The 72,089-nt window shown below is 36.0% G+C and overlaps 3 pseudogenes across 3 annotated transcripts; 2 read left to right on the top strand and 1 right to left on the bottom strand.

Annotated features, from left to right (window-relative positions):
* Positions 1 to 28: 28 nt before the first annotated feature.
* On the bottom strand, positions 29 to 4,803 carry LOC146918265 (disease resistance protein Roq1-like; annotated as a pseudogene). The gene is made up of 6 exons (XR_015016097.1): positions 4,309 to 4,803; positions 2,954 to 4,054; positions 2,571 to 2,846; positions 1,228 to 2,457; positions 832 to 993; positions 29 to 352 (listed from the first exon to the last, which is right to left on the bottom strand). The product of XR_015016097.1 is annotated as a disease resistance protein Roq1-like (transcript).
* An 18,612-nt stretch (positions 4,804 to 23,415) lies between these two features.
* LOC146918264 (protein argonaute 1-like) lies at positions 23,416 to 29,838 on the top strand (annotated as a pseudogene). The gene is made up of 18 exons (XR_015016697.1): positions 23,416 to 23,552; positions 24,153 to 24,653; positions 24,739 to 24,972; positions 25,109 to 25,181; positions 25,263 to 25,390; positions 25,473 to 25,598; positions 26,160 to 26,257; positions 26,342 to 26,480; positions 26,567 to 26,650; positions 26,729 to 26,756; positions 27,115 to 27,224; positions 27,311 to 27,381; positions 27,527 to 27,656; positions 27,740 to 27,905; positions 28,369 to 28,627; positions 28,732 to 28,875; positions 29,126 to 29,182; positions 29,266 to 29,838. The product of XR_015016697.1 is annotated as a protein argonaute 1-like (transcript).
* Positions 29,839 to 52,874: 23,036 nt separating this feature from the next.
* Positions 52,875 to 61,936, top strand: LOC146918263 (ABC transporter C family member 8-like; annotated as a pseudogene). Its single transcript, XR_015016096.1, has 12 exons — positions 52,875 to 53,022; positions 55,378 to 57,338; positions 57,455 to 57,775; positions 57,868 to 57,957; positions 58,161 to 58,742; positions 58,829 to 58,993; positions 59,087 to 59,381; positions 59,478 to 59,692; positions 59,792 to 60,097; positions 60,189 to 60,252; positions 61,201 to 61,440; positions 61,716 to 61,936. The product of XR_015016096.1 is annotated as an ABC transporter C family member 8-like (transcript).
* The last annotated feature ends 10,153 nt before the right edge of the window (positions 61,937 to 72,089 follow it).

Raw genomic sequence — 72,089 nt, 5'->3', positions numbered from 1 at the left:
AAATAGAACACCAATGCGTGAATCGTGATTTTTTTTTTTTGAATCAGCAAATTTTATTTAAAAACCAGATCTCTGCTCAAGACGAACATCGACCGGTAATTCAGCGAATACAAACGAAAGGCGCCGTATATAGGCGGAACACCCAAAAAATAAACACCATAAAAGGCATCCCTACACACAACACCTAGTCAAACCCTACCTGACAACACTCACCAAAATAAACATCACCACCTGAAAATGTTGTGAATCGTGATTGTATGTACTGATTCCACCTTCAGCTGCTAGTCTTTCGGATTTCTTGTCAGCAGTTGGAGAATGTCAACAAATTCTCCAAAGAATGCATTCCAACTTTCTGCTACATATCAACCAACAGTAAGCACACACAACATTTTCAGTTCCATAATGTCATGGTTATCATATTTTCATCCTTTTCACACTACTTTTCTGGAAAAACAACTGCCAACATATCATCTTCACTAAGAAAAATAAAAAATAAAAAAATTCTACAAATTTCAATCATCCATATTGCTAGATCAATACAACCAAGACTAAGTTTTCAATCCTACACACACATACATTATAAAGATAAAGATATAAATTTGTTATAGCATCTGATGTAGTTCCTATTGATTGACTTGTTTCAACAAAAAGGTACTTTCAAGGGGAAAATTTATCATTTGAATCTTATATTCTCATTTGAATCGATATAACTCAACCCAATTGTATCATTTACAAAATAGACCAGAAATTGTATCAATCTTAGGTGAACATTACAACTAAAACAGGTGAAAATCAAAATAAATAAATTGTTACAAGATTCTTTTGAAATACCTTCAGTTCCCCATTTCACCACTTGCATACCCTTGAGTAGATGACAATAGAGGTGCAAATCATGTCAATGCAGAATGAATTCACCATCCCTTGTCCATTTTGTTGAGACTCTTCATGATGAGCTTCTTGTGATCCATGTGTTTTTTCTTCTCTGTGAAGTAGCTATGAGAATAACAATAAAGAATGGTCAAAGGAAGTCAAAAGAATGATCAAGTTGAAGTAAGGTTCATAAATACAAAGAGCATAACATAGCATAGCATAGCACATAGTATATAAAGATAAATTAAAAAAAATATATATATTCCAAATGAGTAGGTAGACATTCCATGTCCATGAATCATAAATTGCTTGTTCGGTGAGCATTTTTTCATACCTTATGTGCTATGCTATCATTGCTCTTTATTTAATGTGATGAACGATTTTGGTTGAGGTTGTGGTCGTGTCCCATCTTCAATTTCCAAAATCTTGCACTTCTAAGCCAAGTAATTTTCGGGATTCATCATTGTTAAGTTGAACTCGTGTAGGTCTTGTTTACATACCCAACGATACCCGCAACTCTTCACCTCAAAACCCACAACTTCACCCTCAATACATTGAAGGCGGATAGTTCCAAAAACATCATAGGACTCTCGAGGGAAGTAGACTAGCCATATGTGACTTGATTTGGTCGTAATAAGATCTCTATCAACAATTACCGGAAGCTGTCTACGGTTCCTCTTACTACCCATTTTCATATAGACCAACAATGGAAAATGATATATCAATTCTGGATCTTGAGGTGCCGTGGAAAATAATACACAACTTACAAAGCCAATGATATTATTGTTATTGTCATGCATAATAGGAGATTCGTCTATTTGTATTGAACCACCCATGCTCTGATTGTTGATCCAACTTGGTATTTCACTTCTGGAGTAACAATTTGAAGCCCGTCCAAATAGTTAAGGTAGGATTGTTGGTATGCCCAAATGAATTGTGTCATCCATGAAAATGTCATGCTACTGCAATGTTCCCTCTCACCCAATTTTGGACAGTTGAAAATGAACAATCCTTTAATCCACCAATCGTACTTCCCAATAGTGGTAGGAAAAGGAAGTTGAGGCAAAGATTCCAACAACTTGCAATGCTCCAAATTTAAATATACAAGTTTGGAAAGCTTCCTTAAGCTAGGTAGTGTCACAAAATAGTTTCCCCGTAAGTTTAATCTTTCAAGCGAGCGTAAACATTCAATTGAATCAGGAGCTTGGCTTAGATGGCAAAAGCTAATGTCAACGTTATGCAAACAATATAAGCTATGCAAGGATGGCAACAAATATGTGATTCTCGTGGGAGCAGGCGATATGATCCATTTGAGGACACTTTCACTTGACAGAATCCTTGACTTGTTAAACACTTTGGAACAACCACACATATTTAGATCTTCAAGAGAGCTAAGACCGAATATGTTGTTGGGTATGCTTACTAGATTATGGCAACCGTCTAAATTCAAGTAAACAATGGATCCAACACAACAAGGTGTATACATTCTTCCAAATTTAACCACTCAAGATTCGGGAACTCTCCAAAATCTCTTATCTTTTATATTTTGGAGTTACATAGATCCAATCTTCTCAAATTGGGAAGATACTTGTGACATGAAAAACCAACAAAAATAGAGCCATTACTTTGATTATAGCAAAATTGTTTCGAATTTGTTTATATTTCTAAGATAAACATTAATAAAAAAGGAGTTATAGTACCTTCTTGCTTTTCCATAGTTGTTTGAGGCTGCTGCTCTTCAAGATCAATTCAACAAGTTGATTGGGCTGAAAACTTGATGGCAAGTACATGAAAGGATATTCATGCCAGTCAAAATACCTTAATTCGTTCGAAAGACAACTTGGGAATGCTGAGATATTTTTATTATAGTTGATGATGAGCAATCTAAGATTACTCATTTTTGACAAGTCTCCAACGTTCAAAACGACATCTTCAACATGTTTTTCATCCAAAACGTTGGCTTCAACATGTTTTTCCTAAAGCATTGCAAAAAATAAAAGAAAAAAATCAAATTACTTTCAGTATTTATAGTTTTTATAAAAATGGAAATATGTTCTTTTTTATTTCTAAACAGCAACTTTACCATTTTCTCCATGATAACATTGTAGAGTTGTTTTTTGGACCACACCCTGCTCCACTTTCTTCACTCTTTGCTTGAATTTTCTACCACAATTTTTCTGCCTAGCTCTTCCAACAAGGAATGCATTTTAATACCTTCATCCTCGATGCTTATTAATGATATATCAATGAGAACTCTTAATCCAATATCAGCATGAAATCCACAACAATTTAGAATGTTTTTAACTCTTTTCTCAGGCCAATAGTTGAAAAAACAAGCAATATCAAGAAATATTTCTTTTTCCGTATGATTTAGACCATCAAAACTTAACTGCAGCACATCCATGACATCATTATCTGGACTTTCTCTCAATCTAGTCAATGCACTCTTCCATTCAGTCACATTACGACCAAACAAAAATGAGCCCAATACTGTAATTGCTAGTGGTAGACCTTTAGCATAATTCAATATCTCATCTGCCAAATTTTGATAATTACTCATAATAATTTTCTCAACTTTGAAAGCTTTTCGACAAAATAACATGCGAGACTCGGCCTGATTCAAAAGTGGAACTTTGTAAACTACATCCACTCCATACTCTTTCAATATATGCTCATCTCTAGAAATGATAATAATTCTACTCCCTGCACCCAACCATTCACGACGCACAGCTATTTTTTCCAACTGTTCAACTCGATCTACATATCAAGAATCAAAAGGGCCCTTTCACGACATAGCCTTCTTCGTATCAAATTAGTTGCGCTGTAATGATTGCATATTTGATTGTGTTCTATGCCGACAGTTTGAAGTAGGATTTGCTTTTGTGCATCGAGGGGACCGTCATATGATCTATAAATTTTGCTTACATCATCGATAAAACAGGATGCACTAAATCGATGAGATATTTGGCCATATAAAGTTGTAGCAAGGGTTGTTTTCCCTATTCCTCCCATTCCACAAATTCCTATAGCACGAACACCATCAACCGAATCCAAAAGCAAATGATTATGTAGTGCTTTTATAGGAGAATCAATCCCAACTAAATCTTTTGAAACACATGAAGATTCGCACTCCAATATATTCATTATCGTTTGAACAATCTTTTTAATCTCTCCAGATTGTGGCCTGAATGTTCAAAAAGTTGTTCAATAACATTAAATCATCATGTACGAAAACAAAAAAAATAGTTTGAACTCCAAATATTTATTCTAGAGGCAAAAAAATTAACAAGGCGTTAGACTATGAGGATTCAGGTTTATGTCTTGTTAGTGTCAATGTAAATCATTTCGTAAGTACTTTTCGAATTTTTGTCCTAGACTCGTGCGCCATCCCTTCACCTTATATTTTGTACAAAAAAAAAAAGAAGATAAATTACTTACTTATCATCCCAACCAGAGATACTCGCCATTTGTTTTAGAGCTTCCCTCCATCTTGACACCATCTGAGAGTCTTGTTGGAATCTTTGTTCATGTTTGGCAAAAGCTTCACAATAAATCCCACTTTGCTTTCGAACCTCAGAAGGATCAACATCATAGAAAACAAGAAGAACATGTTTTTCAGATCCCTCAACACATTCACAAATCTTCTCTAATTCTTGCAGGCACCAAGTTGAGGAAGCATAGTTTTTTGAGAAGACGACAACAAAAACCTGAGATCCTTTGATTGCTCGAAGAAGCTCAGGTCCTATGGATTCACCTTTTTTGAAGATTTGTGTCATCACGAAATACAAAAATACCTTTTGTTTCAAAGGCATCGAAAAGAAAATCGATGAAATTGTTGCGAGTGTCTTCCCCTCTGAAGGTGACAAATACATCATAATAATTTCTTCTTGAAGAAGTCACAAGAGCTGAATATAAGTTGCTGCTGCTAGCCATCTGAATAAGTTAAATTGTTAGAAAAGTGGATTGGAATATACTTAAGCAAGAACTTACTCATTTAGTTCCAACACAAACAAAAATTCTAAATAAGCAAGAACAATTAAAAAAGCAACAATTTTGACAAAAACCCATTAACGAAAACACAAATTCGTGAGAACCCATTTCAGGAATTACCTTGAATCGATCAAATTCGATGTCTTTATCGTTGAAAAAAGTGGGAGCAGGTGTTAGAGAAAGCGCTGGAGGAGGTGAGAAACTAACAGAAACCTCAGAAAACAAACGGTTATGGGTTGTTATTGTTGGAATTTGTGATGGTTATGGGGTTTGAGGTTGAAGAGCAAAAGAAAGTTGAAGAAGATTCTTTTCTGGGTTCAAGCTCGTGAATAATGAACGTTAATGGGTTGAGGAAAAGTAAGAGCATTTTCGTCATTTCATTCCCAAAGATGAAGAAAACATTTTTTTATTTATTTAAAAAAACTAGCAATATAGATACGATAGCGATGTGTTTGTATGGCCTGAGATTTAATGATACGGTGTCATTAATGGCACCAAAGTGCTACCCTCGCACTTTCGTACGTAACATTCTGATAATTATATAAAAAATAATTAAATTGTTAATATGGTAAGAATGTTTATAGATACTAGCGGAAAGACGCACTATCGTGCCCGTCCGTCCGCTCTTTCTACCGCGCTAACGCATGTGATTATTTTATTATGTTTGTTTGTATAATTTTGATTAAAATTTTTAAATTTTTAAATATTATGGAAATTATTGATATATTGATTTATAAGCAAAATATTGTCAAGACATATAACAAAATTATTTTTGAACTCAACATATTTTAGTTTGCCTGGATAAATATTAAGGTAAAATAATGATCATTTATTGTTTATTCTAATAGTAATTAATAACATCATAACATAAATGTGTGTGTTGTGTAAAAGAAACATCATAAATAAATGTATGAATGACATGTTATGTAAAAGAAATATTGTTATAAGTGCGATAAAAGAATATCTTAAAAAATTACATTTTTCGTAAAGTCTTCATCTTCTCCTTCTATTTTCTCTTCTTTAATGAGAACTTTTGTTCAATTTTGAGAAACTCTTCTTGATAAAGCTACATATAATTGACCATGGCTGAAAACATCCCGTGGAAGATAGATTTCGACATTGGGAATGGTACGCCCTTGTGACTTATATATTTATGGTAATAACAAAACTTAGTCGAACGGGAAACTGTTTTCTACTAAGCACAAAGGGAAGTCATGAACTCGCATTTGTTTTTAATTTAATTATGGGCAATAATGTTTTTTTTCCAGCATTGCTTCATGTTAGGATTTCCACATCCAACATATTATTAAATAAACCACGCCAAACAATCGTGTTCCATTACACAGTCATATCTAGGGTCTATGTTTCGCAACAACATCAAAGGTGCACCTTTTTTTACATTTAAAATATATGTTGGGATACTTCCTTGAGCAGCTTTAGTTTAGAAATTTATGTTGATATAAGTTATGAATATCCCCTTCAACCTCGTTAAATGACAAAAAAAACTATGTTATTCTCTTGGAAACTAATTGATAATTACGTCATTCAATTTTTGAACATCATCATTTGTAGGTGTAATTATGACTCTTTCGACCATATAAGAATTATGATATTACTCCTCGCCTATAAATCACATACACTCCTCATATTAGATGTGTACTGAACATGTGTTGCATCCGCATCCACAAATATAGAGCTCGTTTGTTATAGCTTTTTTTAGGAAAAAATCACTTTTTTTAAGAAAATAATCACTTTTAAAAATATTGCATACGTTTGTTACAAATTTTTAAAAAAATCGTAATCTAAAAAAATCTAAAAACAGCTTCAAATGAGAAGCTGTTGAGAGCGACTTTTCAAAAAATAGATTTTTTTAGAGGAGAGAGAAAATATGGATCTAAAGATTGAACTAATTTTCTAACAAAAAAATTGCTTTTATATAGCCGTATCAAAACAAACTAAATTATTTTTTTAAAAAAAATTGATTTTTATTGCGGTAAACAAACGCAAAAATAGATTACGATTTTTCATAAAATCTCTAAAAAATAATCTCTAAATTATTTTATGTCAAAATCACTTTTATTTTAATCCGTAACAAACGGGCCCATAATTACCCTAAATTATGTGATTTTCTCAAATTATCAACGTTATTGGCGTGTCAATATCCGTGTTGTATCCGGTGTCGGTGTTAGTATCCATACTTCTTAGCGGTCCTCTCTTTTTATGGCCTCGAGATGATGGTTTGAATGTAACCAAAAACAAAAGATGGTGGTTTGAAGCTTTCTAGTGTTTCGTTTTTAGTTGTTGGTAACATGAGTGTGATTATCGTTTAACAATTTTGAATTGTTTAAATGGTTTTAACACTTTGATTTCACTGTATTTTGTTGGATATTGGATGGGGACCATGGGAGCGGTTTATCAATTGTGTACATGCAGAACGTTTGGAATCACAAAGAAAAAAGCAATGCTTTTATTCCTTTAAATGACGAGTGGAAGGAGCTTAACGGCGGGGGATATTATTGCTTATTTTCCCTTTATTTAATAATTAAAAAAAATCACGCTATCATAGTTTGTATAAGCAATTATAAACCGGCAAGGTCAAATAATTCTTAAAATTAATCCTAAACAATTGAATCATAAATCGCTTATAAACCAGCAAAGTCAAATATATAATCCATAAAATTAATCGACTTTGATTAGTTGTAACATGAAAGAAAAAGAAAAAAACTAAAAATTACGAATTCGATGCGAGAGGGTTGAGAGAGGTTGAGAAAAACTAAACAATGCGGGAACGAACTATTAACTGTGAGAACCTACTTATTAATATTTAATATAGTGCTAACAAATCTTTTTCTAAAATATTTTGAGTCTTAATTTTTTTTAGAGGATTTAAAGTTCAATCTTTAAAATTATTTTTTGCTCACGTTTGTTACTAAACTTTTTTTTTAGAGGATTTAAAGTCCAATCTTTAACATTACTAGTTTAGAGACCCGGCGTTGCCCGGGTTAGATATTAAATAAGTTTTATAAGTTTGTGTGTACGAATACACGTATCGGTATATTATATTGAATTTATTTAAATTTACAATTATAATAATATCATAAAAATAAATATAAATAATAAAATGAATATCCAATGCAAGAATAAAAAGCGTAAAAAAACCAATAATGAATTAGTCCAAGTGGTCGAGTTTTGGGTCCCTTTAAACATGTGGTCATGGGTTTGTTTCGTGACCCATGCGTATGAGAGAGAAAAATCGATTGAAAGGGATGAAAGTGGTTGAAATATATATAGGGAGCCCCTAATATGGTCCTCAATTTAAAAGGACCATAGATGGACCTTAGTAAATTACCGTCTATAAAGGGTACCAACTTTGTGGGTCCGGTTTTCATCTTCTTCTTCTTTGTTGACGAGTTTCCATCGTATCTATACAAAATTCATTACTTTTTCTACAGTTCCGGAAATTGCTCTTCGAATCACAAATAAATGCTGAGGTTTTGGACAATTTAAAATGTATAGGCAACTTTTCTTCCTCGTTTCAAGCAATAATCATGTTTTTTCTAACAATTGTAACAATCTCAAACAAGAAAACCATAAATTAGTTGGTTGATTACATGCCCAATAGATCTCTTTCACGAAAAAAAATAATCTATACTTGTGGTGGTACTATTAGGAAACACGATGAAATGAATAGAAATGATTCTTATTATACGAAATGAGAGATTACATCAAGTATATATACATAAAACTGGATGCACTCTAAGCTATCATGTGCCATCTATACATGAAAGAAACCCTAAGCTCGGTTACTTGCTGCGCAAGTAATAGCTTCCTAAGTAATATTTCTATCATCCTTATCAATGTGTAATATCCCCCCACAAGTTGGAGGCCGATAAATGTTGATCGATCCCAACTTGGATAAGAGTAGATTGAATGTCTTGGGAAGCAATGCCTTAGTAAAGAAATCGGCAACTTGGTACCGTGGATGAAACAGGAAGCAACTTGAGGATACCGGCTTGTAACTTCTCTCGATCAAATGACAATCAATTTCTAAGTGTTTGGTGCGTTCATGAAACACGGGATTAGAGGCAATATGAATTGCACTCGATTGTCACAATAAAGGACGAGCAGCTTGGTGCATGAAATATGCAAATCTCTCGAGAAGATAAAGAATCCACTGCAACTCACAAGTGGCTGAAGCTAATGCCCTATACTCGGCTTAGAAGAAGATCTTGAAACCGTGATTTGTTTCTTAGTTCTCCATGAAATCATGGAGCTGCCCAAGAAGAAGCACCGACCGAGAAATGGACCTCCTTATATCAAGGCAACCAGCCCGGTCTGCATCGGTAAAACCTTGCAGAGTGAGGGAAGATTTTACGGGAAAGAACAAACCCTTGCTGGACAACCTTTAAGATATTTCAATACTCTTAAGGCTGCATGATGATGAGTTTGTGTAGGCTTAGATAGGAATTGACTCGATTCTTGGGTGATGAAAGTAATGTCGGGCCTTGTGGTATTAAGGTAAAGGAGCCTCCCTACAAGCCTCCTATATGCGGCAATATCATCAAAAGGAGGACTGGAATCATGATAAAGTTTGATGGAGGGGTCGAAGGAGTAGAAGCTGGTTTGGAACCGATAGTGCTGGATCATTGAGCAAATCCAAACAATACTTCCTTTGACACAATGAAATACCCAGTTTTGAATGAGCAACTTCAATCCCTAAAAATATTTCAGCTTCCCTAAGTCTTTGATTTTGAATAAAGAATCCAAAACTGACTTGATATGATCAAATTCACTAAGAGAGTTTCCTGCAAGAATAATATCATCAACATAAACCGAAGGATGGTGAATGATGATGAAGTTTTCTTGACAAACAAGGAATGATCGAAGCTGCTTGGGAGTATTCTTGAGTTAAAAGTGTAGAGGTTAATCTTTCATACCACTTTCGCTGGCCTCGCTTCGACCATACAAAGACTTTTGTAACTTGCACACTTGATTTTGCTTATCGGTCTTAATACCGGGGAGGGATCTGCATGTAAACATCTTCCCGAAGCTCTCCATGAAGAAAGGCATTGTTAACATCAAGTTGATGCACATGCCAACTATGAATAGAGGACAAAGCAATCACAAGTCCGACGGTGGTGAGCTTGGCAACCGGAGAATATGTATCAAAATAATCTAAGCCTTCAACTTGATTATATCCCTTGGCAACCAATCTTGCCTTATATCTCTCAATAGTGCCATCGGCATGATATTTAACTTTGTAAATCCATCTGCATCCAATTGGTTTAACATTGGGTGGTAAATCCACAAGCTTCCAAGTGCCGGTTTTCTCAAGAGTCGAAGTTCAACTTGCATAGCATGCTTCCAACAATCATATTTACTTGCTTCAAAGCATATGTGGTAGGCTCGGGATGAGAATGCAAAGACATAACAAAGGAAGAATGATTAGCAGAGAGTTTATGATGTGAAAGATAATGAGAAATAGGATATGTAGATGCATGAATATTATTGCGGATGTAATCATTAAGGTAAGAAGGTGTAGTGGTGTTTCGGTGGAATGTCTATGGGTGACGGGTGGTTCAATATCCGTAACAATGGGAGGTTGTGATGAAGGGATGGAAGGAACAAGAGGAGAGACAATATCATCAATAATAGGAGGTTGAGTGGATGAGGGAGTAGGTTCAATAATATCCGAAGTTGGAGAATGAGAGAAATACTCCCAATCGGGGAGAAGTAGATGATGAAGAATGAGGATATGGTAAATAATTTTCATGAAAACTAACATGTCTAGACACAAAAATCTCTCTTGATTGAAGATCATAGAGAGCAAAACCCTTATATCCAGACTTGTATCCCAAGAAAAGAGACTTCTGGCTCTAGGTTGGAGTTTGGTTCTCGCGAGAATGCAAGGTTGAAGCATAACACAAGCAACCAAAAACTTTGAAAAGGGCAATGTCGGGAAGTTTATTGTAAAGAAGAAAATAGGGAGATTGGTTTTGAAGTAAAGGTGTAGGTACTCTATTTATGAGAAAAACAGCATGATGAATGGCATAAGACCAATATGAAGGAGGAAGTTTTGATCGATAAAGCAAAGCTCTACCAACATTCGGTATGTGTTGGTGCTTTCTTTCAACTCTCCCATTTTGTTGGGGAGTTTCAACACAAGACGAGTTGGTGGACAATACCATGTAAGGCATAAAAGGAAGGTAACATGAATTCGGGGCCATTATCGGTTACGAGGAATTTAGGTGTAGTATGAAAATGATTTTGAATCATGGTAATGAAATTCTTAACATGGGATGACACTTCAGCTTTGGTTTTCAAAAGTATAACCCGAGAGGAATCATGTGATCATCTAAGATAGTAAGAAAGTATCTATGACCATGGACCGAAGTAATTGAAAGAGGACCCCAAATGTCTAAATGGAGAAGTTCAAAATTAGCATCGGCATAAGAAGAACTAGAAGTAAAGGGCAAATGTTTGTGCTTGGCAAAGTGACAAAGATCACAGGCATCTTTATTATTATTAAGAGTAATAGCAGGATACAAATTTGACATTACATGAAGTCTCGATGAGACAAATGACCAAGTCTAAAATGCCAAAGGGCATGATTAGGTACATGATGAGTAGCTTTATTACAAGTAGGGTGTAAAACCGCATTACAAGAAGATTGAGACGAGACTAAGAGACTCAAAATTAGAAGTTTTGCATGATGGATAAAATTTGTATAATCCATCTATCTCGCTCACCCAAACCAATCATCTTCAAAGATTGTTGGTCTCGTATAAGACATTTTTCAAGGGAAAAATGAAAGAAACATGTTAAAGATTCACAACATTTAGCAACAGATATAAGATTGAGAGTGAAATGGGGTGAATAAAGAACATGACTCGATGAAACTTTGAATTGAAAGAGATATTACCGGCAAAATGAGCTAACACAGAGTTACCATTGGGTAAAGAGACATAAACAGGTTTGATTCTATAGAATGAACTAAAAAATGCAATGTCACAACAAATATGTTCATTAGCACCGTAATCAACAAGCCAAAAAGAAGGTTTGCTTGCTAAAGAAGAAACGAAGGCGAGATATACTGTTGGAGGATCGTGAGTGGAAATGCTTTGGGAGATGCAATGTGGTTTGAGGTAGCTTGAGGAGAAGAAGATGCTGAAACAACCAAATTTGATTGTTGTAACATGGATACAAGTTGAGCTAATTGTTCTTGAGAAAAACTAGCGAGAAGAAGAGCTTGCGGATGCACCCAAACCGAAGAAGACATTGCACCATTTTCGCAGTCTTCTTGAGAAGCAAAGCATTCACTCTTGGTGAAGATTTGTTGTTGACATTAGGGTAACCATGTTTCGGATAGCGAAATCCACGGTATGATTTGTACGGTTACGTAAAGTACAAAGTCTAGAAGGTTTATTGGATTGAAAACCTTTGCCACGTCCTTGAGGCTTTCTATTGTAGTTGTCAACATCATTGATTTGTATTGAAGTATCTTCAGTTACACTCAAAGAAGTAAGAGCAGCATGATTACTCTCTTCCCGAACAACTAAAGAGTAGACTTTGTTCAATGAAGGAAGAGGATCAAGGAGAAGAATTTGAGTTTTCACAACGGAGAAATGATCATTCAACCCCGTAAGAAACCGCATGATGCCGGTCCTCACCCCGTGAACCTTAGCAACTCTAGATGCAAGACAACGACAAGGATGAATACATGAACAATTAGGAATAGGTCTATGTGAAGACAATTCCTCCCACAACGTCTTCATTTCGGTAAAATAATCCAAAACAGATTTTGATCCTTGTTTCAAGTTGTTGATATTAGAGCGCAAATTTGCAATGCGAATACGATCAATTTTAGAGAACCTTTCCTTTAAATCAAGCCAAACCTCAATTGCAGAATTGCAAAAAACGATAGTTTGAGCAATTGATTCGAAACGAGTTGATAAGCCATGATTGCACCAAATGATTGCACCGTTCCCATGCCGCGCGGTTCAAATCATCTTCATCGGGCATAGGAATGGATCCATTGATGAATCCAAGCTTGTTCTTTGTACCCAAAGAACGTTCAACGGTGCGACTCCAAGCAATATAGTTAGAACCGTTGAGTTTTGGAGTAATAGCAAGAGAATTAGGACCTTCACTAGGATGAACAAAGTACACCGATTCGGTATCGAGGTGAATTGTTCCTTGGCGCCATGGATGAAGCTCAAAATTCGAAGAACAGAGTATAACAAGATCGAAATTGATGTTGAAGAAATTCAACAAAATCAAATGTGATTGAAGAAATTCAATCAAACCGAGAAAAAACGAAATCAACAAAGAAGAATCAAGGTGTGAAATCAAGAAGATTCACACACAAACAACGAGAAATTGATCTAAGAATGAAGATCAATGAAGAACAGAAACACGACGGAAAAACGGTTACAAAACCGTTATGGATCGTAACAAACTCTTTCTCTTGTGAAAGAGCTCGTGATACCATATTAGGAAACACAATGAAATGAATAGAAATGATTCTTATTATCTGAAATGAGAGATTACATCAAGTATATATACATAAAACTGGATGCACTCTAAGCTATCATGTGCCATCTATACATGAAAGAAACCCTAAGCTCAGTTACTTGCTGCGCAAGTAATAGCTTCCTAAGTAATATTTCTATCATCCTTATCAATGTGTAATAGGTACTAGCTGCAATTCTTTGCTTTAAATGTTTATTTTATTTTATAATAATCACCTTGATTCCTTGGTTCATTCTTATCTATTTAAACGTTCAGGGAAACAGCAAGGAGTTGCCACAGTTTGTTTACATATTTAGATCTTACTAGTCACCTTAACCATAGTAGATCTCACCTAAATATTGTATAATCACCGGAAACTTGTTGTTCAAAAAATGGGATAAACCTTTTTTTTTATAATTACCCTGATGTAATGTAACTAAACTATTGATTTGGAGAGGGTGGATCTGACCATAGTATGTAAGGCGAGAAAAATAACAAGTTATATCTACAAACATGTTTGGTTAAATACAGTATATTATACTAATTAGAAAGAATATATGGTTCTGGCTCAATATTTTTTTCTGGTTTTGAAAATAAAAATGCAATCTCATCACCTTCTATAAATCTTGATTGGTCTGCAACCCATAAATCTCTAATTTTCTATCCATGGGCTCTTAAAAAGGTTGTTTTTGAAATAAAAAAACAAACCCACTGCTATAGAAACTTGCCAAATTGCACAATTCTTCATTTACAGGGTATTTCATATAGTCTGGCATTTTGGTGACAATATCTGCACATGTCTTTGCTTATTTCGATTGTATGTTAGAGATCTGACATGGGAATAGTATTAAAAATAAACATGGAAAGAGGATGTACAAATTAAAATGAATTTTCGTACGGCAGATAGTAGGTATAGATTCTTTGTACCCCACCACACAAACCGGAAACGAAGCTTAGAAACCCACTATTGCCGGTCACTTTGCAAGGACCATGGCTGCACCCTAAACAAAAGGGTCCATATTAGGGGCTCCCATATATATATATATATATATATATATATATATATATATATATATATATATATGTATGTATGTATGTATGTATGTATGTATGTATGTATGTATGTATGTATGTATGTATGTATGTATGTATGCATGAGAAATAATAAAATCGGTGTTTAGCGAAACTTTGAAGAAGGAAAAATGTTAGATGTAAAGAAGGTTTGAGGATTATCGCTTGTGCTCAAAATATGTAAATATGTGATTAACGAAAATTTATTTATTTATAGTTAACATTTGCATTAGAATATGTTGCTAAAAGATACTACCTCCGTTCCTTTTTAAGTGTCAATTTTTAACATTTTACACAAACCAAGACACTCAATAAATGTTACTTTTTCTTATACAATAATCTATACTTTTACTATAATAGCCTTAATCATTTAATATCTTATTTCATATATTTCTCTCTCCACAATAAATAACTAAGGGTAATGTTGGTAAAACAACATTTATTGTTGCATTGAACTTTGAAAGTGACGATTAAATAGGAACAAAAATTTCTCCAAAAGTGACACTTAAAAAGGAACGGAGGGAGTAACATAATAACTAATCGAACCTTTTTTTTGAAAAAAAAAATTAATCTAACTTTTTTTTCCTCAAACATAAAAACTAATTGAATGATAAAGTGCTAAAAGATTAGTAATAACTAATTGAAGCTTCTTTTCCTAAAAACAAATAAACAAATTGGAGTCTTTTAATCATAAAATAAGATCGAATATGTAAACTTTGTTGAAAGTATTATGTGTAGTTAGTTGAGATATTTCGCTACATAAAATATTAGAAATTCAATAAAAATTTAAAGAAAACATTAAGTGGATAAGATCAAAATGTTGTTGAGATATTTTGTTTTATAGGGACTAAAAACAAAATATCTCAACAACATTTTGTTTAATACGCTAACGGTTGAAAATTCGGTCGCTAATTTTTTTTTAATCTTTTTAAAATTCATGTGTGGCTATAGCCACACATGGGCATGAGCTAGATCCGCCCACGATTACAAGAAACACTTGTTCTCTTTTATGGATTTTGTTCCCTTCTTTGCATTGCATTACAAAAAACATTAGAAGAAACACTCACATGGTTCTCTTCTCTATGTTGGCATTGCAAAAATACTCATCTTGTTCTCTTCTGAGCAGTTCTTTACAAGAAACAGTCACCTTGTTCTTTTCTTTACACTGTATTACAATAAACAATCATATCGTTCTCTTTTCTACATTACACTAGTTACAAACCCGTGCTTCGCACGGCTGAATTACCTTTTTACGGAAAATTTTGTTATAGAGGAATTGACTATTGTAGGCAAACATAAATTCCTTAATATGGTTAAAAGCAACCGATCCCAAACATAGATATTACATGCATATAAATCTAAAAAACCATGAACCATAACATACCAAATTCAAGATGGGTCTACCATGCTTGTTAACTTAGAGTACAAAGCATGGTTGGAAACGAAACCAAAATATGCAGATATGGTTCCGTGATGCAAAATATGGTTCCGTGAAGTGAGTGACCGGGATTGAGGCTTGGGTTTGTGATGTTTGTAACACCCCGTTTTCCCAAAGCATAAAAATTTCATCATAAATCAAAGTATTTTAAATCATAACAGAGTGTCACATACTTCTTGAAAAATCATAAAATGGATAATAATAATTATCTCTCAAATTCAACATCAAATTCTAAAACCATGCGGCGGAAAATAATTCGGCATACTAAGGTCTTGGCACGTAGGCCTTATCAAAAATCTCATAAAACAGTTCAATACTTAATCATAAAAAGGGTTCATAAAAGACACGTAAGGAATAGATATGAAAGCAAGCCCCATCCCGTTACGTATCGAGCACCTAGACACAAAGTGAGGAGTCCACTCACGAACACTTCTAGTCTTTATTACCTGCAAGTTACCCATACGAAGGGCAACATTTTCAAGCGAAGGGGTGAGATTTCACAGTCAATAAATTAAGCATGTAATTCATTAAAATGCATTTAGCAACATAAAACATTATTAACGTATCAAACATTTATCATTTAGCATATTATCATTTCATAAACAAATACCATCATCATATATCATCATCATTAAATATCATGTTCAACTTAACACTTGACTCGACAACACAACTCGACTTGACAATGCAAATCTTATCAACTTAACAACTTTAAACCATCGTGAAACTTCTTGATATGCAAATGCATGTGGTACCATTCGGCAACGTAAATGAGCTTAATTAGGCTCTCGACATGTGAGCACAAAGGCCGCCGGGCCTAAAGCCCCCAACTTTAAGGAGTATGCAATGGACTCAATCTTCCAACAACTTAGACAACAACGTGAACATCTTATACAACTCATAATCATGGACAACTTCTTAAATTCGACGACTTAGACCGACTCATGCAACTTCCGGACATTAACGATCAACAACGGAAAACGAGAAGCAAGATACATCATATAGTAATACTTGGATGCATTAACACCATCTATGGAATGAATTACATCGGCATAAATATCATAAAACATCATAATATCACTCATGCATCATCACTACTAATCTCGGTCACACGAACGGACACGGAACTTCGGAAGTATCCTAAACAACCCTCTTTCTTACTTCTAAGGTCAACTCACGACTACACGTGCGAAAGAATCGCATCGGGACAATTTTGGGCAACTAACGGCCTAACTCGCGGTGGCGAGTAACTTTGCTCGCAATGGCTAGCAAAGCGTGCACTCGGGATTCCTAAAGTCCTTGCTCGCAATGGCGAGCTATCCCGCTCGCAATGGCGAGCTTACGAGTCACTCGCGGTTGCGAGTTGTGTTGGTCGCGGTGGCGAGCTCGGTTCCTAGCTCGCGGTTGCGAGTGTTCTTGCTCGCAGCTTGCGAGCGATGAATGTCGATACGGCCAAAAACCTAAAAATTACAACTTTTCACCTATCTTCATGATTCTTTCATCCAAATAGCATCTAATTATCATCTTAGGCAATATCTAAGGTCCGTACACTAATTTTGCATCAATCTAACATATTTTCATGGTTCAATCATCAAAATCGGTCTTAAACCTAATTCCCAATTCTCACCAAAACTCAACCCGGTCATGCTAAATTCATTCTACAGAATTATATCCTTAATAATATTGAAAGTTAGTCTCACCCTTACCTCGGTAATTGAAGAAAATCGACTGACCTCCTCTTGTTCTTCTCTCTTTCGACTTTTTCTCCCTTTTCTCCAAAAACGTACGTTCTGTCTAAAAACTTTTCTCAACTTAACTCCTTCTATTTATAACCTCACTCTAATTTCTCTTTACACCTCTAAAAATGCTCTTTTCACATCACAGCCCAAATTCTAATATTTTTATTTTATTTTCATATCTTATTTTATTTAATAATAAAATAAGTCATAACAACATAACAACTTCACAATATCATATACCCCACATAATTTATTTATAAATCATATAAACCACTCAACTTCATGAATCATAAAATTCACACATATCAATCATGAAAATCACTTAAATCATATATATAAATATATTTCTAAATAATCAAATAATTAAGACGGGCGTTACAATGTTGTTAAGAATAGGTTCTAGTCTTGGATGCGTGTACAAGTTTCGTTGATTGTGAGACGAGTTTGGGTTTTTGAATGGATTGAGATTGATTGGTTTTGGATGTCGGTAACGTGTCGTGGGTTGTGACTAGGGGTGGCAAAATGGATGGATTGGATGGATATGGATTTGGATGCTAATGGATGGATCAAAAAAATCCATTAGTCCAATAAAATCCACCAATTTTTTTTTGAAAAAAAACCATCCAATCCATCCATTAAGTTTTATGTCCATCCAATCCATTAAATAAAATGTATTTTTTATTTTTTAAATTTGTTTTACATAATTTTTTAGTTAATTAATTGGTTTTACATAATTATTTTGTGAATTAATTGGTGCGTAAAGTAATACATTCGAATTGCTTTTTTAATTAAGCTCAATGCTTATTTTTGTCTAAGCCCACTGAAATAAAATAAAAAATAAAAGGTGGTGGTGCACCGGCGTTGACCACCGGTCACCACCGTTGACCGAAGGCGCTCCGGCGACCTATGCGGCGGAGTACGGCGGCGAAATGGCTGAAAAATCTGATTTTCCGGCGACCCACAGGCGGATCTCCGGTGAACTCACGGCGGCGGGTGGTGGTCGTCCGGCAGCTGCAACGGAGCTCCGGTGGCTATATATTCTGTTTTTTATTTTATTTTTATTAATGGGCTGATTTGTTTTAATTGAATGGGCTGAATCTTATGGGCCAAGCATTTCGGGGAAAAAATCAAAATATTTCTATTTAGGCCCCCATAATTAAAAGCTGCTTATTTTTATTTATTAACAAAATTAATTTAAATCATGTTTAAAATAATTTTATATCCAATGGATTATTATTAATATTTTAGGTGATCCAATAGATTTCTAAAATAAGATGGATGAATCCATAATTTTAAATGGATGGATTAAATCCAATACATTAACAATTTTGTTTGTTTAATGGATGGATTGGATGGATATTATGGTGGATGGATTGGATGGATTTGGATTTGATGGATCCTATTGCCACCCCGAGTTTGGATAATAGAATTTATGTTGGTTTGTATTTGTTTATACGTGGTTGTATTCGGTTCATGTATAAGTTGATTTCACTTTACGACATTTCTTATACGTGCTTATATTAATTAATACGCCAATTGTTTTCCATTTGTTTTGTGATCTGTTTGTATCGATAATGTTTCTAGGGTTTGATTTTTGTTAATGGGATATGAATCATTATAGTAACTAGACCTTGCACCCGTCTTCTTTGCCGCACGGGTCATATTGATGGCAAACAAAATATTCAATTATCTTGTTAATTCATAATATATTTGTGCAAATACAATGTTAAAAATAATAATACAACTTAAAAAAAGGGAACAAATCATGCCGGTACATTACGAAAAATTTCCTTGTAAACAACATTGTATTTAGGATGATTTGAATGATTCAAAAATTCGCCGCAATCTAAAATATGAGAACCATCTCCACCATATACTAACAAATACAGGTGTTTCATTTGTTGAAATCGACATTAAATATATGGCAAGCTTGTCCACAAAGATTAGTTTTCGAATAGTTGTTCGAAACGAATATCTTAATCATTTTGGATACTCGCCGTTACATAGGGAAACATAGAATTATGATTTGAATAATAACTAAGTTGAGATCAGTTATGAATTGACTATGGGTAGATGTCGAAAAATTTCCTTTCCAGGAGAAAAAAGGCAAAGTTTATTTGAATGCATTTTGTGCCTTGTAACTACAATCTTGGTTTAACGAAATACCGCAATTTAAGATGTTAGATGCACCGATGGATAAGATAACATGGTTTCTTAGATTATCTTGCGGTGAATAATTGCATTAGTTACGGCTTCTTGAAAAATTAGAATATTAGCTATACATAACGGATATGAAGTTATGATTGATGGTAATAATGTCATAAGCAATGAGATTATAATACGGTACGTTGTTCTTAGAAGGTTGCTCGGAATGATAACATAATAGAGATCGGTCGGCAATTTACTATACTAAGATGTCAAATAGCGTCTGTTCGGCATTAAGTGACAAAGTTTAGCGTAAAATATTATGTGTACCGTAACTACTTGTGGTTTAACGGTCACCAAACTTTAAAACATAAGCCGAACCGATCGCATGCATTTTGTAGATACAATGAGTTGTAGTGTAAGGTTTTAATGCGATGCTTTTTTTCCAATCTTATAATAGAGTATGTTGCGTAGAGAAAATATATTGTCGGTTATCGCTTCACGTAGATTTAGGAAATTAGTTATACTTAACGAGATACGAAGTGGTGATACCGGTGTAACTAAATGTGGACCTTTCAATACTCGTGCTCTTTTTCTCTTCGCATTCAAGTAACTATAACCGTGTGCACCTTCATTAGAACCTACAAATTAAAAAAACAAAGGCTAAAGTGCACTTTTCCCCTAACTTTCAAAACGTTGCGATTTTGGCCCCCCATGTATGAAAACCACAATTTTGCCCCCCTATGTTTTAGCCCCTTTCGTTAATAGTGGTCCTTTTGGCAATTTTGACTGAGTCAACTCCTACGTGGCATGCCACGTAGGTAATTAATGAATTAAAAATAAATAAAAAATTGCACTCTATATTTATTGAAATAAAAAAAATCAAAAAGGAAAGAAAAAAATAAAAGTCACGTGATTCATTCATAAACACCATCATATTCATCATCCACCCGGCAAATTCATCTTTTCACCATCAATATTCATCATTCACCCAAAACCACCAAACACAAACACGGAAATCATCTTCTTAACATCTTTTCATCATCTTCTCAACCACAATCCAAAAAATACAACAACAAAAATAAATAAAAGCTGACATTCATCAAATCATAGGTTACAACACACGAATCCTCCATAATCATTTGCTTCCAAACCAACATTCATCTTGTACAATGGTTGCCGCCGAAAATTCCACAAGAGGGTTTGAAGAAACCGAAACTCAAAAATATCTCTAATTTCAATTGCGGTTAAGTGAAATTGAAAAAGCTGAAACTCGGAAACATGCTTACTTGTTCATTGAGAAAATTCCTCAAATTCTTCATAGACAAAGCACCGAACATTACTAAGCGCTTGTGTTGCAAGTGAGCAAAAGAAAAGTTCAGTCATATAGGATTGTTCATGGTTCGGGAAGGATACCGAACCGAATATGGTTTGCCATCGGGTTTTCCGTCGCCGTCGGTTTCGGCGTAGCCATCGCCGCCGTCTCTTTTACGTTTCTTGTTATTGGTTTATTTTCATTCACGTATCTATTCGCACGTCCTCTTCTAATTTCAAACACAAAAAACCAAACAATCAAATCTCGGATCCATTCTCTTCATCAAAATTGAAAATAAACTAAGCTGTCTTGGATCCGAAATTCACCTCAAAATCTTTTCGATGCAAGCAAGAAAACGCGAAAAAGAAGAGAAATTTGAAGAATTGAAGGTGAAAAATGTGATGATTTGAGTTTGTGTGGTGGAGAGAGAGTGATTTCCGAGAGAAGTGTGAGGGAGGAAGATAGAACGTGAAGGAGAGGAAGAAATCACGTGTTCTTTCTTTTTTTTTCTTTCCTTTTTATTTTTCTAATTCATTAAATACAAAGTGGCATTTTTTATTATTTTTAATTCATTAATTACCTACGTGGCATGCCACGTAGGGGTTGACTTAGTCAAAATTGATAAAAAGGACCACTATTGCAAAGGGGCTAAAACATAGGGGAGCAAAATTGTGGTTTTCATACATGGGGGGCCAAAATCGCAACGTTTTGAAAGTTAGGGGGGGGGGGGGTAAAATGCACTTTAGCCAAAAACAAAAGTTTAGAACATCAAAAGGTAAGAATTAAAAAAAAAAGTTCAGAACAATCAAATGGAATATATGAATTAAGTAATAGTAGTTTTAGCACGTTCTACTATAATCACAATGAAACAACTTTTTTATAAGCACAATGAAACAATTGTTCCCCATACGCAAAATGTGTAGACAAAATTTTATCAAATAAACAATAAAAGATTAACAATCACAACATTCTCATGTCTAGTCCATCTTAAGGAAGTTTGAAAATTGAAAAAAACCAAAGAAGACACAATCAAAATATATAGTTAAGCGAATCGAGATGCTACGGGAAATTTATTTGCAAAAGAATGAACACCGGATATTACACAACCATGATTAGAGAAACAGATTAGAGAGAACATACATACCTTCTATTAGTTTCTTTACTACGAACAACATAATTTGAAGTTATTTAATTCCTAAATGATTCGATTACTCTCAATTTCACAGCAAATTATCTAATACCATAAAAGATAAAGAATCACGAGACAAAACAATAGTTGTAACAAATAAAAGCTAAAAAAAAAACTTAAATATAGATGATAGCGACGAGAAGAGGCATTTGTCTGTTTTCATAACCGCAACCACCACCTGAATTCTTCAACTGCAATGGGAAGGGTGAATTTCGTGTTTGTGATTGTGATTTACGGTGATGCAATTTCACAAAGGTGGTGTCGGAAATTAGGGTTTTCCAACACTTACTTACATACCCGAATCGAAGAAAAGATCTTGTAGGAAGAAACGAAAGTACATCAAGGATGAGATCGCCAGAGAGGATCTTGAAAAAGTTATGGTTTATTTCGATTTTCATATATAAGCATCAAATTGACTATATCATTAGTTGTCGACATGTTTAAACAATGAACAAATTTTTGGAAAAAAGTTACTATATGAAGGGAAAAAATGGTTGAAAATCACAAACTTTTGGGTTTAGATTACGAAGGAGAAAAAAGGGTTCAAAACCGTTTGGAAAGAAAGGAAAAAGAATTAATTGGTCTTTAGAAAAAGAAGTTTAATGTTGGATATCATGTAGTGGAAGCCAAATAATATCACAAAAACGGTAAGTGGCTTGGTGGTCAAAATGCTTTGAAGTAACCAATATGTCATGGGTTTGAATCTTTGGAGAGAATTTTTTTCATAAATATTATATTTTTCAAAACCCTCAAAAAGGCGGGGAGGACACAAAGGTAATTGTGAGATGTAAATTAAGTTTAGGGTTTTCATACTAGGCATGCAGTGTGAACCTTCGTATTATATATTAAGGTAGTGTTTCGACCGTACTTAATCTTAACTTCTATTATAAGTTTGTTGTGTGTGTGCAGCGAAGAACCGGAGAGAATTTTTTTCATAAATATTATATTTTTCAAAATCCTCAAAAAAGGCGAGGTGGACACAAAGGTAATTGTGAGATGTAAATTAAGTTTAGGGTTTTCATACTAGGCATGCAGTGTGAACCTTTGTATTATATTAAGGTAGTGTTTGACCGAAGCTTAATCTTAACTTCTATTATAAGTTTGTTGTGTGCGTGCGGCTTTCAACATGGTCGGGAAGAGAAGAGCGATGGACCCGGTGAGTGCTGAAGGTTCCGAAGGTAAGCGAGAGGACTTCACCTCCTCAACGGCAAGGCTGCGTAACCGGTCTTCTTGGATACCGGGGAGGCTAGGGACCTCAAGGAGGCCGTGGCTATGCTCCCCAAGGTGGACATGGTGACTATGATGGTGGTGGACGTGGTGGCCGTGGGATGCCCCAACAACGGTATGGGCGAGGGCGAATCCTTTATATGGGATGGGGTAGCTTTGGCTACCCCAAAAATTTTATTTTTATTGAGTCATTAGGTATATTTATATGGTTAGCTACCCCAATAATATAATTTTAGCTACCTCGAAACAAATTCATTTGCACGAAAGTAGCATAAATTAAAAGGTTAACAAATTATTACTTGATTAATAAACTTATTTGTTTTATTTCGACATTTCGATCTCTATAACAACTATAGAGAAAGCATTTTTAGAAATATAAATTATCAACGATGAAACATAATAGACGATAATTTAATACAAATAGCTTATTTGTCTATGTTGAAAAAAAATTGTTAATCTATTTAGCAAATATTCAATTATAAATATATTTGACTTCTTCCCTCAAAAAAAAAAATTATTTGACTTCTCGAAACCTAATTTTATAGAGATTAAACATATCTAACCTTTAAATTTAATATATAATATTTTAAAATATATAATTTTTCCTTGATTAAAAAAAATTATTTGTATTTGGCCCCCTCGTAAAAAATTTCCTAGCTTCGCCGGCGAGTATGAGGGGCCTCCGAGGGGAGGACCTCCTCGGCAACAACCTCCGGACTATCAAGGAAGAGGTAGAGGACTGTGCAACAGCAAGGCGGCCGTGGGTACGGTGGTGGAAGAGGTGGATATAGCGGTGGTGCTGGTGCTGGCCACGACGTCGTTTCATCCTATGGAGCCCCACCAAGGCAACCTTCATACCCCGAGCTGCACCAAGCAACCCCTGTACCCTCTCGCTCCATACCAAGTCCCTGTGTCGTCACCTCCAGCTCGCACCCCATTCCGAGGCTAGTTCATCTCGGCCACGAGAAGTGAGCGAAGTGGAACAGGATTTGGGACGGTTGACAATCCATTCGAGATGAGACTCCTCCTCCTCCTCAAAGCAAATCATCACTAAGGTTTCCCCTTCGGCCGGAAAAGGGAGCTACGGCAGGGAAAACTTTGGTGAAGGCAAACCATTTCTTTGTTGAGTTGCCTAAGAAGGATCTTCATCGGTATGATGTAAGTTCCACTTTTTAATGATTTTATTAGTTGTTTATCTTTGGTTTGACACTTACTGATTTTTTTGTTGCTCTTGGTTGCTTAGGTTACAATTACTCCCGAAGTTACATCTAGAGGGGTTAACCGTGCTTTGTTATGAAGCAGCTTGTAAGGCCGTACCGTGATTCTCACCTTGGAAAGAGGCTTCCCGCTTACGACGGCCGTAAGAGTCTCTATACTCTTGGTCCGCTTCCTTTTATTTCAAAGGACTTCGTAATCACCCTCGTTGATGAACAGAGGTGTGCTTCATGTTATTTAGTTTTATTTGTGTTTTTCCATTGTCAAATTCACCCTTAGTTATTTTAATATTTAATTGATTAATTGATTTTGACACTTTTTGGAGGGATAGGGAGTTCAAAGTTGTGATTAAATTGGCCGCACGTGCCGACCTTCACCACCTGGGACTCTTTTTGGAGGGGAGGCAACCGATGCGCCTCGGGAAGCTCTGCGGGTTCTTGACATTGTTCTCCGGGAGCTTCCTACCTCCAGGTTGTTGATTAACTTATTTCGTATTGAATGCATTTTGGTTCACCCTGTTTGTACCGGCTAAGTGTACTTTTAATGATGTAGGTATTGTCCGGTGGGAAGATTCTTTTATTTACCCGAACTAGGTAGAAGGCGGCGTTTAGGTGAGTGTTTGGAAAATCGGCACGGTTTCTATCAAAGCATTCGTCCTACTCGGATGGGACTATCTCTCGAACATTGGTGCGTATTTTCATTTTGCTTGACCATTTTTCTGCAGTCAATCAATACCGCCGACTAATCGTTCTTTTTTTATTTATGTAGATATGTTATCAACGGCATTTATTGAGCCGTTGCCCGTCATTGAGTTTGTTACCCGGTTGCTTAACGGGGATGTCTCGCCCGGCCTCCTCGTCCGATGCCGATAGAGTAAAGGTTAGTTTTGTTGACTTGTACAAATTTATCTACGGTCATTTTAAAACACTAGCGATAAACATGGTTATGTTGCTAACCTAATAATCTTGTCATTCCTTAGATTTTGTTGTATTCTAAGTTTACAAGCAGTTTGCGGCATTATAAAACATTCATTTAGTTATGTTTTAGTCTGGCATTGCTCCTTTGATTTTGTTGTTACCGTATCGCAAGTTTACATGTAATCTGCAGCTATAAAAACAATCATTTAGTGTGATCTGCAGTTTTGCTCCTTTGATTTTGTTAGTGTATCGCAATTTTCCGTTCGGTTTGTAGTTTCATAAACATTCATCTACTTTAGTTTAGCGAGATCTCGTGTGTTTTGCTCATTGGTCTAGGAAAATTAGAATGATAATTTTGCAAGGACTTGAATGAATTTTTCTCTTTATTTTACACGCCGTTTGTTGTGATACGGACTTTCATTTAGTATAGTTTAACGAACTCTCCTAGAGGTTTTACTCATTGCTCTAGAATAAAATGAGATTGATTATTTTTCAAGTCCTTATTGAATTTTCCTAATGACGGATCAAAAAGGCACTTCGTGGTATCAAAGTTGCGGTCACACATCGTGGCAACATGAGGAGAAAATACCGCATTGCCGGTCCGACTTCACAAGCTACCGGAGAATTAACGTGAGTAGTAGTGCTATGTATTTTTTTGCATGCAATGTTTAAATTCTTTTGCCGACTTTCTTTTAACTTCTCAATAATTTTTAGATTCCCTGTGGATGAGAGGGGTACCATGAAGTCCGTTGTGGAGTATTTCTTTGAGACATATGGTTTTGTCATTCGGCATACTCGGTGGCCTTGTTTGCAAGTTGGAAACCCACAGAGGCCTAATTACCTCCCAATGGAGGTAAATGTTCTCATTAGTTCTCTCCTTTTCGCTATTGTATTTTTTATGCCTGGCTACGTTATGTTAATTTTGTTTGTTGGATGTAGGTCCGCAAGATTGTGGAGGGCCAAAGGTACTCCAAAAGACTTAATGAGAGGCAGATTACGCCTTGCTCAAGGTCACTTGTCGGCGTCCCCTTGACGAGAGAGCGGGACATTATGCGGGTCAGGCAGAATTGTTCGGATATAAACAACTCAATTTATTTTTAGCTTATGAAAGAACTGATGATGTTGTGCAGTTTTTTATATTGCTATATTTTACCGAATGGTTCCTATATGCGTGTTGGTATGTTGTTCTATGTAGGATTGACATGTACGTTAGGTACGTTTGTTGTTTTGTGTTTAATGTTTATAGTTGATGTCATTCTGTGCTATATACGTACTGGTATGTTGTTCTATGTAGTATTGACATGCTGTTAGTCTGTTGTTTTGTGTTTAATGTTTATAGTTGATGTCATTCCGTGCTATATACGTACCGGTATGTTGTTCTATGTTCTATGTAGGATTGACATGGTTGTTAGTTTGTTGTTTTGTGTTTAATGTTTATAGTTGATGTCATTCCGTGCTTAATCCACCTTGTTCTTTCTTTTGTTCAGACAAGTACATCACAATGCCTACCACAAAGATCCCTATCTTTGAAGAGTTTGGTATCACAATCGGCGATCAACTTACTCAAGTTGAAGCTCGCATCCTTCCCGCACCTTGGGTATTTATACCTTGTGACAACAATTACCATTGTTTAACTGAATTTTTATACTTGCTTATTTATGTTAATGTCATTTTCCCTTGCAGCTCGGATATAATGATACGGGTAGAGAAAAGGATTGTCTACCCCAAGTTGGCCGGTGGAATATGATGAACAAGGTGATTTGTTTTTTTTTTTTTCCCCGCACTTGTTGGAAGCCACGGATGTATTTTACAAATTCAGCTGTATATTTTCCATATGACTTTACCCGTTTTTTGTGCCAATGCAATTAGACATGGAAACTAATTTGCGGTCTAATTTTCGAAAATGTTCAATGGTGGATCGGTTAAATGCGGTTATGTGTTAACTTTTCAAGAATTTGTGCAAGATAGTGTTGCATGTGGCTTACTGCTATGAGCTTGCCCGGATGTGTTATATATACCGGCATGGTATGTATATGATGTTTGCTTTGGTAATATCTTCGGTGAAACTTTTTTTCATTTTTAAACAATTGATAATTTTATCTTTGTTAATCGGGAATTTAATCCAGAGCCGGTAGTTCCCGCCATTACCGCTCGTCCCGACCAAGTAGAGAAAGTTCTTAAAACGCGGTATCATGATGCGAAGAGCAAGATGCCTAAAGACAAAGAGGTTGACACTCGCTCATTGTTATATTGCCCGATAATAATGGCTCTCTTTACGGTAAATGATTCTTTGACATTTACTTTTACTCCCTTACCATATTCAACTGAAATTTTTCTTCACTTAGCCGATATCTTGAATTTTCCTTTAGGAGCTGGAGTTTACGGCTTGCACTAAATCGGTAGCATCTAGATAGTTAATTCCCGACATAAAAGCGCAACGTTTACTTTTTCTCTCATTTTTTTCTCACGGCACACTAATTTATATGAACTTTGGCATATCCTTCCTATTTTTTAGTTTTGACTTTGGCATAACCTTCCTATTCTTTAATGAAGTTTGTCATATCCTTAATTATATAATTAAGTTGGCCCGAGTCACTCATCATTCATATTTTTTAAATGATTTGCTAGTCCAACTTAATTACATAATAGAAGTTCACAAAATTTGACCCCTACGGACTGGTCTACCTTTGGTCCGAGTGGATAGCAAGTGACTTAATTGTTGGTGATTATCTGATATGCAGGTGACCTTAAAAGGATATGTGAGACTGACTTGGGGGTTGTTTCTCGGTGCTGTTTAACCAAACATGTATTTAAGATGAGCAAGCGGTACCTTGCAAATGTTGCTTTGAAAATCAATGTGAAGGTTGGGGGTAAGAATACGGTGCTTGTTGATGCACTTTCTCGTCGCATTCCACTTGTTAGTGACAGGCCTACTATCATTTTTGGGGCCGATGTTACTCATCCACACCTGGAGAGGATTCAAGCCCATCAATAGCATTTGTAAGTTTTGTATATATGTGATTTGTTTTTAATTCCAAGCAACTCGAAGCTTGAATATATGTTTTTACTTTCTCTATTTTAAATAACGCTCTTCGATATTGTAGGTTGTTGCTTCTCAAGACTGGCACGAAATTACCAAGTATGCTGGTCTGGTTTGTGCCCAAGCACATCGCCAAGAGCTCATTCAAGATCTTTTCAAACAATGGCAAGATCCGATCAGAGGGACATTGACCGGTGGAATGATCGAAGTAATTTCTTTAACTTCTGCATTATATGGCATACGAATGCAAACATTTAAATATGAAAATTGTCCTTCAACCAAACTAACCAACCCATTCCCAAGGGAAGGCAAAAATAACACATAACTGATCTGTTATATACAATTTATAAAATCTTAGTAATACTCAATGAGTTGGAATATATATCTTTTAGATCCTTCGATCATAAAAAAATCATCTTTGTTGACTTGATTGATTTTGTTTAAATTTTTATAGGGAGCTTCTTATATCTTTCCGTAGAGCTACTGGACAAAAGCCCCAGCGCATAATCTTTTACGAGGTAGTTATTTTTGTTGTTTGTTCATGTTCATTTGTATTTGTTATTATGATGATTCTTAAACTCTAATATTACTTGCTGCGAGAGATGGAGTGAGCGAGGGACAATTTAACCTGTCTTGTTGTTTGAGCTTGATGCGATCCGGAAGGTAACTGTTTTTTGTGGTTGTTTCCATAGTTTCAAACTAATAAATTGTTCTTATTGTGCTCACTGTATTATTAGCAGAGACACATTATCATAACAGATAGAGACATTATGTTAAAACATAAGTAGTAATTATGGCCTAAAGCATTGCTGCGTATGTTAAGATAAACTACGGCAAAATAGTTTATTTTATCTATAGCGTAGGACTATTAAAAGTTATTTCTAACCTGGTTGCTATACCCTTCTTGGGGGAACAAAGGACTATAAAAGTTCTTAGAATATGATTACTATATCCTCGGTAGAGGCACAAAGGATCATAATGGACGTTCTATTGAATACTTGAACCTCGCTTCCAGTTTTTCAAAAAAATTAGAAAAGTAGCTATTAGCTCTGCAGAAAGCTGTTTTTCTTGGTTATTTCAACAATTTCAATTTATTTTTATTACGCTAACGTTTTATCCTATCCTACTGTTTCTCCTTATCGGGCTTGTGCATCCCTTGAACCCAACTATCGGCCCCGTGACTTTTGTTGTGGTTCAAAAACGTCATCATACTAGGCTATTTGCCAGGTAACCACTATGACAAGAGTTCGTTGATCGCGATTGGCAATATATTGCCCGGTATTTATTCCAACTTCTTATTATGAATGCTTTTCTTATGATTTTTATTTACAAGGCTGATGCGAGTATATGTATACTACTTGGAAATGTTTCGAGCACGATTGTGGATTCTAAGATCTGCCATCCGATAGAATTTGACTTCTATCTTTGCGGCCATCTGGTATTCGAGTAAAATTTTTGCTGCTTTTGTGGGTAAAATAATTGAAGTTGAATTATTGTATATGTTCTTACGTCAATGAAATTTGCGGGGCACAAGCCGTCCAGCTCACTACCATGTCTTGTGGGATGAAAATAATTTTTGTGCCGATGGTCTACAAAGTCTAACTAATAACCTCTCGCTACACGTAAGTAACTAACTTGTAACGTGATTTGGAGTTTCCCTTGTTTTTTTCAGCCCCACTGCTTTCTGTTTGTTTATCAAATGCCTCCAAACTAAACTTTTCCTTTTTTTAAACACATAAGTTGTATACGGTTTTGTTTGTTTATCACACTTCACATTAAACTTCTCAATTTCGCTTTTTAAAACATAGCAACAGTTGTTTGATTCTCATACCTTCACTTGAAACTTCACATTTCTTAATGTTTAAAACATCAACGGTTGTGTCTTGTTTCGTCTCGTTTATCATGCCTTCTAACTTCACAATTTTTCATTCGGAAATCGTTTTAATGTGGTGTCATCTTTGATTATTTACTGCGTATATGCCGGATGCACCCGTTAAATGTCTCTATTGGTAGGTTTTCCATTTTCTTTATATATTAGAAACTAATTAGATTCATAGTTATTTAATGTTGTGTTCTGTTAACAATTTGTGTTGTTATAATTGCGGTGCCCCCGGCCTATTATGCACATTTGGCTGCATTCAGGGCAAGGTTCTACATGGAACCCGAGACTTCGGACAGTGGCTCGATGACAAGCGGTCTTGTTTCTCGTGGTGGAGCGGGAGGCTGGCATTGGACGTAGTACCCGTCCACTGGAGCTAATGCTGGCTGTTAGACCCCCGCACTGCACTTTGAAGGACAATGTCAAGAAGGTCATGTTCTACCGTTGAGATGACATTTGAAGTTGGGCCGAAGAATCAAACTATGTTTGGTTTTCTTGGTTTTCTATTGTTTTCATCGTTGGATTGCACTTTTTATTGTCCATTGTCGGGTTTGTCCCAAGATACTAATTCATTTATTTGACCAAAGGATATTCTCTAGAAGAGATTTGAACCTATTAGTGAATTGGTTCGACCGTCTTACATAATAATTTGAGGATTATTTTTATCTTCCTTTTTAAATGGGTTGGTTGGTATTGTTTGAGGGTAGTTTTGGTAGATATTGTGACATATATGGGTTTTGTTCTATTCATTTTATAAGATTAACATGGAAAATACTTTCAAGACTGGTTGGTCATTAAGTACAAGGTTGAAAAAGATACTCCATCCGTTTCAAAATACATGTCCAATTTTTGCAATGTACACTATTCACTTGACTTACTTTGACCATACTTTTTAACTAATATATAAATACAAATATTAGCATGTAAGATGTTGTATGATTTGTTTCGACAAATATTTTCAAAATATTAAATTTTTATAATTTTTTACTTTAGATAATTAAAGATATTAATTGTCAAAATTGTGCATTGACATGTAGACATGGCAACAATACCCGTCCCCATGGACACCCGCCCAAACCCACACCAATTTGACGGGTTTTCCCCGCTTTATTTGGGTTTGGGTATGGGTTTGGGTTTTCCCGATTTTAAAACACGGGTATGGGTCGAGTAACGGGGTTATATGTACCCACCTCGAACCCATACCCATACCCGACCCAAATGTAAAAAATTATTTTTTTTACCCCTTTTTATATAAATAGAAACACAATCCTAGATCATGTTATGTTATTTGGTTTAATAATTCCCATGTTATAAAAATTGCCTTTGATTTTTAAAGGAGAAACCAAATCATCATGTTAAGAAAATGTTAAAGGGAACATAATGCTTTACAAAATTGCCATTGGGGTTGGAAAAAAAACTTTTTTTTATTAAAAAATAATTCACTTTGCGGGTACGGGGATGGGATCCCCGAACCCGTCGGAGACGGGGATGGGGTTCGATTTCTCATTTCCGTTGGGTATGGGTAGGGTAACAAGTAAGTATATGAGAATAGGGTATGGGGATGGGGAAGGTAAAACCCGTCCCCACCCCGCCCCATTGCCATGCCTATTGGCATGTGTGAAGTGGTTGACTTGGACATGTATTTTGAAACGGAAGGAGTAATAAATTTGTAGACTTGTCAATGCATTAAGGGATTCGAAAATGTTTTAACTTCATATATGTTGTCCGATTAAAAATAGAACTTGTATTTCATAATGGCATGATTTCCATAGTTTTTTCAACATAGCATTAAAGGACTTGCACATTCTTCAACTCTTGTTATTTTTTTACAAGAGTTTTAGTTTTGTTAAGATTTAGGATTAGTTAGTTACACAGTTTTAGAGATTACACAATTGGTTTGTCTATTGAGCCCTATAAATAGTAAAATGTACTCATTTCATGATCTTTTTTTAATCCATATTCATTCAATATAATTCTTCTCATGAATACACACATGCTCTCTATCTTGCTTAGGGCCGTCCCTAGGTAATTGGAGGCTCGGCTCTCATGTAAAAATAGGCCCCCTAATAAAATAAAAACATATTTTTTTTTAAAAAAGAGCAATTATCTATTTAAATTGAAAATAAGATCCTTAAAGACTAAAAAAAGGTGTTTATTGTAACTAATACATAAAAGATCAATATTCTAAACAATAATATAAATATACAATTCAAGCGAATATCTTTATCAATCTTCTATGTTATATTTTTCCTTAGTTTGTACAAAGCCAAAAATAAAAGGTTTATTATGTTTTTTTTAGAGAATAATTATAATGTTTGTTCTTTCAAATAAAAAAATTATAATATTTGTTGTTAGAGTTTAACTATCTTATACAATAAGCATGAGCCAAAAATTACAAGAAGTGTTCTAACAAAATAAGAAGAAAAACAATTATATTATGTTTTCATTTGTAAATATATAATCAAATATGTTAAGGAGAATTTTGTTAAATTGAAGAGATGATAGATGAACTTCAAATCCATGAAAAATAATGTCTAAGTAATTATAGAAGCAAAAAGGAAAGGAAAAGAAAAGATGGAAAAGAAGAAAAAAGAAAAGAAAAGATGGAAAAGAAGAGAAAAGGAAAAGAGAAAAGAAAATCAAAAAACATGAAGAAGAAGAAGAAGAAGAAAATCAAAAAACATGAAGAAGAAGAAGAAGCAAAAAACATGAAGAAGAAGAAGAAGAAAAACATGAAGAAGAAGAAGAAGAAATGTGAGTGTTGAACCCATGACCCAAGCGTTACCAACTTGCACTTGTTCCACTAGGCTGCTTCAACTAACATAAGATATAACTAACGCTGCATATATTTATTACTTGCTTACTGGGCTATAATTTATGAATTCTGCTCTTTACCCAAACAGTTTTGCTCACTCCCAAATTAAAAATCCAAAATACCCCCACGCAACTTAACTTACGCTAGCGTTAAATTTGCGTGAGTTAACTCACGCTACGTGACTTAAGTCACATTGAAAAAATACACTGAACCTCCTAGCGTGAGTTAACTCACGCTGGTTTTCTTTCATGCAATTGTATCACTTCCTTTTTCATTGGTCCACGTGATGGGTTTTTAAAAAATATGGTCAGATTTGTCACTATCTGCACATGGAGTATGGTCAATTTGGAGGTTTGCAAAATATATGGTGCCTTTTTAAAAAGAGATGAATATTATATTATGGTTATTTGTTTGTTAGTAATATTTTAAGTTCCATGGAAAAAATTTCATCATTGATACTAATCTTATTATTTTCCTGGTCATTGTCTTTGTTGACGCATGCAGAATCATTACTCATTACTCTCCTGTTACTCATTACTAATCTTATTATTACTAATATTATTAACCCTAACTTTTTTTTCTTCTTCTTTGCAATGGAATTTAAGAATAAAAAAAAGTAGAAATTTCACAATCTCCGTAGAGATAAATCAATACTTTAAATGTAAGATCGGGGAGCTTGCATTCGAGTTTATTTGCAAAAGAAAAACAAATAAAGCATTAGAATGATGATAGGAGATTTCTATTGTCTAAGCCCCGTCTATGTTCACGTTTGGTAATTGGAGGTCATAAACAGTGACACTTTGATTCCTATGTTCATATGTTCATGAATATTTAATAAAATAAACCAAGACCATTTTTTTGTCTCAAGGTCCCATTTATCTAACACATTTCTCTAATATCTTAGGTGATTCTAGTTTTATCAAAAGCTTGATTGTCCATTACCCGTGATGACGCACGGGTCTTATTTTCATGTAGAAATTCACAATGTTACCTAAGTCAATATTATACCACGCACGAGTCTTATTTTCATTTAAAAACTCACAATGTTATCTAAGTCAATATTATACCATAGAAGAATAAGTCATAATAGTTAATGTACAATTGATTGAGTGTTATTTTATTTCCATTATGCAAACCGTGGGGTTTTCGGCAAAAGGTGTTTTTTTTATATGCAACCGTGTGGCCTCCCTTTTTTTTTAAAGAAATTTTCAACCATGTGATTTTAATGCTAGTTAATGTACAATTGATTGTGTGTTATTTTATTTCCATTAAATAGTTGATTAATGCAACATTTAGTAGTTGGTCCATTAAATTTAATGTCACAATTAAAATAGAATTAATTTTTGATTAATTGTAACTTTCAATTTTAGCTACCGCAAATCAATATGATTAATTTCAAATGAAAAAGTGTTATAGTGCCGAGGTCAAATTTTTTTTATGGTGGTATCATTATTTTCTCAACTTTAATCATTATAAAAATTACGTGCTCCTAAAATATTTCGGAATTCGCGTGAATGCGAAAATACTTGCTAAAGACTTGTTCCTAAAATATATAACGACATTGAGAAAATAATGCATGGTAAAATCTGAAAAGATCTCCTCAAATTAAAAAGACGAGGTGCCACTTTTTTTACCTTCAATAAATTTTCAACCGTGTGTTCATTAATGCTAGTTAATATATAGTTGATTAAAAAATATTCTACAATCATACCGAAAGATACTCAACATGCAAAATATATGGAGAACCTTAAAATATGATGTCATCCCAATTTGACTTGAACCATATTATTTTAATTTGCAACCGTGTTATTTTTAAATGAATTTGCAATCGTGTGTTATTAATGGCGAGTTAATATATAATTGATTGAAAAATATTCTAAAATCATATCGAAAGATATTGAACCCGGGGACAATGCATAAAATATGCAAGGTCCGGGGTTCAAACCCCGGCCACTACCAAAGAAAGATATTGAACGTGCAAAATTAATGGAGAACATTAAATATGATGCCATTTCAATTTTACTTGAACCATATTATTTTAATTTGCAACCGTGTTTTTTTTTTCTTTAAGAAAATTTGCGACCGTGTGTTATTAACGGCTGTTAATATATAATTCATTGAAAAATATTCTATAATCATACCTTAGAGATATGCAACGTCCTAAATATTTACGAATTCATGTAAATACGAAATTACTTGCTAAGATTTTTATTGTAATATATATATATATATATATATATATATATATATATATATATATATATATATATATATGGGTTATGATAGAAGACACCTTCTATGAAGGTGTCTTTTATCAAGTTACTCTATGAGAGAATGATTCAAGGTAAAATATGAAAAGATCTCTTTAATTTAAATTAACGTATATAAGAAGGCAAGATGATACTTCGTCACAATGATAGTCAAGAACTAAAGCATCATAGTTTTTGATTTACAAAACAAAAAGAAAGCATAAAAGATGAAGCATACTACACTCCATAAAAAGAAAACTCGAAAGGAAAAAAACGAGAAAGGGAAAACATAAAAATAAACCGGAAAATTCCATAAAAAATAAACCATCCGCACCCTCCAATCCTAATCGGCAATGACAGTTAAATAGATTGTATCATTCTCTCCAGCCATTGGCACACCAAGTACGATACTGAACCCCTTCACGAAGTCCGCGAGCATCCACAAAACGCTTCCACTTGCCCACCGTTACCGTAAATCCGCAAGTGCACGGGTTTACCGTAGTAGTAATAAAGAGAGAGTATCGATCCACGGGGAGTTATTTAAATTCCAATCAAAAGTAGTAAAGGTTAGGGAGAAATCGATAATTAGGGTTTCAAGGTAATCTAAACGACGGTTGAAAACAATAGCTAAAGGCAACCTAGGGATTATTGGTTCATCCTATGGTTGACCTAACATCCTAATCCTAATCCTTGTTTATGTAAATCCTAGTTTCTAAGGACGAATCTCTCTAAAGCCTATCCCTTTCTTCGTTCGATATCCGGGGAGTGTGTCTCTCAAGGTGTTAGACCTATTCTCATGGCTAACTCCTATATTAAGATCCTTGATTGTACGAGATTCTATAAGTCCCAAGGTTCACTAGGCTATTCTCATGCTTCGCAATCCTTGTCTAAATTCACTTGTTCGGTTATTAAGACTTCTTCGTTCGATTCATCACCTTAATAACTAGGGTAACGAATTAACAAGTACTAACCCTCCGCGTTCGCATCCAAAGTTTGGTACTTGTTAATATCGTTGTGAAGAACGGTGAATTTAGATAAGAAAAGTAGGGTTACATAAACTAGGGTTTCGGATTAGGATTGTTGGATCAAGCCATAGGACTCTCCCAACAATCCCAAGGTCTAAGGGAATTACTCACTCATGGTTGGTGTTGCCATGAATGAATAAGAAGAAAACAATAAGAACAATTGAATAAAAACGAGAACTTTTATTGAGAAATAGTATTCCGTCACAATACAATATTCGAATTCAAGATGCTCAAACAAGGAGAACAAGCTCTCTATTTATAGCCTACTAATGACTTAAGCCCTAAGAAATAGCCGAAGGAATATTCTGCGAAGATCCATGGGCTTTATCGTCAAAGCGAGCCTGCGTAGAAAACCGCCGTTCGGAGCAAAAAGCGACTAAAAGGGATGCGGCAATCGCGCACGGCCGTGCGCCTTGCGAGCGTGGGCCGTGCGCCACTTCACCGACTTGGGAGCGAATTTCGATTTCTTCAAGTGCATATTTCGGTCCCAAATCTTGGAAATCTCCTATTTTTGTGCTCCAAATCCCTTTTCTTTAGCTCCAAGCCTTGCAAATCATATATTTGATCCCGAAATATAATATTGGATTCTTTGAAGTAAAAAGCTCTTAAATATAAATAAAAACACATAGAATCTAATTAAATCTAAATAGAATTAAACTAAATAACTTAATTAAAATACGTAATAAATCTACTTATCACCCACCAATCATGGCGTGTTGGTATGGAGTAGATCCAAAAATCAACACGCAATCCCGGCCATTTCCGCAATCATCCACCAAATTGATAGAAGTAGTTCCGATATCCATCATCTGCGCAACTTCTCCTTCATAAATCAACACCTAACACGGAAAATAAATCAACATGTCAACAACCTAACAAAAAAAAGACAAGGCGTTGGTAAATATAAATATTCTCACAACAAACATTTTTCATACCAAAAAACCTTTGGATATACAATAATGCTAGTTAATGTACAATTGATTGGGTGTTGTTTTATTTCCATTGTGCAAACCGTGGGGTTTTTCTTTTAATAGGCAAAAGGTGCTGTTTTTTTTATATGCAACCGTGTGGCCTCTCTTTTTTTTTAATTTCTTTTTTCAACTATGTGGTTTTAATGCTAGTTGATATACAATTGATTGTGTCTTATTTTATTTCCATTATACAATCTCCATAACTGTGTGGTTTTCTTTTAATATGCAAAAGATGCTTTTTTGTTTTTTTAATATGCAACCGTGTGACCCCTTTTGTTTTTAAAAGAAATTTTCAACCGTGTGGTTTTAATGCTAATCAATATACAATTGATTGTGTCTTATTTTATTTCCATTATACAATTTTGTACGTAATTCACGGATCTAATTTGGGATGGCAATTAATACGGCAATCGTGTGTTATTCTATTTCAAAAATTAAAATAATATGCAATTGTGTTATAAATGGCAATTACTACAACTTTGTAATGAAATGAATTTATGGCGTGTATTAAAGGTGAGGAGGTCAAGCGCCGACATAAATGCTTTAGAATGAGCGGGAAAATGCTAACTTTAGGGTTAGGATTAGGGTTAGCTTGACACGACAAGCTTTAGTAAGTAAGATGGCAAATCTATTTTCTCATAAATCTATGTGCGTCGTGCATGTTGTAACATGCATGCCAGTGATAAATAGCTCTTTGCATTTCAAATTTTAACTCGTCATGTAGAACAATCTCTGACAAGCCTTCATGATAGAATTTACCTATGTAGCCTGGACTTCATCCCTTCATTGCTATTAGTCTTCAAATCTTCGTAACATCAACATAAAATCATCTGATCGGGTCAATCCACTAGTCTATAACAAAAAGACATGGACTCCCTATAGAGTTGTCTTGTTAGGAAAATAAGAAGACCTAGAATGACTTTTATCAATACATTATAGACTTTCCCAAAGATATCAATAACTCAACTACAATCCTCTTAAATCCTATATTAAAATAGCAAAAAGGCTCAACAAAATACTAAAATACATCTTATGACGAGGGGTCATTAGAGGAAAAGGGACAAAGGGAGTATTCTTTCTCTGATTAGGGGATAAAGAATGTGGTGTGAGATTATGATAGTTTCAAGTGTCCTGGTCTATATGGTTTTAATTTCATAGTGTTGATTCCAAATAAGAAGAGCTCGCAATATTTATCTGACTTTTGACCCATTTCTTTGGCGAGTTGCATTTACAAAGTTTTATCAAATGTGTTAGCTAACATATTACCGAACATCATTAATGCAGTGATTTTCGACTCCAAGTCAACATTTATTAAAGGTAGAAAGATCCTTGATGAAATCTAGATTGTTTGCTTGGGTTGTAATGTTGTTTAGGAGTAGTTATATTTTGGTTTGTGTATTTTGGAGACATCATATGTCTCATTGGCTCGAATTATCTTGTAATTCTCTTTCATGATACATCATATGATAAGATTGTCTGTGTATATCCCATTCCAAACTATAAACAAAATTGGTCAAATAAAATTGATATATTTCATCCTCAATTTAAATAAAATACATCAACTTTATTTGATTCATTTTTTCTTATGAATTGGAATGGAAGGAATGTATGTATGTATGTATGTATGTATGTATGTATGTATATATATAGGGGAATGCTAATGCACACCCACTCAAAAATTAGAAGGTGTGCATTAGCATTGTACACCTTTATGTTTTGGACTAAAAACCCAAATAACCCTTTTGAAAAACCACTTAATTTAATGGACAGTAGTGTAATTCTTCATCCTTATTAATTGTGGTGCATCATTTCTCACTCTCTCTCCATTAATTGGAGTGAAGGAAAAGGAAAAAAAAAAGAAAAAACACACCTTCTCCTTCTTCGGTTCTTCCCTGTCTTTGCTATAGCTTAAAGCAGATTTTTTTTTTCTCTTGTTATGGCTTTCTTCCTCATTTACATATTTTAATTTATCAAATTCTGATGAAAGAAAAAAGTTACTGTTGTTATTTGCTCTTTCTTCATCTTTTGCTAAACTCTAATTAATCTAATTTTGAACAAACCCTAAAAGTAACCAAACTATGATTTCTATTCACTTAAACTTTGAAAAATGAAGCATGTGTTATCTTCCAATCTTAACAGTTCACTCTTTGCCTTGTGAAATTGTTCCTTTTTTGTTGTGCTACTTCATGCTTTTGCACAGTTAAATAATTCCTCAACATACAAATTACAAGAACTGACGAATAAGCCAATGGTGAGATGTTTGTTTTGACAGGGATGACTCATTTATTGTAACGTAAGGAGAGAGAAAATAAATAAACAAAATTACATTACTGCCCATTAAATTAAGTGGTTTTTCAAAAGGGTTATTTGGGTTTCTAGTCCAAAACATAAAGGTGTACAATGCTAATGCACACCTTCTAATTTTTGAGTGGGTGTGCATTAGCATTCCCCATATATATATATATATATATATATATATATATATATATATATACTCCCTCCGTCCCGGAATATCTGACACATTTTCTAAAAAAAAGTGTCCCAAAATAAACGATCCATTTCAATTTTCAATACAACTTTCATCATTCCCAATACAATATAACTCTAATTAATACTACTTTCATCATTCCCAATACAATATATTTCACTTTCCCCTTTATTTATACATTTTTCTTAATATGTGTGAAAAACCAAATTGGGCCGGATATTCGGGACGGAGGGAGTATATATATAGGGTTTGCTTTAGAAGCCACCCATGAAGGTGTCTTTTAGCAACCCTCACCTCAAGGTGTGATTTCCACTTTTTAGTTATAACTTTGCTAAAAGACACCTTCATAAAAATTAGTTGGTGTCTTTTAGCAAATGCTCATAGAATAACTTGCTAAAAAACACCTTCATAATTCTTCAAAAAAAAAACACCTTCATAAAAGGTGTCTTCTAGCAAAACTCATATATATATATATATATATATATATATATATATATATATATATATATTTGACGTTAAAGACAATATCATTAAAGAAAGTACAGCGGTAAATCAAATGCCAAGATTGCGAAATACAAGGCGGAGTTTCTTCTATCCATATGCAATCTAAATTCTTAAGAGCATATTTAGCTAAATAATGAGCAGCTTGGTTGGCTTCACGTCTAACATGCAAAAAATTTAAACTACAAAAACTACCCTTAAAACTAATACAATATATATATATATATATATATATATATATATATATATATATATATATATAAGAATATCAAGATCTTATGTACACCATTTAATAAGCGATTACGTTAGTGTCTTACTTCTAATCTACAAACTAATTGATTATCTTTCAAATATAAAAAAATTACTGAATATTTTTTAATTATATTTGAAATTCACCTATATTCAATAATTTATGACATTATTTAATTTCCCTGTTGCAAGTTTGCAACTGTTTTTTAGTGAAAAACACTCCAAAACAGAGAGATGTCTAACCATGTTTGAAAGTTGCTTAGACGTTTCCATTAATGTTTCTCACATTTTTTAAAAATAATTAATTGTTAATTTGTATGTTAATTAGTGGGGATAACATTACAAGTTGTATTAGTACATATAAATTTAAGGTAACTTCAAGTGATACAATAATGAAATTTAGATATAGATATACAAATGGACAAGTTGCATGGCGAGCTTTATTGTGCATATATAATTCCTACAAACTTGCGCTCAACTGCAAAAGGAGCACAGAACATTTGAATACGAGGTTCAAAATAGCTTTGAGAATATAATGGGTATGTCACCCTTACTTTGATCCTTTTCTTCTTCTTTCAATATTATGCAATCTTGGTCTTTTACATTATGCAATCACTATCTACTTCTGTTATAACTTTTTTCTAATAAGCTTCTGTTATATGGAATTAATTGGTTATTGCTTTTCTGCACTTGTGATAGACCACAAGTGCGCAAGATTCTAACACGTAATAAAAAATATCGATCCCACGAGCACTTGCATTGAGTATTGATCTCTTTTGCTATGGTGATTAGCTAAAAGAATAATTTTTGAAAGGATGGTTTTTGATAGAAAATATGCAATAATGTCAAAAATGTCTTAGGATTTCATCACAATTATAACTTCAATCCCAATTATTCTTGTTTGCCATGGAAATTAAAATTTTAAAGACGAGGTCAACTTTTGTAGCGAATGTCTCCTTTCGGAGATGCATAAGTGCTACCGAAACGAATGTGTTATGACAGAAAGATAGAGAAGGGAAAATGGTACTGTTTTTGATTAATTGAATTCAAAAGTACACTACACTCCCGGGTATAACCATGGAGGAACAACAACGAAATGATAAAGGTGGAAAGAAATAAAGAAGCTTCTCAGAGAGAAGTACCCCAAGAAGGGTCCAGGGAAGAGAGGAGAGATATCAAATATTCCACACCTCATTACTTAGCCACTAGTACCTCTTATAGCCCTCAAGCCTAGTACTCACAATCTTCCTTCTGTTGCTACGTCTCACGCCCACATTTCTCGGATCCATAACGAATTACTAGCCTCTGCCTTATCTTGTGATGCCGACTCATTCTCTTTTGCCGACTCATTATCCCGTGGGTCCGTATCAATGATTGGATCCCTTGCAATAATTCCCCCATTAAAAGTACCCTTGTCCTCAAGGGTGAAGTTTGGATGAGCTAACTTGAACTCTTCTTGATCTTCCCAAGTAGCATCGGCCGTGTCCAGACCCTCCCAACGAATCGGCACTTCGAGGAATTGGAGTATTGCCTCTCATGATGATGCGTGAATCAAGCAATGCACCGGTTGAAGAATTGGACCCAACTCGGATGTAGTTAATGGTAAAGGCATATATGGAGGAACATGCGGTCCATGAAATAACTTCAATTGCGAGACATGGAAGACGGGGTGAATTTTGTTGTAGTCGGCGGTCCCGAAACGGTAAGCAACAACTCCGACCTTAGCCACTACCGGAAAAGGACCAAAATACCTCAGCCTAATTTTTGATTTTTCGTAAGGCCACGAGAGGATTGTCTATAAGGTTGTAATTTGACAAGCACACGATCATTCACATTAAACTCGCATGACGACGTTTCTTGTCGGCTTGAAACTTCATAGCTTCTTGAGCTTTGTGCGGATTGACTGTAATTGAAACAAGAGATCCTCGCGTTCGGCCTAACCGAGTTTGCGGGTCCGGATGGTCATCTGCTTGTACCTTTTGTATGCACCAATTGAGGAGGATCACGACCGTAAAGAGCCTTAAAAGGGGTCATTGCTGCACCGGTGTGATACGAAGTATTGTACGAGTTCGCCCATGACGGAGCCTTAGACCACTTGACGGGATTGTCAAATGTCGAACGAGCGCAAATACATTTCAACACATTTGTTGAGAACTTCGGATTGGCCATCGGATTTGTGGGTGATATCTTTGAAGTCATAGCAAGAGTAGTACCATGAAGTTTAAAGAGATGGCGCCGAGAATGTACTCGTGAAGACCTTGTCACGATCGATACAATAGAAGAGGGCATTCCATGGAATTTCACTATGTTTTGCATAAAGATCTCAGCAACCTTCTTGCTATCAAAATCGACTTGAGTGGGAAGAAATGAGCATATTTTGTCAATCGATCAATTACCACTAAGATCCTTTGTGAACCCATTGGATGGTGGAAGGCCCGTGATAAAGTCCATCGCAATATCGGCCCAAACTAATGTGGGAATTGGCAATGGCGTCGAGCGGACCAACTGGAGCAGTCGTTGTTGTTTTAGCTTGTTGACATATCACACGGTGCTTAATAAAAGCAATGATATAGTGGCGCATGTGGGGCCAAGAGAGCGTGCGGCAATGCGAGCCATGGTCCCGGTTATGCCCGAATGTCCCTCAATAGGAGATGAATGAAATTCCAACAAAATTTTACGAATTAGTGTGCTTTTGTACGGAATTACTAAGCGATGTTGCCAAAACGAAGGTTGTCCTTGACGGTGTAGTTCGGATCGGTACAAGAGTTATTTAAGCATTGTTGCATAATCTCCTTAAGGTGGATATCTTCTTGAATCTCCAAGCGCAATTCATCAAGGAATGAATAATGGGGTTACGACCGGGCCATCGGACATACTCGAGAAAGTGCATCGGCGGCTTGATTTTCCTTGCACGGCTTGTACTCTATTGTGAAATCAAAGCCAATAAATTTGTGTAACCAGGCTCGTTGTTCCGGTGTTTGCGAGTTTGTTCCAATAAAGCTTTGAGGCTCTTCGATCGGTGCGGATGATGAACTTGTGTCCCAACAAATAATGTCGAAACTTAGCCAATGCTTCCGTGATAGCCCGAAATTCACGCACATAAGCGGTTGTTTTTGAGCGGTAGGCCCAAGCTTCTTGGAAAAGAACGCAATGGGATGACCTTCCCGACTTAGAACCGCCCCAATACGGTGTTAGAAGCATCTTGTTTCGAGGATGAAAGGCTTGGAGAAATCCGGCAGAGCCAAAACTAGAGCAAGAGATTACCAATTTCAAATTATTGAAGGCGGTAGTTCTTGTATCATCCCAACGAAAACCCTCCTTCTTCAACAAATTCGACAAAGGAGCTGCAATATGAGAGTAAGACTTAATAAAGCGTCTATAGTAACTGTAAGACCCAGAAAGCCCCGCGGTTGTTTCACATTCATTGGAAGTGGCCAATCGGCTATCACACGGACTTTCTCCCGGTCCATAGAGACACCCATTCCCGAAGTGTATGACCCAAGTAATCTACTTCTAACATTCCAAAGGAGCATTTGGACGATTTCACATACAACACTTGTTGCTTCAAAGTCGGTAGCACACGCTCTAAATGTTCCAAATGTGCTAACCAATCGGGGCTATAAACGAGTATGTCGTCAAAAAAAACCAAGACAAACTTGCGAAGTGCAACCGGGAAGACTTCATTCATCAAAGATTGAAAGGATGCCGGTGCATTGGACAGCCCAAAAGGCATCACCAGCCACTCATAATGACCTTGATGGGTGCGGAAAGCCGTCTTGTGCCTATCTTTTGGACTCATCAATATCTGGTGGTACCGGAACGGAGATCGAGTTTGGAAAAATATCGTGCTCCATACAATTCATCTAATAATTCGTCCACCTTGTAGGGAGTGGAAAGCTATCCTTTACCGTAACCATGTTAAGTGCTCTGTAATCGGTACAAAACCTCCATGTTCCGTCTTTCTTTTTGACTAAAATGATGGGTGAGGAAAAGGGGCTGGTGCTTGGCCGAATGATCCCTTGTTGCGGCATTTCCGAGACCATCTTCTCAATCTTGCTCTTTTTGGCTGTGTGGATAACGGTAGGGACGCACCTTAATCACTTTGTTGTCTCATCCAATAGTGGAATAGAGTGGTCCTGTGCTCTTGGCGGAGGCGGTGAGGTAGGAGTTTGAAACACGTCGAATAACGTAGCGATAGGTCGCGTAAATCCGGACTCAAATCGGAAGGAATTTGCTCCACGAAGGTTCAACATGCCCAATATGAAATAGGCTGCATCATATAAACTTCGGAGATAGCGTGAGTACGCTGCATGCGGCGGAGATGGTGTAATTGCGCCGGGGCGGAAGAGTCTCGGGCATGCGGAAAGAGTAATAAACTTCCCATCGGCAAAGAATTTGAGGCTTGCGATTAGCATAGTTCGCGATGTGTGGACCTAGTGTCTCAAGCCAAGAAGAACCCAAAATCAAGTCGGCACTGCGAATGGTAATAAGAACACCGGTACAACAATAGTATGTCCTTGTATGTCAACCGAGAGTTTGGAAATCCTTCCCTCGGCCATCATAGATTGTCCATTTCCCACCGAACGTTGAAACCGGGAGCCGGTTCCCTTGGAAGTTGTAGAAAGTGAGCTAGTCGGGGTTGGAAGAAGCTATCGAGCTACCTCCATCCACCGGTATTTGGATTTGAGTACCTCGATAGAGCTGTGAAACGTAACATACCCAACTTACGAGACCCATTCAAAGCATTCGAGAGATAAGTGAAGGTCGTTTTTGGAATGAGGTGTATACGCGATGAGGTGATTGGGGTTCTAATGTTTCTAAATTGGTTTCGGAATACGGGCTATTAGGATTGGGATCCTCCAACTCGCAACGGTATAAATGTTTGTTTGGACAACGGTGGCGAAAGGTGAACTTGTCGTCGCAATAATAACATAAACCCTTGTCGCGACGGAGTTGCATCTCCGCCGGATCGATACTCTTGACGAACGGTTGGGCATCGAGGAGAGCGATTTGTCGGTGTAGGTAGGAGAGGGGAAGAGTGTGGCGTTGGGTCGGGTGTGAGGTGGAACCTTGGGAACTTGTGGATCGGGGCGGGTATTGGATGTTAGGTGTTGGGGCTTTTGAATTGTGGGATTGGGCTAGGTTTTTGGTGGGCTGAAATTTGTCCTCAAACAAACGGGCGATAGAAACGGCTGGCCCAAAGTGGATGGGTGTTGGGAGATCTCTTTGTAAGCCACCGATGAAACAATCCAATAGTGCATGCGGATCCAAACCCGTGACCCGGTTTGCCAAATTAGTAAATTGAAGATAGAATTCGCTAACAATACTGTTTGAGTCAACTTGAAAAGAGTCGTTCTCGGCCGATCGAACTACGAAGGTCCGTATTCCCTTTCCCGAGCATGCGTGAACTCCTGCCAAGAAGAGAAAGGTGTTTCCCGTTGGATCATCGAAACCAAGGAACCACCGCGTGATCCGGGTGTACCGCTGCAATCGTCAACCTTTACGGATGCGGAGTGCGATAGTAGTCGAAAAATTGATCGGCCTTGATGATCCACGCCAACACGTCGGTGCCGTTGAAACGAGGAAACTCCAACCGGACGTTGCGAGTGTGGAATGGTTGTTCCCGATGAAGATTAAAACCATGGGTGGCGGACGGCCGAGACAGATTTGTCAAGAGAGCCTCCATTCGTTGCAAGGTTAGTTTCGTCTACGAGATCGAGGAACTGTGGGACGTGACCGTGTCGGTGAGCCGTCGAAGTTGATGGTTCGTTTGAATGGAGACGGTTTTAGAGAGTTGGGCAAGTTGAGATTCAATGGTATCGAAGCGGTTTCCGTCGGCCATGGTTGCAATGAAAGCACCAAATTGTTATGACGAGAAAGATAGAGAAGGGAAAATGGTACCGTTTTTGATTAATTGAATTCAAAAGTACACTACACTCCACAGGTATAACCATGGAGGAGCAACAACCGAAATGATAAAGGTGGAAAGAAATAAAGAAGCTTCTCGGAGAGAAGTACCCCAAGAGGGTCCGGGAAGAGAGGAGAGATATCAAATATTCCACACCTCATTACTTAGCCACTAGTACCTCTTATAGCCCTCAAGCCTAGTACTCACAATCTTCCTTCTGTTGCTACGTCTCACGCCCACATTTCTCGGATCCATAACGAGAATTACTAGCCTCTGCCTTATCTTGTGATGCGACTCATTCTCTTTTCTTTGACTCATTATCCTGTGGGTCCGTATCAATGATTGGATCCCTTGCGGAATGTCTCCTTTCGGACATGCATAAGTGTGTTTTAAACCAACAAGACATCCTCTTTTCATGGAGGAATTGTTGACAAAACTTTTAAGATCGATTACCGTATATCATCTCAAGAAAATTCATACTATTTTCATGTTTTAAAACTCATGTCCAATGTTATAGGGTTGGCATCAACCTTCATGTTTCCATTCATCGGTTGATGTCTATGATTATATATTACAGTCCTATAGTTATCCAACCCTATTTGCCAATATTAAACTTCACATTTCAATCTATGGTTGATATCTACGATTGAATAATTAAAATTTTGTAATATATACTCAAAGATGTTGCTTAGGAGCAATAAAATTGAATTAGAATGTTCCGAAGTTCCATAACAAAAAGAGATAATTATGATTATGGAAAATTTATAATTGTGATTTCTTCCACAATCCCAAAGCAACAAAATAATATAGAAACACATAGAACAATAACAAATAAGATGAATGAAAACTAACTTTTATTGAAATAGAAAACTATAAGGCCAAGAACTAAGCTCTTAAATGTGAGAATATATGTAAAAATGTGAAATTACAAGTAGAAATTGTTCAAGTCTTTAAGTAGCCAATCATTGGCTGATAAATGCATGGAGGCCACCAAAATACCATCAGACATGATGATTAAGGCTGTAGCCTGGGGCAACGGGTGGCCGTAGCCATCTCTACTTTTTACATCTTCTTTTGGGAATGGATTTCCTGTTGTAACTGCTTCACGCAATTACACGCAATAGTTAATCTCAGCCGTAGAAAAGTAATATAACAGTTCAGATTTGTTTGACCGGTTTTCACACGAGTTTGATCTCGGCCACCGATTAATGATCGGACGGCCGAGATTAACTATTGCGTGTAGCTGCGTGAAACGATTACAACAGAAATCCAAGTTCCTTCTTTTGAGATCTTAAATTCTAACAAATCATTTGCATTGCATGATCAATGCTTTACGGTGATCACTTATTATTTAAGGGAAATGATAACCGGTGCCTTCAAGACAATGGTTAAGGAAACAAATATAGTAATATCGCATTGGAATTTGTGCATTTAACTCCTCAAAAGTTTAAAAAATGGTAATTTCAACTTAAAATTTTCTTTTTTTGGTTTTCTTAACCGTTGCCCTAAGGACACCGGTTATCATGACCTATTATTTAATTATTTACATGATGCCACTAATTTAATAACTCATTGCTTTATATTTGAGACTTGAGAGTGTTAAAAATGAGAAAGTCATCCCTTATTTTTACAATTAAAAACATAGGGTCTTGATAAAGGATTCAAAAATAAAAATGATTTATAAATTTTATGCGAAAAAGTTACTTTTTAAACTTTCAATATGTTAAATGCATCATTTCTAAGATAAAATTTCATCTTTAGACTTCTTAACAAGTGCGGCGCTTGTTAGCATTTCCCTAAAGCATACGCTTTGTCTCTCTGATTAAGTTCTTACTTCTAATCAACAAACTCCATTTTGGCTTTCAAATAAAAAAAATTGATTTAGAATACTTTTATTATATTTGGAAGTCACAAATATTTAATATTTTTATTTGGTTACATGAGAAAAACACAAATATTTAATATTATTCAATCGGGGACGGATCCATAAATTTTGAATAGTGGGGTCAAAATTATATAATATAAATATTTATTAAATAGAATAAATTAATATTTATATAAAAAATACAATAGTATGTAAGTGATAAAACAAATGACATCTTTATTATTCAATCAATATTGGAGATTACAATTTTTTACCATTGTGTATCTCAAAAATGGAAGACATTAATATCTATGGATTATGATTGTTTTCTATGTATCTTCATATTTTAAATGTTATGTAGCATTGTCTCATAAGTGCATTCATATGATATAAAGTTATAGTAAAATTATTTCATGTAAATTTTTTTTTGACAAAAAATTATTTGATGTATTGGTGTGTTGTTCAAACCCGTAAAATTTATCCTCTCCACACTTAGTGTGTGAGTGTTTCCATTTAGTTTTCTAATAAAAAAAACGGTGAAGTAATATTTTTTACATTTATAACATTATATATGATATATCTCTATATAGATCACCAAACAATTATTTAAAACATCATCCTATACATTGAAGTAGGGTGAAAATGGGTTAGGCCGAGGCGAGTCGGGCTTTGTAAGGCTTAAGTCTATCCTAATTCAAAAATTAGAAAATTGTTCTACTCCGATTAAGTTTCGCTCATTCTCAACCAAACGTACGAAAATACCCCTGTGTGAGTTAACTCACGCGGGTGTTAAACCCAACTTACTTAAGCCACGCTGTAATACAACCTAAGTGATTTAAGTCATGCAAAAATCTCACACTGAACCCCAACACTCAATAATTATGTGTAATTCATGGTCTTTTTTCTGCTTAAAAAGTGTTGGTGATTTCCAAAATAATGGAATCACTTTAAATCAAAAGTTGTAACTCTTCATGGGAATCATTCATATACATTGGAACTTTTCGCAAAGAGATGCTTAATGAACATTTGCATTGATTCAAATGTATATGATTATAACCTTTGGCAAAAGGGTGCTTAATGAACCTTTGCATTGATTCAAGTGTATATGATTATAACCTTTGACAAAGGGATGTTTAATGAACCATAACATTGTTTCAAATCAAAGGGGTGTTTTCTCTCATATGAAGGGTCATATAATGCACTATAAATGTTTGGCATTTGGGCATTAGTTGGACACACACGAAAGAACAACAACATACAATTTTGGACAGAATTTTGTTACATTAACAACATAATTCTCCATCATTCTCTTACTCTAAATCATCCATCAATTCTCTAATGCATGAGTGAATTGCTTTGGAACCATAAATACGTAAAATACTTGTTAGGAGATACGCTTGGTGTGGTTGTGCAATACACGTCAAGGAACTCATAGTATCTGAAGGGGATTCGCCGGTCATTCCTTATTGCATCCAATATACGGTTATTGGTGGGGGCGAATCGAACCTAAAGGTTAGTATGGCAACCCCATACGCTTTGAGTTTGCATGCATAACCATTAATCTTTTCGAGGTTTCAAGTACGGCGGCATCTTCCCAACAATCAAGATATACAACAAATCTTTGGAATTTATGTGCACACTTCATCATAGTCATCTTCATCATCTTCTTGGTCAAGTTATTGCAGCGGACCCCCAACACAAGTTCCAACAAAAAGTTATGGCTCTATACATAAAGTCGGTTGTTTTTATACTATTTAATGGATATCAATATTCTAGTACAACTATTTAATGGAAATCAATATTGGAAAACAATATTGAATGTCAAATAAAAATTGGTGGCTGTATGGAAACATATACGTGGCCGTCAAGCATACCAATTAGTGACCAAATCAAACATTTTTTTCTTAGTCTTCCCATATGATTCACAGAATTCATGAAAACTACACCAAATGGAATGGGGCAGCCTTCCCATATTGATTTCCATTAAATAGTTGTACTAGAATATTGATATCCATTAAATAGTATAAAGACAACTAACTTTATGCATAGAGCCATAACTTTTGATGCAGAAAAAGACCATGAATTACATACAATTATTGAGTCCTGGGGTTCAGAGAAAGAAAACCAACGCGAGTTAACTCATACTGGAGTTCGGTGTGATTTTTAGTGTGACTTAAATCACGTAGGTTGTATTTCAGCATGACTTAAGTAAGTTGGGTTTAACACCTCCGTGAGTTAACTCACGCGGGCGTATTTTTGAAAGTTTGGTTGGGAATGAGCGAAACTTGACGGGAGAAGAGCAATTTTTCAAAAATTATAGGACTTGAGTCGACCTATTACTTGTCATAGGCTCATTTTCAAGGTCTAGCGACCTTTTAAAGGTACGATGAAGCTTGAAAACCTATTTAAAAGCCTATTATACCATAAGGTTTAACAACACCTATAAGCTACTACTAAATAGGCTAAAACATATAAAGGTCTAAAACACACGAATAGGTACGCTATTAAATAACATAATCTTACAAATGTCTAATTACATCAATTTACTTGCTAATAAATAACTAAATCATATGAAGGCTTAAGTTTATGAAAAAAGCTACAATAATATCAATAATGGAAGATATATTATATATAAAAAGCTTAACGAGGCCGGCTGACGGACTTAATAGGCTTTTTGTAAGTCTTAACGACCTATTTAAGTAAATAGATTTTCTAAAAGCTCGAGTACGGACTTTTTATTAAACGAGTTAGGCCAAACTAAACTTTTAATAGACTAGGCCGTAGGCCCTATCAGACAGTCGACCTGTTTCCACCCCTACATTGAAGTATATGATTTTTTTGATCAATGAAGTATATGATTATTCACATAGTTGATAAAACATAAACTTTAATGGTCTAATTTTTAAGTTGTAGGAGCAAGACATTTTATCTAACTCGAGTCAAAACATTTTTTTATGTGGGGTCTTGCAATAAAACAGTCATGTTGTTAACAGAACAAAGTGGGGAAGTTGCCCCCAATCAGCATGCCTTAAATCCGTGTCTTTCAACTATTAAGTTTCAAAATGTTTTATTTATTTGGTTTTTTGTAAAGAACACTCCAAGACAGGAAAAGAATGTCTTTTTTTTGTTGTTGTGGTGTACAGGAAAAGAATGTCTCTTTTTTTTGGTTGTGGTGTACCTACCGGAAAAGAATGTCTATCCATATTTGATAGGCTTAGATGTATTTTGAATAAAATAATAACTATTTATAAACGTTTCCATTAATGTTTTTCACATTTTATAAATGATCAATGTCAGTGTTTTAAACGGGTACAAAAAGAAGTTAGTGTTCTTAGTTTTCATAATAAAGGTTTAGGTGAGTTGGAATTCGAGTTTACGAGTAGGACATATCTCAAGTTTTAAAAAGCAATATGAATTGAACTCACGCTTGAGGAGTGCGAGTAACTCCTTACCAACTGTTGTGAATCCGATGAAAATATCACACCAATAAATAGTTGATGTGTGGAGCAAAGTAATCAAGCAATCAATATCAAAGTGGATAACAATTAAGCACAAGCTAAAGTAGAAAACAATGAGAGAAAGAAAGAGAAAACACGAGAGAATTTGTTTACCCGAGTTCGGTCCAAAATCGACCTAGTACGGGGAGAGAGCGACACTCTGTTCCACTATAATGATGAATAACTTTACAAAATAGATATCAATGGGTTACAAGCATAAGTCTCCCGCCTAATTCTACCTAAAGTCCCAATCTCTTCCGTGACCAAGAGACTCAATTCTAATAGTATTTCCCAAGGTGAATCAACCTCAACCCTAGTGTTTGTTGCCAAGAGCAAACTCTATACAAACCCTAGTTTTCTTGTTGACTTCTAAACCCTTGTTTCAGCCCCCTCTATCTCAAGGTTTACTCGATACAAGGTCTATATTTATAGTAAAAGTATCCTAAAAAAGCTGAACAAATCTAGGCCCGATAATACATTTGTTTTATTTCCTCATTGTCAAAATCGGCCACCGAATTGCACCATTCGGCCACCGAAAAATGTCACATAGAAAGGCTGAAAAACAGTAACAAAATCGGCCACCGATTTTGCTAATTCGGCCACCGAATTGGCACCTCCAGAAACTCAATTTTGAGTCACTTTCACAACACCAACTAAACCAAACTTCGTTGACTATCACTTCGCTCCTTAATTGCCTCACCTAGCCAAATGCATTAATATCACAAGTTGTATTATTGCATATAATTTCAAGGTAACTTCAACCAACACAATGATGAAATGGACAAGTGAATGAGCAAGCTGTAGTGTTCATATAATTTCAACAAACTTGTGCTCAAAGTGATAGGCTTCTCAGCTGCAAAAGGAGCATATATAGAACATTCAAAATGGTTTACTTTGAGAGTACAATTGGTATGTCACACATACTTTGATTTTTTTTCTTCTTACTATAGTTGGCTTGGGCAAACTTGTTCTGATACATTATCCACTCACTGTTGCTTCTGTTATGTGTGTGTGTCTATATGTATATTTAAGCTTCTTCTGTTATAATATGGAATTAAATAATTCTTGCTTTTTTGCACCTGTTTGATTTATGTCAAAAATCATGCTTCTATATTTTATATAAAGTAAAAACTGCTTATTGATGTAGTTCATTAATTCATCTCATTTTTTTTCACACAATGATAGCAATTTGGCAAGTGTAGTACTAGTGTACCAAATTATACCTACTAATAGAAATTGAATCTTCCAATTATTCTTGTTTGTTATGGAAATCAAATTTCTAAAGATGAGGTCAACTATTGCAGTGAATGTCATCTTTCAGAGATGCACAAGTGTGTTTTGAACCAACAAGACATCATATTTTTATGGAGGAATTGTTGACAAAACTCTTTAAGATCGATTACCGTATATCATTGGCTGATAAATGCATAGTACATGATGATTAAGGCTGTAGCCCCGGGTATGATTGGCCATAGTCTTTAAGTAGCCACCAAGCCATCATTGGTTATAGCCATCTGATCTACTTTTTACAACAACTTTTTTGACTTCTGACAATGAGCACAAGGCTATGATCGGGTTTTTCTCTCACTTTTCTTGCATTTTCTAGATCTTCGAGCACCATAATTGAATCCTCATTAAAAAAAAGTATTCCCTCTGTCTTGTTTTAAATGACATAATTTTAAAAAGTGTATTATTTATGTAACATACTTTGACCTCATTTTTCTACTAATATATAAATACAAAATATAACTTATAAGATCTTGTTGGATTCGTTACGATGAATATTTTCAAAATATTAAATTTTCATAATTTTTTTTAATAGATTATTAAAGATATTTAAATTCGAAATTGTGCGTTGACATACGTGACGAGTCAACTAGGTCATGTAATATGGGAAGGCGGGAGTACCATAATTGAATCCATTATTAATTTGCTTTAATCACTGCAACTTTTTGTAGTATCAATTTTTTTTCATATTCTTTTTTTTTCTCCTAAAAATAAAAATTAAACAAAATGTAATACAAAGGAACTAAAAACACACCAAAAATAAAGATATATAAAAATAAAGTGGATAATGTGGTTGGTTGGATTTTTTGAGGGATATAGAGAATCTATTTTTTATGATGTCTTGGATAATGTTAATGAAACTGTTATTGAATTGAATATCGATCCAATTTACATAAGAATTTTAAAATGCATTAATATTACAAGTTGTATTATTGCATATAATTTCAAGGTAACTTCATCTGACACAATGATGAAATATAGATATAGATATACAAATGGACAAGTGAATGAGCAAGCTGTATTGTGCATATAATTTCAACAAACTTGTGCTCAAAGTGATAGGCTTCTCAGCTGCAAAAGGAGCATATAAAGTAAAGACTGCTTATGATGCCTTCGCGGTGAATTCGCCATTTATTGCAGTTCCCAGTGTCCAAAGATTATATGATTTAGTGTATATACCCTCTAAATATTGTCCAAAAATTAACGTCGTTACCTGGCGAGCATGTCGCCAGGCGATGACAAGAAAGTACTCAGACAGTCCAGTGTTGTCTTGCCTAGCAAGACAGTCCCGTTGCCAGGCGAGATAAGACATAAATAGAAACTGTCAAAAACACTGTGCTGACTTTCGAGCCAGTTCCATTGTCCGGTGCGACCAGAAAAATAAATGTTTTTATTGACATTCTTTCATCATCAGATTAAGCATCAATCGCTCTGTAACTTCCGTAGCAACGTTGATCAACCTGCTTAGTAGAACGCAAGAAATACAACAAAACTATAAGAATTGCGAAGACATCTGAGTGAATATTGAACTACAAAACCATAACTTACTAACTCTAAATTTACCTAAAACCTAAGAGAACTTAACCGAATAATGTGATTCAATAAGATGAAGAGTTATCACACAATTCATCGACTATAGTTGTTGAATTTCATGGACAGTATTTTATTAAGTTTATGTCATTAAATGTAGAAAATGGTAGAATCATAGGGATGAAGATCATAGATGTAAGCAAGATAGCAAGCATAGTTGTATTCATGAGAAGAATACTCATCGGAATTCGTAGTTGAATGAATAGACCGATAAAAGAACGATTGAATGGTACAATGAGGTAGCTTATTTATAGAGTAACTTGGAGTAACTAACTCCCTAACTAACCAACCAACCTACTAGTTCTAGTTTAACTACCATAACTAACTCCACATAACTTCCAACAATTTTAACACTAAACGTTGGTTATTGTTTGTTTCCCTTTGAAGGATATGAAGGTGATTTCTCATGGATTTGTATGAAGGATTTTGATTTCACTTCCTTTTGTTCTCTATGGAGTGCAATAGACACTATCAATATACTTTTTGTCTGCGCCTACTACACGTCCTTGGCTATCAGTTTAACCAGAACAACTTCCGCAAATAAGAGCCAAACAAAAAGTTGGATTTTCTCACTTGTCTCAATCTGTTGTGCTTTTATTGGCATTGCTTATTTTGCTACTGGTTTGTGGAATCTCTTAGACAAAACTGGTAATTCAAAGGAGCTGCGCTGGTTAGCTTGCATTATCAGAGGAATCATTTGGATATCTTTAACAGTTTCTTTGCTTGTTCAGCAAGTCAAATGGATTCAAATACTAAACTCTGTCTGGTGGGCATCTTCATGTGTATTGGTTTCAGCTCTCAACATTGACATTCTGTTCAAAGGTCATGCTATTCAAACTTTTGATATCACACTTTGGATTGTATACTTTCTTCTTCTAATCTGTTCCTGCAAAAATCTTGGTTATTTTGGAACTCATAGTGTCCCAGAATGTTTATATTCTGAGCCACTATTAGCTCAGAAATGCGAAACAAAACAAACGGGACTAAGCAATGCTATCTTGCTCAGCAAGTTAGTTTTCTCATGGGTTAACTCTTTGCTCAGTTTAGGATACTCAAAGCCACTAGCTCTTGAAGACATACCTACCCTTGTTTCTGAAGATGAAGCAAGCACTGCATATCAAAACTTTGTGAATGCATGGGATTCCCTTGTAAGGAAGAGGACTAAGAACAATAAAACAAACTTGGTTCTTTGGTCTATAGTTAAAACTTACATAAGGGAAAACATATTAATAGCATTCTATGCATTACTCAGAACTATTTCGGTGGTAGTTTCACCTCTAATACTCTATGCTTTTGTTAACTATTCAAGTAGAACTGAGGCAAATCTCAGAGAAGGACTTTCCATAGTTGGTTTTCTGATTCTCACCAAATTGGTTGAGTCTTTTTCTCAGAGACATTGGTTTTTTAACTCAAGGAGGTTAGGAATGAAAATGAGATCAGCTCTGATGGTGGCAGTTTATGAGAAGCAACTGAAGCTTTCTAGCTCGGCAAAGACAAGACACTCGGCCGGTGAAATTGTGAATTACATTGCAGTTGATGCATATAGAATGGGAGAGTTTCCATGGTGGTTTCATATAACATGGACTTGTGTATTACAACTTGTTTTATCCATTGCTGTCCTTTTCGGTGTCGTTGGTATTGGTGCTCTTCCTGGTTTAGTCCCTCTTGTTATATGTGGGCTTCTCAATGTACCATTTGCAAGGATCCTACAAAATTGTCAGTCACAGTTTATGATTGCACAGGACGAACGTCTTAGATCAACTTCCGAGATTCTAAATAGTATGAAGATCATTAAGTTACAATCATGGGAAGAAAAATTTAAGAACTTAGTCGAGTCTTTACGCGAGAAAGAGTTTGTATGGTTGTCTAAGTCGCAGATCCTGAAAGCTTCTAGTTCATTTCTTTTTTGGATGTCTCCTACAATTATATCATCTGTTGTTTTCCTTGGATGTGCTATTTCCAAGAGTGCACCATTGAATGCTCAAACCATTTTCACAGTTCTTGCAACATTGAAGAGCATGGGAGATCCTGTTAAAATGATCCCAGAAGCTCTATCCATTTTGATTCAAGTTAAGGTTTCCTTTGATCGTCTTAACAACTTTTTGCTTGATGAAGAACTGCACAATGATGATAATAGTGAAAGAAACATAAAGCATTGTTCATCTAATGTTGTGGAAATTCAAGCTGGCAACTTCACTTGGGATCTTGATTCTGTGTCCCCAACTTTAACAGATGTTAATTTAGAAATCAAACGGGGACAGAAGATAGCAGTTTGTGGACCGGTTGGAGCTGGAAAATCGTCTCTTCTGTATGCAATACTCGGAGAGATTCCAAAGGTTCAAGGAACTGTAAGTTAATAATAAAACAGACTTAGATTTTTATCATGCCAATTGCCAAGTTCATATGAATAATATCTTCAAAATTTTCATCACTCCTTAATATATTTTACTATAATGTGAAACAGGTAAATGTAGGTGGCACTCTTGCCTATGTTTCTCAATCTTCTTGGATACAAAGTGGAACCGTTCGAGATAATATACTCTTTGGCAAGCCAATGAACAAAACAAGATATGAGAATGCTATTAAAGCTTGTGCCTTGGATGAAGATATCAATGATTTGAGTCATGGTGATCTTACAGAAATAGGTCAGAGAGGGATTAACCTAAGTGGAGGACAAAAGCAAAGGATTCAACTAGCTCGAGCAGTTTACAACGATGCTGATATCTATCTTCTCGATGATCCTTTCAGTGCAGTTGATGCACACACTGCTTCTATTCTGTTCAATGTAAGGAGATATCACTTTTTTTCATGTTAGTTATTATAATAAATCTCTTTTAATCTTGGTGCATCAAACTAACTGCATCTACAAAATTACAGGACTGCATTATGACTGCTCTAAGAGAAAAAACAGTCATTCTTGTGACACATCAAGTGGAGTTTCTCTCAAAAGTTGTTGATAAAATATTGGTAAAGTGTTTCATTTAGATTCATATTATTATTATTATTTATAAGTGTGTTTATAAGAAGAGCTTATAAAAATAATTTATTATATGTCTATGAGTGAGTGGTTGTCAGCTAACTTTTATAAGTTCTTATATGGTAAACCCCTTGTTGTATAAGTGCTTAATTAAGTTGTATACCAAACATCTCCTAACATGATCTCATTCTAGGTAATGGAGGATGGAAAAGTTAGTCAATCAGGTAGTTATGAGAATCTCCTAACAGCCGGGACAGCCTTTGAACAACTTGTGAACGCGCATAAAGACGCACTTACTGAGTTGAATCAAGATAACAAAAACCAAGGAGGTTCTGAAAATGATATCTTGGTTAATCCACAAGAGTCTCATAGTGAGAAGGAGATTTCTACCAGAGGTCAACTTACAAAAGAGGAAGAAAAAGAGATTGGTGATGTTGGCTGGAAGCCATTCTGGGATTATATTTCTTATTCCAAGGGGTCATTCATGCTGTGTTTTATTGTGTTAGCACAATCTGCTTTTATGGCTTTGCAGACTGCATCATCCTTTTGGCTTGCTATTGCGATCGAAATTCCAAAAGTAACTAGTGCCAACTTGATTGGAGTTTATTCATTGATTTCTTTTAGTGGCGTTATGTTTGTATATATAAGGTCTTACTTGATGGCGCGTCTCGGATTAAATGCTTCTATTGCCTATTTCTCTAGCTTCACTACAGCTATCTTCAATTCTCCTATGATGTTCTTTGATTCTACGCCGGTTGGAAGGATTTTAACCCGAGTAAGATTTCTTTTTTCCTTCTGTTCATTCATTACTATTTAATGAATCATACCGCCAAATTTAGATCAACATTTTTTGTTTTGCAGGCTTCATCAGATTTGAGTATTTTGGACTTTGATATGCCTCATGCGGTCCACTTCGCCTTATCAGTAGCAATTGAAGTTCTGGTAATAATTTGCATAATGGCTTCAGTGACATGGCAAGTTCTCATTGTTGCTGTTCCGGCAATGGTGGCATCGATATTCATTCAGGTTTCTTGATTTCCCGTTCTCTTTCCATAGTTAGATCACCGAGGTAGAAACTTCTTAATCATGTTGTTTCTTTTTTTTTTTTTTGGTTGAAAGCAATATTATCAAGCAACTGCAAGGGAACTAATGCGGATCAACGGAACCACCAAAGCTCCAGTCATGAATTTTGCAGCTGAGACATCACTCGGAGTGGTCACAATAAGAGCATTCAACATGGTAGACAGACTTATGAAATACTACTTAAAACTTGTTTACACAGATGCTACGCTGTTCTTTCATTCAAATGTGGCCATGGAATGGATGGTTATAAGAATCGAGGCACTTCAAACTTTGACAGTTATCACGGCAGCATTGCTGCTTATTCTACTTCCTCATGGACATGTGTCTCCAGGTACTAATATTGCATAAAAGCGTGATTACGATGACATGATTTTGTTAATAATAATGACCGGTAACTCTTGACAATTATCCTGTTTTGTGTGTGCAGGACTTGTGGGACTGTCACTTTCTTATGCTCTTAATTTGACAGGAGCCCAAATATTTTGGACTAGATGGTTTTCCACCTTATCAAACAACATAATCTCTGTTGAAAGAATCAAGCAGTTCATCGACATTCCAGCCGAGCCTCCTGCCATTGTGGAGGATAATCGACCGCCATCTTCATGGCCTTCCAAGGGCCGGATTGATGTTCAAGGCATAGAGGTAACATAACATTACAAATTTACATCCATGTGTTTTCTTTCCTCTCTACTTTCAATATTCTCCTATATATAATTGCTGTTTTTTGTACATTGGTTTCAGATAAGATATCGTCCGAGTGCTCCATTAGTCCTTAAGGGAATCACTTGTACATTTAAAGAAGGGAGTAGGGTAGGAGTTGTTGGAAGGACTGGAAGTGGAAAAAGTACACTTATAAGTGCTTTGTTTCGCTTAGTTAAGCCTTCGAGAGGTGATATTATCATAGATGGGATTAACATATGCTCGATCGGGTTGAAGGATTTGAGAATGAAGCTAAGCATCATTCCTCAAGAACCAACACTTTTCAAGGGCAGCATTAGGACAAACCTTGACCCTCTAGGCCTATACTCAGATGATGAAATATGGAAGGTGAATGAACTAACTCCACATGGTAGAAAAGTATATGTACCTAAATGCAAAATGTAGTTGAATTTTGATTAGATTTTATTTTTATATTTAGGCTTTGGAGAAATGTCACCTCAAGGAAACAATCAGCAGGCTACCAAGTCTCTTGGACTCTTCTGGTTAGTCTTTCAACGTTAGGAAAATATATAATCATCTATGAAGCACAAACACGGACACGGACACGACAACGACACATAAACATGGTAAAAAATTTAAAAAAATGAATTAATTGAATGTAAACACATGTGTCGTCGGACACCAAACACGCCTTCCATCGAAGTGTTGTAGAAGTGACTCAAAATTGGAGTTTGGAGGACCCAAAATCGGCGCCCGATTTGTGGAGTTCGGGGCCCGATTTTGGCTGCTGTTGGAGGCTTTTGATACGGAAAAATTGACGCCCGATTTGGTAAAATCGGGGCCCGATTTTGCGTGCGGTATTTTTCGAAACGTATTTTTATGGGCCGATTTGTTCCAATTTTATGGGAGTTACTTTTACTTGTATCGAGTGTAAACCTTGAGATAGAGGGGGCCGAAACAAGGGTTTAGAAATCAAAGTAGGGTTTGTATAGAGTTTGTCTCTTGGCAACAAACTAGGGTTTGAAGGTTGATTCACCTTGGGAAACACTATTAGGATTGAGTCTCTTGGTCATAGGAAGAGATTGGGACTTTGGGTAGAATTAGGCGGGAGACTTATTCTTGTAACCCATTGACATCTCTTTTGTAAAGTTACTAATCATATAGTGGAACGGGGGGCTGCTCTCTCCCCCGGACTAGGTCAATTTGGACCGAGCCGGGTCAACAAATTCTTTTGTGTTCTCTCTTCTTTCCTCTCGCTGTTTTCTACTTTTGGCTTGTGTTTATAATTGTTCCATACACTTTGTTTTGGTTGCTTGATTACCCCTTGCTCTACACATCAAGTTTGTTATTGGTGTGTTTTCTCATCGAATTCGCAACAAGAAGCATCTATGAAAAAGAGATAATCATTGAAGCTACACATTTTCCTTTCATCCTAGGGTTTTGCAACCAATAATCCATTCATTGAAATCTAATTTTGACATCATTCGCAGTGAGTGATGAAGGTGGAATTGGAGCTTAGGACAGCGCCAACTGTTTTGTCTTGGAAGAGTACTACTTAAGAGGAACAAAATTCTAGTTCTAGATGAAGCTACAGCCTCCATTGACTCTGCCACGAGATGCCATTCTACAAAGAGTAATTAGACAAGAATTTGCAAAATGCACTTTTATAACCATTGCTCACAGAATTCCAACTGTAATAGACAGTGACATGGTCATGATCCTATCTTATGGCATGTTCATTCCTTATCCTTTTCTACATTCCTTTTACAATATATATATGCTACCTGCGAAGCACAGACACCTCCGAGATTAGACACATTCTTGTGTCGACACACGTCGGTGTCCAAACGCATGTGTTTGCATTCAATTAGTTCATTTTCTCAAATTATCACTAGTGTTAGTGTCGTGTCCGGTGTACGTGCTCGGTGCTTCATAGTATGCTACTACTTTTGTTTTCTAGCACTAGTACTATCTCTTGAATCATAATTTTTGTTGGTTACTAAAGGGAAACTGGTGGAATATGATGAGCCATCAAAGCTAATGGAAACCAACTCTTCATTCTCTAAGCTGGTAGCTGAGTATTGGTCTAGGTACAAGAAGAGTTCCATCCTAAACATTAGCATACAGCAACAATAAATACATACTGACTTAAAGGAAAAGATACATAGTCAAATAAATTAAAGGGAAAAGACTCACATCCCATTCCCATGTAGTTATGATCCTGGAAGATTTATATATATATATATATATATATATATATATATATATATATATATACACACACACACACATGTGACAGTTAATGTTTTATATTTGTTTGCACTCAACTTGTTGTATTATATAGGATATTATGTCCATCACAACCTAAATGATTGTTTTTTAATGTTTATTGAGATCACCGTATATTTATTTTGTTAGTAAAACATTTATACGATTGTTACACGATAGGAGATTGGCAAGTGTACCAAATACTATTGAAGTAGTAAAAATATCGATCCCACGAGGACTTGTTTTTAATCTCAATAATTCAACTACGTTGTATTTTAGGATGTACAAAAGTTGTTTTAATTTGCCACTAGGCGGTAGATTGGTTTGATTGCATAAAAGTAATTGCTGAAAATAGAATTGGTTTTTAAGAATAAGAGAGAGATGAGTTTAGGTCTTTCGAATCATCGATGTTTCCCTAATTGTTATCTTGCACCTATTCGTATGAATGATCTTCTAATCCCACGATAGTTAACAAAATAGTCCTAATCAATTCCTTGAGTTAGGACCCTCTTCTCAAACTACAGCCCCTAATCCCTTAGGTGGTCTAATAATCTTTGAAGGTTTAAAGCACATTAACCTAATATCACTAATAAACGATTATCCATTCCTAGACTAACCATGTTTATTAGAACAATTCAATAGGTATAAGTAGAAAATTTGTGGTCGGTAGTCATTCATTCTTTCAAAATCATGTTTATATTTGATCATGATATAAAAAACATTAAGAACAATTGAATTGAATAAAGACTAGAATATCATTCACAATAAATAGAGTTTCACAAAGCATAAGGTATCAATTAGGGTTACAAAGAATCATCTCGAGACCTAACCTCTAATGGATTTAGCTACTCATAATAGTGTTTACAAATAACATAATCATTAGAGGTAATAAAACATACACAAAGTGGTTGAAGGATGAAGAAATCGTCCTCCTTGGCTTCCTTGCGATCACAAAATCGCACTTTGCTCTCTAGAATTCGTAACCCTTGTTTTTGGAATAGACTTCAGCTTAAATAGGCACATAATATCGCCCAAATCGTGTCACGTTTTAAGTGAATCGTGACACGTTTTTACCTTCTGGAGCAAGAAACCGAATTAGGGTTTCTCATAATCGTGTCACGTTTTACCAATCGTGACACGTTTCCTTAATGTTGAACCCATACTTCTGGTCTTCACCAAATCGTGTCACGTTTGTACCAAATCGTGACACGTTTGCTTTCTTTGCATTTTCTTCGGTTTTTAACGCTCTTTTTGCTGCATAAGTCTTCTTGTGAACTCCTTTTTGTGATGAAAATACATATAAAATTACGTAATGACAAGATGTCATCACAACCCCAAACTTAAACCATTCCTTGTCCTCAAGGAATTTACTTGCAAAGCCGACAATAACAATTACTGATCAAGCGGTAGTACCCAAAAGTTCAACACCTTACTAGCTAAAGATGAGCTAGTTTGACTTGTACGCATCCACCAATTCACAACTCCACGCAACTAATTGAAAAGGGTTCATACACGGTCGACATGCAATCTACATATTACCATACGCTTGAAAAGTTTCTAAACGTCAATCAAAATCAATGTCAATGCACACTTTGAGGTCTTTAAGGGTTATAACGGGGCTTAGGTGAAGGTGGGATAATATTTGGATAAGTAAGCTACACAAAATTTGAGTTAGGCATTCCTACGGAAGTTAAAGCACAAAATTCAATCCTTCATTCATTCACCTTATGAAACAACAATTAATGCAAAGGTACTAGACAATATTTATAACATTAGGGATAATCGAGTTTAAAGTTACTCGGATTTTCAATGTTTTGTCCCTTTTTCATCATTCATTTTCAAATTTTTTTCTTCATACACCATTTTTGTGTATATTTTGCATGATAAAGTTTATTCTTTTTCTTTTTGTTCTCTTATTCTCTAGTACCCCCACCCCAAACTTAGTTGGTTGCAAATTCCAATAGCAACCCCAAACTTAATCGCTAGCAACATTCTACAATGCCTAACTCGGAAAAACAATAAGGGACAAGTCCTAAAAGTCTCTAAGCTTGTAATGTAGTTTGTCACCGAACAAAGAGTTCTAATCCTACAGGCTCAAAGTTGGTTAAGAAAAGGATAAAATATAACAATTAACAATCGGGGTAGGCTTCAAAAGACTCACGGGACCAAGCACTTTTGCCTCGGTGTGCTAATGACAAAGATCAATCAACGGTAGAGAAAAATCGCAAGTTCTATAGAAATGTAAATGCATGGAATATTCTAATATATGTAAATTGAAAAACAAAATTTGGCAATGAACCTTATGGCTGAGATTTACGGGAGTTGTGACTACCTATCCTTGCTATCGCCGTACACTTCGCCTTTGAAAACCAAGTCACTCCTCCTTTTGAACTTTTGGAATACCACTTGAACACACATTTGTTATCAAACTATAAAAAGTCAACTAAACAAGCAAATTCATCAATAATAAACAAGTGCGGGAATAATTACATAAACGGGGGGTACAACCGAGTTAAACATAATGAAAGCAAATAAAATTGTTTGAACATAATAGTTAAAGTTACAAAACCAAAGGTGCTTTGAAACAAAAACGAGAAAAATATCAAAAGATGGGCCATCGGTAGCCCACTCAATCCTGCATACGGTCCTCCGGAATCCAAGTGTTGGGGTCCTCCTCTGCGCATAGGTGTCCTCCCTAAAGTGCCGCCTAGGCCGGGCACCACGGCGGCAAAGTCGGCTCGATATCTGCTCCCTATCCCGAGCTCGACCTGCGGTGACATCAAAGTAGTGGTCCATAGCCTCCTCGGACCCATCAAAACGCTCAAAAGTGCCCGTCATCTTCCTCCTGTTGAGGCGAGACCGCCTCGGTGAACTCTGACCAAATCTCGGACGGTTCCGGTACTTCGATCTTACACCTCATTCATCCGGTTGGCATGGCCGAACATGTAGTCCGGCATCATAGGATGAATAGGTGCATAGGTACCCCGCCGGGCTGCTCCCATCTCCGGCAAAAGTCCGACTGCGAGGTGGTGGGCGAGGCCGATGTGGTGGTGGCGGTTGTGGCTGTCTGCTGCTGTGCCTCGACAACCATGATAGCATGCATGCGCTCATGATAATCCTTGACGAAGCCATCCATATAGGTGTCATTGATAGGCTTCATCATTGCTGCACTCGGATCGTTAGCAAACAAATCGCACTCCTCCTCCTCACAAAGTCAATTGATAAGGCTCAAGTGAGGGAGTGCCTTCTTGGTACTGAAGCAAACATGTATATATTGTTGGCAATTAACTCACCAACATTGATGGGTGCACCATCAAGAATGGCGGACAAAGTGAGCAAGCGGGGCGGCGGAATCTACGATTACAAGAGGTGCCCTCCAAGGTCTGCACCACAAAAGATGCCCACGCCTTAGCATGGGGCTTGAAATTAGCCCTCAACAGCATATGCGACCCTCCATGCCACTTAGCACCTTGAACACATATCTGCAAAAGCAACTCCTCCCACCTATCATCATTCCAGTTCTTGCATTCCTCCATTCTCCTCTTCACTTCACATTCCTCTGGTGGCACAATCTCTAGCAAATTATTTATCCTCTCCAGGTTGTAATCAATCTCCTTCCCCTCACATAGGACACATACTTCCTCCCCATGTACTGAGCATTCAAATATAACTCTATACCCACCGTCTTGTTTGCTGCTCGAATATCATACTAACAAGAGACTCCCACCCTCTTTCGGTGATAACTTGATGGAACTCGGGGTTAGAGATGAGTTTAGTGAAATCAAACCCCTCTGCGGGATCACCCTATAGCCTCGGATGTCCTTGAAACGGTCTCGGACGGCATTGTTGTAAAACCTATGGTTTATAGATGGTGGTGGTGACGTGTTAGGGTTAGGTTTAACGGGATGTTTGCGTTTGAGGGCAGTTTTGGCCTTTTTGGATGGTGGGATGGGGCTTGGGCCTTGCCTTTGTTGCGTGTCTCTACCATGGTTAGGGTTGGTGAAAGTTAGGGTTTGTGGAAAATGAATATTAGGGTTAGGGTTAGGGTGTAGATGATGGTTTTGGGATGTTTGTGGATGATGATGATGATTGATGATGATAGTTTGGTGATTGGGAGATGAAAAGATGAAGATTTGTGGTAGAAAAGGGTTAGAAAATCGTAGGTTAGGGTTCGGGGAAATTTTTTGCGAGTTTGGCTACTTTTGGAAGTGAATGGAATGAAAATCGTGTTGGGTTTATTTATAAGTGGGAAATCGTGTCACGTTTGGCCAAAAACGTGTCACGATTTGGTTTTGTAACGGTCGAATTTGAAAACCACCAAAATCGTGTCACGTTTGGGCAAAAACGTGCCACGATTGCTCATTTTTGGAAAATTTCTTGCCCCGTAAATCGTGTCACATTTTGGCCAACGTGTCACGATTTCTCAATGTCGAATGCACCGAGTTTTTGAGACTTAGAAAAAATTTTGGGTGGTAAAATCGTGGCACGTTTTCGGTATCGTGACATGTTTTAAGCAATGTTGAATGACACCCAAATTTAACTTAGAAATTTTTTGAAGAGCTTCGGAAGGGTAGGAAAATCGTGTCACGTTTTGCCCAAAACGTGTCACGATTTGCACGATCTTGGTCATGAAAATTTTTCTTCCTCTGTCTGTTTCGGCTAAAATCTTTTTGTATTTTTGAATATTTGAAAGCAATAAAAAAGAAATAAGAAATACTACACGAAATACACATGTGGGTTGCCTCCCACAAAGCGCTTCTTTACCGTCACTAGCTTCGACTTCGATGACCCCTAAGGATCATTCAACACCACTCCCTCTCCATTCTTTGGAAGTTCACCTTCAAGATATAGTTTCAGGCCTTCGTCCGTTACCCTTGAAAGTCTCTTGTTCGCCGGGCTTCCTCGGCTCCTTTGCTTCATAAGTAGAAGTGTTCCTTACCAACCTCTTATCATAATACCTCCTAGTTCTCTCTATCGTGTCGAGAGAAGATGGAGAGCATACACCATTGAAAGGTCGCCGAGCCCATTACGCAGCCCAAAGGGCATTCTCCTATAAGCAAATCTACCAAATGGACCATTGAAAGTAGACTTTTCTTTTCCTTTATTCAAAGTTTCCGGTCCCCCATACTTGTCGCCAAGGATGTTTCCGGGTGGTGGTTGTTGCATTTGTTCTTTGCTTGCTTCAAGTTTCTTAACACAATCACTCACCTCAAAATCTTCATCGGGCTCACAACTCTCCATAGAATTTACAATTGCTCTTTCTAGAGGTTGTGGTGGTTGAGGTTCACGAGAGTTGTCTTCTACTATTTCTTCAACAACATCAATCCGGTAACACTTGGGGTTTTCATCACGGTGTTTCATAGCTTCAAAGATATTGAACACCACTTGCTCGTTATGGAATCTCAACATCAGGCTCTCCCATCTCAACATCAATCAAAGCACGACCGGTTGCAAGGAAAGGTCTTCCTAGAATGAGTGGTATTTCTTCATCTTCAGCCATGTCTAAGATCACAAAGTCTGCTGGAAACACCAGATCGTTCACCTTAACTAACACATCTTCAAGCACACCGAAAGGATAAGAGATTGACCGATCAGCTAAAGTAATGGTCATTCTTGTTGGTTTTGGATCACCACATCCAAGCTTCTTCATCATTGAAAGGGGCATCAAGTTGATACTTGCCCCTAAATCACATAAAGCTCTTCCAACGTCTCTTGGTACAATGGAGCAAGGGATAATAAAAGCACCGGGATCTTTCATCTTAGGTGGTAGCTTCTTTTGGAGAATGGCACTGCAATTCTCGGAAAGAGAAATGTTTTCATCATCCTTAGGATTTCTTCACCCCGTTAGCAAGTCTTTCATGAACTTGGCATACAAAGGCATTTGATCAAGAGCTTCACCGAAAGGAATATTCACTGAAGTTGTGAGATAAGTTGCATGAACTTCTTGAATTGTCTTTCCTCCTTCCTTTTCTTCTCTAGATGAGGGTAGGGAAGCTTTACATATGATGGAATAATTTGTGGCTTATCCCCATCCTTCAATATTTGACTCTTCGACTTCCTCAAGATTGAATCTTCATCTATCAATTTCTCACTTTTTTCTCCCTCTATTTTTTTCTTCTTTTCATTTTCAACTACTCCTTGATCATTCTCCTTTTCAACTACACCATTTTCAATTTCTTTTTCAACTTCGCCATCTTTTTCCACCTCCACTACTACTTCATCCACTTTCTTTGGAGCATTTGGAACTAAAGGTGTTAAAACCTTTTTGCTCCTCAATTCAATAACATTACGGGACTCATTCTTAGGGTTGTCTTTAGTGTTACTGAGAATCCGCCTTTGTTTTGTTCAGCCAATTGCTTAGCTAATTGCCCAAGTTGAGTTTCAAGCATCTTCTGGAGGCTTTGTTGTTCTTTCTCTCAGCCTCTTGACTCTTCTTCATCTCTTCAAAGTTGCCTTGAGTCATCTTCATAAAGTTCATCATAGTTTCCTCGAGAGTGAAGGCTTTCTTTGTTGTTGTGGAGGAGCAAGCAATTGAGAGTTCAAAGCATTATTATTTGAGTAGCTCAAGTTGGGGTGCTGTTGATGCTGAATTATAGTACTTGATTTTGTCTTTGGTAGCCCCCCATGTAATTTGCTTCCTCACTAGATCCTTCGGGAACACATTCACCATTAGCATGTCCTTCACCACATAAGTCACACTTGATTGTAGCCACTTGTTGTTGCTTGTGAGCCAAAGTGAAACCTTGAAACTCCTTAGTTCGAGTCTCTATTTGCTTGTTCATGGCTGCTTGGTTGGCTAGAATTCTTGTTTCTTCACTCACCCCAAACACTCCTGCTTTCTTTCTTCTTGGCTTCGGCACGATATTCATTACCCGCCATGTTTTCGATTAGGGCTTGAACTTCATGATCATTTTTGCTCTTAAGACTACCTCCCGCGGAAGCATCTAAAAACATCCTAGTGTTCGGTGTTACCCCCTCGGTAAAGATTTGGAGGTATTGTTTCTAGGTGAACTCATGGTTTGGACATCTTTTAAGGAGCAAGTTGAATCGCTCCCAAGCATCATACAATGACTCATTCTCCGATTGCTTGAAGTTAGAGATCTCCATCTTCTTGTCCCAATACTTGGACATAGGGAAGTACTTCTCGAGGAACTTAAGCTCTAGCTCCTCCCAAGTTTGAAGAGTTCCATTAGGTATAGTCGGCAACCAATCTTTCACTTTTCCCGTCAAGGTGAAAGGAAAAAGCCTAAGCTTCTTTTGTGCATCGGTCACGGTGGTTGGTTGTACACAAAACTCACATGTTTCGGCAAAGCGGCTTAAGTGTTCATGTGGGTTCATGGCTTCGGTGCCATCGAATTGTTTGTCTCTCAAACCGTTGAGAACGATAGTCTTGATGTCAAAAGCAACGGGGTTAGCGGGTTGAAAAGTGTGGGTCGGTTGACCGCGATGAGTTGCTAACCCATAGTCTCCTAGCTTTGGTCTCGGTGGTACGGGTTCTCCCATAGTTGTAGACTTAGGAGAAGAAATTGTTTCGGATTCGGTAATTAATGGCTCGGTAACGGTATTCGTGCACTAGGTGGCGATTGAGACAACCTTTGCAACCGGACGGCTTTGCAGTGCTCTAGCATTCTCTCGATTTTCGGATCGTACTCTAAGTCGTCGAGCTCATTTTACCTCGCATAAACAACAAAATACCTTAGTAGCACTTTGCACAATTCCAAGTAATCGAAATGAATACGAAACGAGAAAATTTAAAATAAAAACGAAATTTAAATTGCGAAATCCTAAATTATAACGTAATTGCCTTGTTGAAATAAATCAACGGTCCCGACAACGGCGTCAAAAACTTGATAGGAGATTGGCAAGTGCACCAAATACTATCGAAGTAGTAAAAATGTCGATCCCACGAGAATTTGTTTTTAATCTCAATAATTCAATTACGTTGTATTTTAGGATGTATAAAAAGTTGTTTTGATTTGCCACTAGGCGAGTAGATTGGTTTGATTGCATAAAAGTAATTGCTGAAAATAGAATTGGTTTTTAAGAATAAGAGAGAGATGAGTTTAGGTCTTTCGAATCATCGATGTTTCCCTAATTGTTATGCTGCACCTATTCGTATGAATGATCTTCTAATCCCATGATAGTTAACAAAATAGTCCTAATCAATCCCTTGAGTTAGGACCCTCTTCTCAAACTACAGCCCCTAATCCCTTAGGTGGTCTAATAATCTTTGAAGGTTTAAAGCACGTTAACCTAATGTCACTAATAAACGATTATCCATTCCTAGACTAACCATGTTTATTAGAACAATTCAATAGGTATAAGTAGAAAGCTATGGTCGGTAGTCATTCATTCTCACAGAATCATGTTTATATTTGATCATGATATAAAAAACATTAAGAACAATTGAATTGAATAAAGACTAGAATATCATTCACAATAAATAGAGTTTCACGGCATAAGGTATCAATTAGGGTTACAAAGAATCATCTCGGACCTAACCTCTAATAGATTTAGCTACTTATAATAGTGTTTACAAATAACATAATCATTAGAGGTAATAAAACATACACAAAGTGGTTGAAGGATGAAGAAATCGTCCTCCTTGGCTTCCTTGCAATCACAAAATCGCACTTTGCTCTATAGAATTCGTAGCCCTTGTTTTTGGAATAGACTTCGGCTTAAATAGGCACGAGAATATCGCCCAAATCGTGTCACCGTAACGCCCCATTTTAATTCTATTATTTTTAGTAGATGTGTGAATATCTTTATATGACTTTATTTGTTATATATATGATTTTATGTGAAATATATATTTTATATGATTTTTATGTGATATATGTTGTGATGCTTTATTTTATTATATGATTTATGGAGTTGTGTTTTATTTGAATGAATATTGTTTTATTATTTGATAAGATAGTAAGAGAAATAGAAATAATATAGAAATAGTGTTTATTTTGGTTTAAGGGGAATAATGAGGAATTAATAGAAATTAAGGGAGTTAAGAGAAAAGAGAGGTTTTAGTTTACGGTAAAAACGAAAGTCGAAACAAAAACATTTTCACGTGAAAACTCTAGAAAAAGCTTGGTTTTGGAGAGAAGGAAGAGAAAGCTAGGAGAAGAGCTAGGAAGAGAGGATCCAACCAATTTTCTTTGTAGAATTTGCTTGAGATAAGGTAAGGGTGGGATTCCTTTCAATAATCATGGTATATAATTTTGAAATTTGATGAATTGTTGTTCTTGGTTTTAGGGTTAGAAGTTTTATGTTAATTGAGGAAAATATGATGAATTGTGTTGTTTGATGCATGTTTCTATGTTGTTGTGGTTGCTATGTTGTATATAGAACCTGTAAACAATGTTCTAATTCATTTTGGGTGATTAGGGGATCAGAAATTGGGTTTTTGGGGTGAAAATGGTGTTAAAATCGTAACGGTAGATGAAAAACTCGCCGAGAAATTCGCTATTAGCGAAACTCTCTGGAACATTTGCGCTATTAGCTCAATTTTCGCTATTAGCGAAATTGTCCAGTGACAGCATTTTCTGTTTCGCGTTCTTGCGTCTTTTTCACCCGTTTCGTTTTGAATTAGCTTTCGGTGTAAACATGAAAGTTGTAGATAATTAAGTTAGCTTTAAAATGGCCCTGGTTTGGAGTGGAAAAGATTTGTAGATTTTGAGTTATGATAAAAATAGTCCATGTGGGTCTTCAGAAAATTTTAAGAAAGCTTAGAATAACTAATCCCAAGTTAGTCCAAAAACTTATGGTTGGTTTCCCAACTTCAAACTTAAGTGTTAGGGATTTAGTTGAGGTGTTTTATGGGTATTTGACTTATGTTCTATTGATCAAAACTTAATTGCTTTTGGAGGATGTTTTGGACTTTGAGATGAATGTAATCGATTTATATATAAGTTATGTTGTTGATTTCCGTTGTTGACGTTGTTGTATCGTCTAATGTCGAAGTTGGGGAGTGTGTCATAATTGTTGTAGGCACATATGTTGTTGTTGTAGTCGTTGTTGAAGTTGTATGTTGATATACACAAGTTGAGTCCATTTGCATACTCACATGTTTTGGGGGCTTATGCCTGGAATGTTCATCATTCACCCGTTGGGG

The sequence above is a fragment of the Medicago sativa genome, chromosome 6, assembly GCF_051527215.1.
Source record: "Medicago sativa cultivar Bolivia chromosome 6, Bolivia_mono, whole genome shotgun sequence".
Classification (NCBI taxonomy): domain Eukaryota; kingdom Viridiplantae; phylum Streptophyta; class Magnoliopsida; order Fabales; family Fabaceae; genus Medicago; species Medicago sativa.
The sequence above is the reverse complement of the archived record's forward strand: the minus strand, read 5'-3'. Positions and strand labels throughout refer to the sequence as shown.